This window comes from Amblyomma americanum, chromosome 8, assembly GCF_052857255.1.
Source record: "Amblyomma americanum isolate KBUSLIRL-KWMA chromosome 8, ASM5285725v1, whole genome shotgun sequence".
In the NCBI taxonomy this organism is placed as follows: Eukaryota; Metazoa; Arthropoda; class Arachnida; order Ixodida; family Ixodidae; genus Amblyomma; species Amblyomma americanum.
Genome location: NC_135504.1, coordinates 56,957,994 through 57,029,285, shown reverse-complemented (window position 1 = coordinate 57,029,285; position 71,292 = coordinate 56,957,994). Strand labels below are relative to the sequence as shown.

Sequence of the window (71,292 nt, the reverse complement as noted above, 5' to 3'; positions counted from 1 at the left end):
ATATAGGTTCCGGCGATTTCAGACAACTTACAAAAACGATGACCAACAAGAAATTATTATAGGTACAATTCGAAGCACTAAGGACATCCACTCCACACTTGAGAAATATATGCGATTATATCACAGAAACAGCCCCTGTAATATTACATATAATGAATTTATTACATATAACATTTCATATACCATATAACATCACATATATCGGACAAATGCGATAACATTCATGTTGTTACCTTTGTTACCGGAGCCCTTCGGAAGTGTATTTTTGTAGGGAGCTGTACAAGTAACACAACCCTAAAATCGGTCATGCGTCTCGGTAAATCTCGGGTCGTTTCGCTCGCGCACCTGAATAAACGAACTTCAAGACCATACAACTGGTGTAAAGTACGTGGCACGCGCGCCATATCTGTATTTTCGTGAATTTACCGATTTTCGTTGTTCAAGTATTGGGCGCATCTCTGCTAGATTTGTCTTTACCTGTTGAAACACTTTCGCTTAGTTACGGCCTAATGTTTTCCCCGCGTTGCACAATTCATTATCATCCAGCCTGGCTGCAGGACATCGGCCTCTCCCATATCTCTTCAGTTAACCTTTTCCTTTGCCAGCTGCGGCCACCTTCTCCCAGCATACTTCTTAATTTCATTTACCCATCTAACTTTCTGCCGCCTCTTGCTACGCTTACCTTCTCTTGGAATTCAGTCCGTTATCCTTAAGGACTATCGGTTATCTTTCCATAGCATTACACACCCGGACCAAGCGAATGTCTTCCTTTGATTTCGACTAGGATGTCATTAAGCCTTGTTTGTTCCCGGACCCACTTTGCCGTCTTTCTGTCTCTTAATTAATGTTAAACCTGTCATTTTACTTACCACAGCTCGCTGCGTTGTCCTCAATTTAATCTGAACAATTTTCGTTAGCCATTCATTCAAGCCCAAGTCTGCAACTCAATCATAGTGTATTTTCGTGCCTGCAAACTGCCAATGCTTGCTGTGTCTGTGTGGTCCATTAACCGTGTTGAAATGCGCAGGCGGTGACGACGCCCTGCAATCCCCTCTACTTCGCTATCCCTGTGGCGGTGGCTGCGTCCACATCGCTCGTGCTGCCAACATCGGGCGTCGGCATCGCCGTGCTCTGCAACATGATCGACGTCGGACCTCTGCAGCTGGTAAAGCGCTTCGCCGATCTCGTTAGCGGTTCTACATCTGCACATCTTACCTTCCTCTCCATCACATATACAAAGGAGGCGTAACGTAGAGTAAGACTGTTCTGTGTGAAAAGGAAGCTTTGTGCGAAATCCTGGGCATCAGTTCAATAGCATAGACGATAGGTTATGGACTTGGTACACGCGCCCATGGAATTTTCGGCACTGGTCTTAAAACAAAACAAAAAATATCGCGAGAATGTTCCATCACGGCATCCGCTTTTTATAAAGAAACTGCCAAGTCAGTGCATTGCTAGTGCAGTATGAATGCCTTCACCGTCATCTCAAATGCATGCGTCATTGATAGTGCTGCCCTGATTTGTCAAGAAAAAGTGACAACTTCAGATCCGTAAATTCTAAGCAGAGAGGCTGGCGTAATAAGTACGATGCGGCTTGAAAGTCTGGCTCCCTCTAGTGAAGTGTATTGATATGTGCAATTCATTATACCGGGTTCAATCCTGACTACTGTTTATGCAATTCTCATCCTCCGACCTCAATTATCGGTCATTTTCCTTCTCCCTAACTGGTCATAGGAACAAGTGGACCAGTACAGACGTCAATCTACCACTGGAACCGCAATTTGTAACGATATCTTGGCAGCTTGAGTTCATTTGGTCCTCGTTCACGTTTTGCTGTTCCCAGTGACGCAGGCTACGGGAGACGACGTCACGCTCCCGTCACCAAACTGGTTAATTACGCTATTTGCTTGTTTAAACATGTTAAGCGCACATTTTGCACTAGCGGGCCGACAAGGACGAATAACGGCGAACGGTGACGCGTTTAATACGCCTGACGGTCTTGATAGACATAAGATCGGCCTGCCGCCCTATAATGGTGGCTGGCGGCGGCGTCGCACACATCGCGGCTGTGCCTGCAAATGGCTGTTTGCCTCTCCAACTGATGTTTACATAGTGACACTGATATTTCGTTACTTGAAATGAAATTGCTAGAAAATATTGTCCCTACTCTGCCATACTGCTTATGCTCTGAACATGAAACAGCCAATATCCCTGACATAAGTAGTAGCCTAAGATAGGTGCTTCAGTGGGAGCCGAGCTCGTTAAAACAGCTCTAAGCTCCCTTGCATAGCAAAAAAGCAGCCTTCTATCAAAAAGCTCAGGTGGTAGCCTACGAGAATACGTGTGCCTGTATGGCACCTCCTTTTAGAGAAGCGCAACGTAAAGGTGCCAGCTATGTGCCCAATAAACGAATAACCTCCTGCATTTTATGCAATAGTGGTAATCCAGGCGCAGCAAAAAATATCCTGGAAATTTTTTGTTGCTATATATATATCATGCGCGACCAGAGGGTAGTCAATTACGCGAGGTACACAATAGTGTAATGCTTAGTTTTGACCTTCAGAAAGCCTGGTTTACAGATGGTCTTTTCCTTTTCTGTGCCTGTCTCCTCCTTGCAGCTACTCAACGGCTTTGCAGTGAAGATCACGGCTCTGATCATGATCCTGCTGACGGTCAACCTCAACAGCGACCTCCACCGGCTGCCGGACTGGATGTTCTCCGAGAGCCAGAATTACACGGCTGCCTTTTCCTACTAGGCGCCATTGCTACAAGCGCCGCTTGCCTGTCATGCCGCCAGGCTTAGGCCATCCATGTTAATGAATAACGGGATTCGTACAGACACACACACGATTAAATATCGCATTCATTTTCACTCATTCTTCTTTATTTGTAAGCCGCCCCGGTGGCATAAAGGCTGTGGCGTTCGGCTACTGATCCGAATGACGCGTAATGTGCACGTTAAGGTTCGAACCCGCGATGGTCAAAACTTTCCGGAACCTTCCTCTACGGCGTCCCTCATTCCCTGAGTCGCTTTGGGATGTTAAACCGCATAAACAAAGAAAAGTTCCTCATTAATAGATGACACCCAGTATCGACACCCTAGCACTCACGAGGCGAGAATGTTGCTTTAAACCTTATTCCGCACGTTCGAGTTCAGTGATGGATAATTTGGAACTAAGAATCCTCAGTAACTTTCCTAAACTCAATCGCCACATTGGCGCCCCTTTCCTACGACTATACCTCACCTTGGAATCTACTCTCGTGACGCAAGCGCAGAGTAGCAGCTAATAGGTCAGGATGCGAAATATGCGACTGTAGCTGTCCTTTTAGTTCGGCACAGATTACACTACAGCGTAATAAACGAACACGTATGAGGGGCGCTAGTCAAAGCGCAGTACACTGGCACTTCGAGGCTGCTCTGCAACTGTTATTTTCAGCAATGCAAAAATGGGGCTAGTTGGTTAATTGTGCAGGGAATTTCGCTCAACTGGTTATAAAACATACGAACACACGAAGGAATTAGACAAAAGAGGCTATTACCGCGGTTGTGGGGATTGCCGCCGATGGCCGCTGGGCGAAGCGGCCTCCGGGGCTCGCTGGCATCAAACCCTTCAGTGTCGCTTGTGTAATGACACCTTATGTCTTTGCTCAAGTACTCTAGCACTTCTAGGTCGCTTCACCCTGCAGGTTGCAATAAAAATACTGAAATTTAATCACTATTTCTTTCCTTTATTGTGCTCGACCTCACTCCTCTAAGTTTCGTTTACATTTGTTTTGCTCGCATTCGCTCTTCAGCTCCGTTATTCAACAGACGCTTGCATCATGTATCGCTGCGTGAACTTATTAATTCAAAAGTTATGTCACCAGCCACGCATCATGAATGGGTCTATCCCGCTTGACTACACAACCGCGGTAGTTTTCAATATATCGTTGCTGTTTGTTCCTTGCAATCTAGAATCCAAACACGCGTATTGTATCAACTCCTAGGATCTCGTTCCACGGAGTTTTGAGGAAAAACCTGCTCGGCGCCAATTTGCTTGGCTTACCATTGTTACGGGCAACCACAAGTTCCGACTTCTGCGGTGAAAACTTCAGGATCGCCCAGCAAGCATGCGCATCCACCACATCCGCCGCTTTCTGTAGCGCAGCTTCAACCTGCCCGTCCGACCCTCGACTCATCCTGATCGTGACGTCATCTGCGTACAGTATGTGTCTGACTCAGTGTATGCGGTCCAGCTTTCCAGGGAGCGTAGCCATGCATCGCGGTATTGAAAAGGAAGGGACACAAGACCGAGCCCTGCGGCGTACCGCTCTTTGACAAGTCTTTCGGATATTCTTATGTGCACCGCCCCCCCCCCCCCCCCCCCCCCCCCTCCGATACTTCGCCGGCCAAGTAGCACGCGAACACAGTGTGAACGCCGTTGATAGCTTGCGGTTTTGAACTTGCTGAGTACACCGGCCTGATGCAGACTGAGTGTACAGAATGAGAGGAGATAGCTCCAGCGCCCGTGGTTGTCACCGACTTGTCTCTCCATCGTCCGTTTTGCTCTGCTTTGTTTACGAGACCCTATGCACTATCGGCTATGCCCGCCGCGAAGCAGCGCGGCGGGCATAGCGTCTGCAAATGCCCATCGAGGCGGACAAAGTGTTCGCCCTTGAATAGGCTAATCGCGGCCACTGCGCGAAACTTCCAGTGGCGGCGCCTCACTTTTACGCAATTTTCTGCCTTATGAAAGCATTATTTTCACCAAAAATGACATATTTGCTAACAGGTAAGCCTACCCTGTCAGTCTAGCCTCACACAGATATCTTGTTTAGTGCCCCTTGAAGGCAATAAATACCACCTGTCGTAGTACCACGTTCACAGTTCGCATCTGTACAGCCTGGAATTACGTCTCTGGCAGCTATAGCAATACAATTGAAAATGTTCACCGCAAGCTCATATTCTTGGTTCGTGTTATATTGGCCGCCCTCGTTTCTATGACTACGATGCTCTCTTAGCAGACAGTTATATAAAAGCCTCAGCCTTTTTATGCTATTGTCCAGTGAGTATACTAATTAAGTTATAATTTTTTTTGTAATTTCAGGCTGCATGGTACGCGTTTTCGAATGTTTGGTGAATCGGTCATCTTTATACATCATAATAGTGTATACACCATAAACGTGTATTGAAACCTTCATCCGTAATATTAAAATAAGGTCTAGACGCATTTGAACTTTGGCAAGCGCGCAGCGGAGTACCCGACTGATCTTATATATAAGCCATGGGTGAAGGCCCGTGCCAGCGTTCCACGAGATTGGCTCAAACCGCGAGAGGCAGCTAGGACTAACACTAGGGCATCAACAAAAGGACACCAACTCGACAGCCCCCCTCGTGTACGCTGTCTGCTATTCAATAACAAATGATAATCCACGTATATTGGCGTTCGGTTGCTGATCGAGCGCGAGGTTACGTCGAATGCTGGCCGCGGCGGCCGAGTTTCAATCGAGACGAAATGCAAAAGCGTCCGTGTGCTCTGTGATGTCAGAATGCACGTTAAAGAACCCAGGCAGTTTAAATTTATTTAAACTCCTCAACTACTACGTCTCTCATTGCCCATGAGCGGCATTACACCCTAAACGAGGCCATAATTAAATCAACTAATTCCTCTGTTCACGAATAGCATGACCACTGCAGCACAGGGGCATCCGGCGCAAGAGTGCACATAAATGCCAGCCAACCCGCAAACATCGACTTAAAATCCTAGAAGCTGCATCACGAAGAACAGATTCGAATGCCACGCCGCATTGATAATAAAAAGCTCATTACTTCGCTTCACGTTTATTCATTAACCTCGATAATTATATCGACGTTATATAATCATCATCAGTCTCAGTGCGCCCACTGCAGGCCAAAGGCCTCTCCCATGTCTCTCCAATTAACCCCGTCCTGTGCCATGTGCTGCCACCCAACCCGTGCAAACTTGCTAATCTCATCCGCCCACCTAACCTTCTGCCGCCCCCTGCTACGCTTGCCTTCTCTTGAAATCGACTCCGTTACCTTTAAGGACCAGCGGTTATCTTGCCTTCTCATCACATGCCCTGCCTAAGCTTATTTCTTCCTCTTGATCTCGACTAGGATGTCATTAACCCGTGCTTGAACCCCGAGCCTTTCTGCCCTCTTCCTGTCTCTTAACGTTGTAGCTATCATTTTCCTTTCTATAGCTCACGGCGCTGCCCTTAACGCTATCCAGAGCGTTAAAACTTGGACACTTGTCCCTCTATTGATTTAAACGCTGCACTATTTATTTTCATTCTGGAGACCATCCAGTTGAGCAAAATGGGCATAGAGCTCGGCCTTGACGGCTTTATGTGTACAAAGAACAAAAAGATATTTCCTCCATGGCATCCACTGGTGCTGTAGAAAAGGCAATAGCTGCAGAGGTGCTTTATTTGTGGAGAATTCCTCAAAAGACTACAACCTAAGGACTCGCCACGATCACCCGATAATTGCTGCGATAAATATCCCGAAAGCGAAAAATGAAAGAGGCCGCTGTTATATCGAAAGAAAGGCTTGCCGCCATTGTCGCAGATGCAGTCAGAGACCTTAGTGCAGAAGAAAAATGTCGCATAAGCGGCGAGGAGGGCCTGAAATGCTGAAAAGTGGAGCAAAATCTATCCGCCGAATCCTATCAGCGTATTTCTTTCCTTCCCGCTGCATTTCTTCACTGTGCTGATTATCAAGGCTTACACAGCTGCAACATTGTAGGCCATTGTCGGCATGAATGCCGACAGGTGGAAAAATAATTGCGGCGAAAAGTGGCCCAGGGCAAGTGCGTCTGTGGATCGTTCGACGCTTCAACGAGCTCGCCAGTGGAAGTGCTGTTTCCTGGCATGACCTGGGCTGCATAACCGTGGAGTGATCTGGTACTGCAAAATGCTGCATGCTTACATCCATTCTGAAATTCAAGGAAGAGTCAAAGTAAGCGGGCAATTTTTTGCCAAGTGGCTTCCGGAAGAATTGATTCTTTGGGTAATTTTTCACTTGTTTTTTTTTCCTAGACGTCACTCCCTTTTTTCAGTCATATTTTCCGGGGACATTCTTTCCTACTCGTTCGGGTGAAAACTTTTTTATTGCTTTTTTTCGGACCCAGGTTCCCCAGTCATCAGTGGCTGTATTTATATAGGGTAAAATGTACCCTATCACTTCGTGATAGCCAGCTTGGGGGTAGCTAGCAGAAAGTAGCTAGCCGGCCGACATTCATGGAATATCCCTTCTACGAAGAAATGCTCCCAAGGATTAAGCTGTTGTGAGTCATCGGGTAGATGTGTCGGGTTCAGCCACTGGTGAAAGGTTGTTCTCAGCAGTCTAGCATACTCCTATTCTTCCTCTCTGGCAACTGGCCTGCTGATAAGTACACATGCCGAAGCCGTGACTCAGTGGAGACTCCTGCGCATGCCACAGCCCTGACTCATTGGGGACTCCTTTGCACTTCCTGGCAACGCCATTTGCGAAAGCGGAAATTTTTTTCCTACGAAAAAAAAAAGCCAAAGAAACTCTTTTCGAAATGTTTGAAGAAGCAGTTTAAAAGACGACAGATGCGAAAAAGGATTTTTAATTTTATGAGTGCATCTCCAAAAGTTTTCACTTTCGAGTGCGTCATGACGTTTCATATTCTTTGAAAACTCAACTAAACGCAGATCAAGTCTTCGAGCTACATGTTTGAATGGATGCGCAAGAAATGAAAGCAGTTACTACTCTCAGTGTGGTCTCCATGGTTTAGTTTTATGGTTTATGGGGGTTTAACGTCCAAAAGCGACTCAGGCTATGAGGGACGCCGTAGTGAAGGGCTCCGGAAATTTCGACCACCTGGGGTTCTTTTACGTGCACTGTTATCGCACAGCACACGGACTTTAGAATTTCGCCTTCATCGAAATTCGACCGCCGCGGCCATGGCGAAAGGCTGTTGGTGAAAGCATAAACAAGGCTGCTCTGGGGCAAAAAGGCAAAGGATTGACTCATCTCGGCATACGGCGCCGACTTCCGGGAAATTCCAGAAAAAAAGAAGAAAATTTGCGAAGACAATTTACGGGCGAAGCCCCGGACTCCAGAACGAAGGACCTTGATCTTTGCAACGGTGGTTGTTGTGTAGTCCTGTGTGTTTTCGAGCACGTTTTGCGCACAGAGAACTAAAATATTTGCGAAAAAATCTCGAGTGGGGCGCAGACTACAATTTCATGTTTACGTCGTTACTGTGTTCTCCGATTCTGCTGTCTCCTGGTGTGGCATTCGCAACATGGGTTTGACGCTTGGATGCCACGAAGCAGCATATAAGCGCAGCAAATAAACATTTCGTTGTTATTCTCGAAATGAATGACGGCACATATCATCACGTATCGTGCATTACCATCCGTTGCTTGTTCTCCACTCACATCGAAAATGGCTTTCTAACACGGGGCTTTTAACAACTGCGTCGTCGGCCTGGTGCTCTATCTTTAGGCTCACTGTTCTGCTTTGCTGGGTCGTGGGTACGTCTGGCGACGATATTACTTCGATAGGAGTATTAGTTGAAGAAGAGGAACGTGTGCAGTGCACAGCGTGAGAGAGAGAAAAAACGGCGATAGCCTAGTGCTGTCGTGCAGTGGTTAGCGAAGCTGTTTTGTTTGCGGCGCCGCGGGTTCAAATCTGAGGCGCGGCAGTGCTTATTTTTATTTATTTAATTATGGTTAAGCTCAGTTATACCGACGGCGGCGACGCGGCTCAACAAGCGAACGGACGGTTAAACGTTGCGCTCGAAAAAAATGCGACCAAGTCGCACACCATGCTCTGAAGTAAATGTGAATCTTCAAAAGTGCCTCCTCAGGTGTTCTACGCATCCATGCACGGGTTGCACGCAGCATCGCTAATGCTTTGATAGGACGTTGAACACAGCTGTAACACTGCAGACCAGAGCAGAGGAGATAAAAAACAAACTATTTAACAAACGCGCAGGTTGTCACTGTGCTCCTGGTCTCAAAAATGGCTCACTCTAAGACGACCAGACAGACTTACGCCACTAAAGAAAGATTGAAGCTTATTCCAGGACAAGCAGACATGTAATATACTGTACAAAAGTGCACGAGCCTCGCAAGGAAGTAATAATGAACGGTTCAGTTATAATCTGCTATTAGTATATTTACTCATCACTGGTTGTTATAACAATGAATGTAGAGCGTCCGAAATTTAAAAAAAGAGCACTAGACTAAATGTATATGCCATTGCGAAGACAGATTTAGGGACATAAATAAGTGAATACCACGTGCCATGTGTTTTTATTACCCTATCCAAGCCATGTATAAACAAATTAGATGCATCAAGCGAAGAAATAGCTGAAAAATTGGTGCATTCTTTCTCCATGAAATATACTCTTGGTAATATACAGTAAACTAACAATCGAGTGTGATTATGGGTTTAAAGCTGTAGGACGACTTTGCTTAGCTCTGGCAAGCTCCTTGGAAGCGGTTGCGAGACTTCTTTCTGCCTCTTATATTAACAATTGCATATTTTTATTGTAGTTTGCTAATAACCAGTCTTGGATTTCTATTTGTGTCCTAGAATAATGAGAAAAATGACAAAAAATGAAAATATCAATTCTCGCTAGAGTGGACGTTTACGCGCACATTAGACCATGACGGCCGCGGTGCCTCAGTGGTTATAGTGCTCGGCTGCTAACCCGAAAGACGTGTGTTCGATCCCGGCCGTGGCGGTCGAATTTCCATGGAGGCGAAATGCTAGAGGCCCATGTACTATTGAATATCAGCGCACGTTAAAGAACTCCAGGCGGTCGAAATTTCTGGAGCCCTTCTGGACTACGGCGTCCCTCATAGCCTGAGTGGCTTTGAGACGTTAAACTCCAATAAAACGTAAACAGAAGGAAAAGAGAATAAAAATAAAAAGAACAATTCTTTCGGCCACCTTGGGAACTTTCACGTACACTGACATCACACAGCACACGGGCGCCGGCTTATATGTATACGTCACATATTTCCACGTAATATGTGACAAGCTCACTTGTTTCAGCAGAAGGCAAGTAAACATGCATTTTGCATCACACGATTAAGAAGAAATTATTTTCCACACCGCGCTTTGAGACATTCTGATGGAACTAGAAGTAATTTTTGTGTTTCTTGGAATTTTCGCCTTCTTTGAAATATATTCTTCATTCCAAATTGGCGATCTACAGATAGTTTTCACCTGTCGCCTTTGGGTGCAGCGCAAGCTTGACTAGACAGGAAATGGCCCTTTGTCCCTGTGCTCTGGGGTGGGACCTTTTCAGCTTCACTGAAGACCCTGTGAACAACTTTCCCCATTCCCCCTTCTGCACCCCTAGCCGGAAGAATGGACAGCCCGCACACCAAAGCACAGAAGGAGTGCTTTGTCCACTGCTTCCTATCACCCCACCAGCAGGCAAAGAATAGGCTGTCTTGGAGATGGGAATTTGCACTCAATCCTTAGTCCCTAATCTGCCTTTTCACATTGGGTGCTGCCCAGGCTTGACTAGACAGGAAATGACCCTTTGTCCCTCTGCCCTGGGGTGCGGCCGCTTAAGCACTAACGACCCTGTGAGCAACTTTCCCCATTCCCTTTTCCGCACCACCTGAATAATGAACAAACCACACCCCAAAGCACCCAGTGAGTCGTTTGTCCACAGCTTCTTATCTCCAGCAGCAGCAGAAGAATAGGCTAGTACTTGGAGATGGGAATTTCCACTCAATCTTTAGTCTATAATCTGCCTGTTAACTTGTTGTCTTTCGGTGCAGCCCAGGCTTGAGTAGACAGGAAATGGCCCTTTGTCCCTGTGCCCTGGGGTGCGGCCGCTTAAGCACTAACGACACTGTGTCCAACTTTCCGCATTCCGCACCACTAGCCTGAATAATGAACTACACCTCAAAGGATGAAGTGAGTGGTTTGTCCACAGCTTCTTATCTCCTGGCCAGCAGCCACAGAAGAATAGGCTAGTACATGGAGATGGGAATTTCCGCTCAATCCTTAGTCCATAGTCTGCCTTCAGGGCATGCCACATGAAACTTGTGAACTTGTCACGTGAACTAGCCTTATGAATAGGAAGAATGAAGAGGGGGGACAGGGGGAAGGTGACTCGAGTGAGTTCCGAGAAAAATCCCGTAACCCCCTGCCTTTGCACTCTGTGCAAAACAAGGCTGCCTTGTTTCGACAACTATGAGCACCCGATGGAAGTTCTACGAATTTCCACTTTAGATTTTAAGCTTCACTTCCTTTCTCGATCTTTTGGAATGTCGTCCAAAGACTTTCGACCAAAATCATATCTTTTGAAACTGGCAAGCTCCGTTGTTTTTTTACTGCTGCTGATCCTTTTTTTTTATTATTGAAGTAGTGGGTGGCAAGTAAATTGTGAGTGGCCCTTACAGCTAGCGCAAAAAATTTTATTTGAAAACCTCCTTCTAAAGGAATTATGGGGAACTGGACCTGATCCAGACACGAACTAATGACAAGTCGTTAAGACCAACTATTGGATTTTTTTTCCTCCAGGGCAAGTTCGCATAAACGAATGACACGAAAGCACGAATGCATGCACAAAAAAGAAATGTTTGAATGTTTACGCGAAGCACGTGCTCGCCCCGTTTCCCCCTCCGGCGCTTTGGTCTTCAACCTTTACCTGTTCGGTAATCGTCATTGCCAAGCACCGCCGGCATGCGCCCTATTGTTTCGACAAACCTGGGCATGAACTGAAACATAACTGTGTCGTGTTAAAGTGTACAGTCTGTAAAGACCTTTCCCAATCGGCAAGCATTCGCGAATGCGACGCAACGAATGCATGGCGATGCAGTGCAACACTGCGCACTCAAGTGTGAAACAGATGAACGATTGGCACAAAACATTCGACGAGCCACATACACGGGAGAAACACAAGGACTGGCGCAGCACTAACAACTATTTTATTCTTCTCACACCAACGCATAGATGTACATTTTTCCATACTTGCGCGAGCTAACAAAAAATTCCAGTCATGCAAGTTTACTGGCAATGATACGTGCACAAAAACTTCAATTCGGTGGGGTAAAGTGAAAAGGAAGTATCGCTGACACATCCTTCAGCCTTTTTCTTAATATGGAATGCTTCGAGAGCCTGCCGCGCGTGTTCGTTTCTGCTCCTGCCCAGAATCGCGGTGCACAATTGCTGCAGTTAATAATGTGTGACACAAGATGTGCACCTTTGTCACTTTTGTTCCTCACATTTAGCGCATGTTCCCTGAGTCGCTCATTTATGCATCGCCCTGTTTGCCCGATGTACATAGTTCCACACGAGAGTGGGAAAGCATACAGGACTCCGATGGAGCAAGGGGCAAAGGTTGTCCCATGCCTGATTTGGCAGCCATGCCTTCCATCACCGCACGTGCGGGAGGACAGCTAGAAATCTTGTTCGGCGCAGAGAACGCCAGAGGGATTCCATGCCTGCTTGCCACTCTCTTGAGTTGGTGGGAGACCTTATGTATGTAAGGCATCACCACAGGCCTGTTTTATATTCGGCCACCTTCTTTTTTGGCGCTCTAGTTTTGTGTTTCCGGATCAGGGCCTCCGCCACAGCTGTCAAAATCGAAACAGGGTAACTTGCTGCCAAAAGCCGGCGCACCTGATTATAAAAACTTGCTTGCAAGTTATGCGCACACGATTTTCTGAGGGCCGATTGCATACATGAAGTTTCTATGCCCTTTTTCACGATCTTTGAGTGAGCAGACTGGAAAGGCAAGAGTTCCTTCTTTGCTCGTGGCAGGTATTCCCAGCAAGTATGGCGTTCACAGACCTCAAGCTGGATGTCTAAAAACGGCAAAACATTCCTGTGGGGTAGCTCGTGGGCAAAAACAAGACCTCATCCGTGTTGCTTCAAATCACGTGAAACTTCATTAATCGTATCCTGGTAGGAAGAGTCAGCCTTTAACACCACTAAATAGTCGTCAACGTACCTAAATACCTTTAAAATCTTCCCTGCTTTGAAAGCATGGTCTAAAGAACGGTCAATGCAAGCTAAAAATATATCGCAGAGCACAGGAGCAACACACGAACCAATAAAAATTCTATTCCGCTGGTCATTAAAAACAATAAAAGTGACCTTAAGGTAGTATTCCAACACAATTAAAAAATTCCCCATGAAAGTCTATTGAACATAATCTAATGAATCGTTTTCCGCGTTGCTGTAGTTTTATCCTTGGGTTTGTTTGTATCAAATTATGCTGCAATCTATTTTCTGTGAGTATTTTTTTCTTTTCCTGCCACTATGTTCTATGACTATGTTGTAACTCCCCACCACTTTAATATCAAACAGGCGCTATGGGTAATGTGATAAATAAATAAAATAAAAAACCCGGCCTGCACATTTGTCACGATGTGTGAAAATGTAACATGAGGAATCATCGTAAACTGAAACGATTTTTCACCATTTCCAGAGAGTTGGCATCAACTTTTGTACAGATAACTACATTAAAGCTGTAGCTTGCATCCCTATTTTGCGTTCTGCTCTATAAAGCAGAGGTGCGTAGTTTTGGCATGCAAACGCAGGCATAAAATAAGCCCTGTCAAATGCTTGTGCGTTTCATGAGGAACGCAAGAAGAAAAGCTGCCAAGATATGCAATATCCTTCACATTTCACTCGTTACCGTGCTGTGAATACACACTACACGGAATTTACGGACAAGCCGTTGTAGCAGCTTCGGATCCCTACACGCGGGAACCAAGGGAACCAATTATGATGTGTCACATATTCCCAATTACAAATACCAATGTGTTGCGAAAGGGTTTCAGTTGGAAATTTCTTCAGTGCTTCCTGATTTTGAAGCTGATGCTGAAGAGCCAGCTATAGAAGCCGCGCAAAAAAACAAACAAAACAGTGGAGGTTCCCTTCAGAGAATACGAAGCCAGGGCTCCCTTGCTTTTCGCCACTTGTTTGTTATCGTCACGAACAACACGCGCGCAGTAAACGCAGTACTTTTACTGATGTTTTGAGGAAAATAAAAATGAATGATTCTCAAGTAGTAATTATGCAGCAGGGTGTTGAACTGGGTTAATTGATGTGACGTTAATGACAATGCTGCGAGAGCACAGCGTCATGTGCTCCTCCGGTTTTTCGTCCCATTCATATAGGTCATTGGATGATTCTTTGTTTGTTTATTAATACTGTCAGGCTAGGACGAGCCATTACACCAGTGGATCCAAAACTGGTGTAGTAAGTATCGTGTTCACTTAAACCCTCGAAAGTGTTCTTATGTTTTCTTTAATGGAGTCCCGGCATGGCACAAATGTAAGCCAGCTATACGCCTAGGCAATTACAGTCTCAAGTGTGAACCCAACATTAAATTATTATATACAAAAAATTGCTGCGCTTCCCGCAGGCAAACACGTCTTTTGCAGCGTTCTCAGTGCTGTATATTTGAATGAGAGAACTAAAACCAGCGCCAAACCATGCAAACCACAAGACAAGAACCAAGACGAGAGACAAACGCTCCTGGCTTCATTAAAATTAGGTTGTGAGTTAGCCCTTGTGTCTCGTCTTCGTTCTTGTCTTGTGGTCTGCATCGTTTGGCGCTGGTTTTTTTTCTCTAATTGAAGTGTGCCCCAACTAGCCCAAAGAGAGGTGTTAATGTAGTGTTGGTCCTTAATATTGTTGGCGTAAATGTGGCATATACCATAGGTTGCTTCACGCGACGTCCTCAAACTGCAGCCTCAAATCAACAGGACTGTCAAAAATTATGCAAACCTAGTGAACATCCGCCCCACTATAATTTGTCAATAAAAAATAATTAAATACCCAATACACAGTTAGTGTCGTTCCGCTATAAGTGCACGCGTGTTTCAAGTGTTAGTTTAATAACTGCACGGAAAGCCCATTGATGTTGGAGCATTTCCGACATCACGAAAGGTGAACACATTTAGCAGCGTGGTCTCGATATGAAACACCCTTGGGACTTGCAAACAAGCGCTATGATCGTGTTAAAGCGGAATAACAGGACTGTCGTTTCAATAAACGATATTCGTGTTCGGTTAGCTTTAAACACGAATGCGCTGGTTATATGTGTGCAAATACTGAGGCTTATAGCTCAGCCATTTCCGTCTACAATACGTTGATTTAGACTTTTCGATCTTTATTTTTTTGTTTTACCAAAGAATAATTACCAAAACAAGCACAAATTCCTAGGCGTGCTTAAATGCATCTTGGGACTCTTGATGTGTTCTGTTGGTTATAATTTATAACATGCAAAATTGCATACGGTCTCTGACAGTGGCCGGAATTTTCGTAAAGGCCTAGCAAACTACTAGTTAGCGTAAGAGAAATAATTCATTTTGCACGCTTTCCCTGGTTCGCCTGCGCATACCAGAAAGGAAGCAATTGCAGCTTTCGTTTATTTTCTTTTTTGCTGTCTGTTTTTTTTTTGGTGTGACTCATATTCTATGGTGGAATTAGGGAACGCGACACAGAGGGTAGCGGGCGAAGGAAAAGAAAGAGAGTGGGCGTGGAGAGAGGTGTGTAAGCTGGCAACGAGAGAGGGTGGCTTTGAGGGCGTGCAAAGAACCATGAATCGGGTTTAGGGAGAGGGCGCTACGGGTGCCCGACGTCACTTCGGCCCCTCCCAGCACTTTTCCCGACGAGCCAATGGACGTGCGGCGTTTGCTTTAAATAGCGAGCCCGGACCAGCAGAAATCACTCCTCGTCGAGAAGTCTACCCCAGACGTTCATCATGAAGCTCCTGTCGGCCGCCGTTGTCTGCCTTGGCATCTTGCTGCTCGCCTCCCCGCAGCAGTCCGAGTCCAAGGTGATTCTCGCCAAGTTGGGCCTCTTGGGTGCTCCGTTCGTGTGGGCCGGAAACGTCGCCAAGGACGCCGCGCAGACCCTGGTCGCCTACAAGCTGTCCCTTGCCACCAAGGCGCTCGCTATGATCACCGGCAACCGCTCCTTCAAGGCGACCATCGCCTACAATTCGCAGCTCGAGCGCTACGAAGAACCCCATGGCGCCGCCGGCGAGCACCATCATGACGACTGGTCTGAGCGGGTCGCGGCTATCACCGCAGCCCCGAGCCCCGTGCACGTCGAGAATGATGTTAGTGGTTTGCTAGTGATTCTGACTTGCAGTTTCTTTGCAGCAGTAGTGCGTAGTAGGAGTGCAGGATTTAAAAAGCACTGTACCTTATTAGATATTTTAAACCATTAAAACGCCTAGTTTACTGTTAAGGCTGTCCACATATCAGTGTAGTAAGTTCGGTTTCTTGTAATGTTTGTTCTCGCAGGTGAAAGTTGACTGGCTGCCCGGCGTTGCCAAGCCCGTGATCCGGCTTCCCAGTCTCCCGCCGCTTCCCAACATCATTGTCCCTAAGGTGGTCGTGCCCAAGATTGTTGTGCCGCCCGTCGTGGTCCCCGACTTGGTCAAGACCAAGGTTGCTCTGCTTAACCGGCTCGGCCGCAAGTCCGCCTCCATTCTGGGAGGAGGCCCCAAGCACGCCAGCGCCTACATTCAGGGTGGATTCCGCGTGGGTCACGGCAACCAGGCCGCCGGCTCCCATTCCGGCGACGTGAAGCTGGGCTCCGGACAGCAGCAGGTCTTCGCTCCCGTTACTCCCACCGTCGGCGCGTCCCACCGTCGGCACCGTCCCACCGCAGTCACTACCGGCACTCCCGCAATCACTGCTCACGTTGAAGAGAACAACGCCACCGTCCAGAACACTTCCGCCAATGTCCCCCTGCATCGTCCCACCCGCTCCGTCGACTCTGGGCTTATGGGCCGCTACTTCAAATTCATCCAGGCCAACGACGAGGGCCGCTGTGTAGCCCTCATGGTCTGCTCGATGGCCGCGGATCCACTGGGGTTCGGTGCGTACGGCCGCAAGGTGGTGCAGTTCTTCGAGGGTGTCCAGCTGTCGGATTCGACTCCCATGGCGCCTTACAAGAAGGCATCGATGGTTGGCCGCAGCGGCAAGTCGTGCAAGTCGCGCTACTCTGCGTGCCGGGTAAACCCCAAGTACCTGGCCCATCTCGGGGAGTCCCATTGAATCTAAAACAAGCTTCGTCTCCCTCAACCCCGTGAATGGCCATCTCGATCTCATCATGTAAATTATCCATCTGCACCTAGTCGTGTAAATAATCCATCTAGTCATGTACAGTGCTGCACGATCTCTATCTTGTCATGTATATAACCCTTTTGTAAATAAAACAATATTGACCATAATTTTTATTGGAATTAGTGTTTTGTGCTTCCCGGAATTACGGTTAGCCGGACTCAGGCTATGAGCGCTGCCGTAGTGAAGGGCTCGTGTACATCGCACAGTACAGGGGCCTGTAGTATTAGTCTCCACTGAAATTCGACCGCCACGGCCAGGATCGAACCCGTGCTTTTCGGGTCAGCAGCCGAGCGCTCGTAGCCAGTGTTTCATAAGGCGCTGGATGTTTCTGACGCCTAAGTTACATTGTCAAGGTTGCATTGTCTTTCTAACCTGAGGCTATTGCATTACAATACTTCAATATCTTGAATGAGGAGAAAAAGGGTTGCACTGCAACTGTGGATGGTCAGCAAGAAAAGCTGGCTTAAGATTCTTTTTTTTCTGAGGTGCCGCAGAATAAAAAACGCTTATTTGCAAATTGACTTTTATTGCAATCCATAGTGAAGTTGTCTTGTAGTACTGAAGCGTTCCTGTCAACAAAATATTCAGAATGTTAGAACAGTTTTAAACTGACCACGGCAAGGTGTAGCGAAAAAGACATTATGTGATCTTGATATCTTGTGGACCAAAGCCGCCCCGAAACAAAGCTGCATACCATATGGCCATCTGACCTGTTGTGCATGTGAACTTCTAATGGATACAATAAAATCAGTGGTCGGCACAAGCATGTGCAGGTGATCTTGGATATCTTGTACGCACAAAAAATCCGAAGGAAGTTCGCATATATATGCTGTCACATTTAAAACGTATGAAACGGCACCGACACGTTTAAATCGCGTTGTATAATACGTCCCGATGCATTACAATTACGTCACGTACAAAATAAATTATTCACGTGCATACCTGCCTTAAACAGGCGGTTCAAATTAACTGATTTGATTTGTGAGGGCTTAACTTCCCAAGCGACTCAGGCTATGAGCGACGCCGTAGTGAAGGACTCCGGAAATTTCGACCACCTGGGGTTCTTCAATGTGCACTGACATCGCACAGTACACGGGCCGGTTCAAATTAACTAAATGCCAAAGGTCGCTATTTAACACACTCATCTTGGCCTCCTCATTTTCTAATGATTCAGTGCTCAGCTTACACACCAGCTGTATATCAAAGCCAAAACTGGCGCCGCAGGCAGTTAAAACGAACGCGTTATATGGGAAACAAGCCATTTGTGAGAATTACTGGATGCGAAATGATAATGCTTATTATCTACAAATCCACGTTATAAAAAGTCCCGAAACAATAATAGCGTTGACAAGATATTGTTGACGCAACATTATATGCACAGACGAAAGCACGCCAGCCAAACTAAAGGCTGCCTGCAACAACAACAATGCAACAGAGGCCCGTGAAGTACTTTTCGCTTACTTTTTCGACAACTACACGCTCGCAAATCGAAATCGCATACCTCTATGCGGTTCGCCGGTGCAGCTATCACTGCTGGACCCTTTGGGCGGAGCGCGAAGCCGAGATGATCACGTGTCCGCAACCGGCCTATCGCAGGGCGCGGCAACTGGATCATGACAAATTCGGTACCTTCAGAAAAACAGACGAGCCTTAGGCCTGATTCTGTGAGAACTCAATAGGAAGCGGCTTCCCTTTGAAGTGAGATGAGGGTGCCATAATTAGAACGCGAATCGACAAAAAAATTTATGCATTAAGATTCCATACGTGCTGAGTATGCAAAACACGTAGAAACAACGGGACATGTTCTAATAGAATGTGGTAGTATCCATCGAGATGTGGATACAAGGACTGCCATCATCCCCTATGCCCCAGGGTTAGAGATAACAATAGTAATGTGAATGAATATGCGGTAGACGTTAAGAAAAAGATTGGAAGGTTGTTGGTTGAAAAGCCGGGCGGTGATGTAAGGATCCAAGCTAAGGATTGAAAATTACAGGATTGCACTTGTCTGCTTAAGAGCGCAAATACAAAAGCCTTTCCCTGTCCTCATACTCTCTTCATTTTTCATTTTGCGCGACACCGTATACAGCTCGTTCGGTTGAAAAGCTGTTGGCGGCGTAGTAGTAGTAGTTGTTGTTGTCGGCACCGCGCGTTTGAAATATTACTTCCCTAACGGTACGATTTGAGTGCCCACCGAGATATGTGTGTTAAATTGTCCAACGGGCAAGGCGTCGCGCCGAACGGGCGATGGTGTTCCGTGGACCCCTTGGCAACTCTGCAACACACTGTCGCGTTCCACACTTAAGGGCGAAGCTTACTCGTCCTCCAGTTTTTTCAGTTTTTGTAATTTTTGTTTTGTTTTTGTCTGATTTGTATTCTTCATTATGTTATTTTATTCATTTATTTTTACTTTTTGCTAAGATACGTTGCTTAAACAACTTTTACATTTTTTTTATTTACCACACGTATGATTGACAGTTTGTGCGGACAACTTTCGTCCACGCCACTCATGAGCCAAGAAAAGCTTTCTCCTTAATAATTGGTTGGCGTCCGATGCATTTCCGTTGCGTCCTCCCCTACACCCCATCTCACAAATTTCTTGCCGCACTATTGAAGATAGAGACCTCCTGAGCCAACCAGGAGAGCGCGTTAAACGTGATCCTCCGCCCTTCGTCGTTTTGCTGTCGTCTGCTAAAGGCGTAGATAGATATTGCCACAGTACGAATCCATCCAGTGGCGCCGTACCGCGGCCGAACTGTTTTAGCTGGGACTTGGCATGCCTTGCGCATTCGATGGGCTAGAGGAATGTCATCTTCTTCGCTCGAGCTCCCTGCTGCCTTGCAGCATCTTGACTTTAGTTTGAGCAGCTCGCTCTTGCTATCATTTGGCACCACCACATTTGGGTTCAGCCACAGATCTGTTTGTACCGCTGTTCTAAACTTCCTGATAGAATCTCACCGACTGCCTTGCTAAGTGTTACAAACTTTTCTTTTCTATCAATTATTACATTTTGACTAAATCATTAGTATTTAATCCCTCTCTTTATTGTTATTCGTATAATTTTGAAATCAAAACTCTCATCCCTTTTCTGTTCATGACGAAGACTTCACCGGTGTTGCGCTCCCACGTGCTTTTCCTTTTTGTTAACTGCGTTCAGGTGAATAGCCACCCGATTCTTGGCCGATCCCCCAGTGTGGGTATGTGCCATCCTTTGATAGGCTAACAACAACAACAACAACGCCCAGCACGTCTGTGTGCTCCATCCGTTTATCGGTGACATATTTGGTGGGGCAGCTGGGTACCGTCCCATGTACTATGATTACGAGGACACTCTTGACACTTGTTATCCAGGCGTGGACTCTACACCCGTCCACAAGGCGAGCCGCCGTCTGCGAGGCCTACAATCGGAGTTCGGCCAGCTGATAGTGCCGGTAAGGACCATGACATCCAGCGCGGTTAGCCAGACAACTCAGCATACTGGGAATGCCTCGCCATTTGTCCTTCACGCACCTCAGTCGCCGCCACCGTTCCACGGAGACAGGTTCGAGGACGTTGAAGACTGGTTGACCAGCTTTGATCGAGTGGCGGGTTTTAACGAGTGGGACAGCAAGCGCAAGCTGCGCAACGTCTACTTTGCGCTGTAGGACTCGGTCAAAACGTGGTTTGAGAACCACGGAGCTTCGTTTACCAACTGGGAGGCTTTTCGTCGAGATCTGGTAGCGATATTTGCCAGCAGCGAAAGGAAAGAGAAGGCTGAAATCGTCGTGCACTCGAGGTCACAGCAACCGAACGAGAGCGTCGCGATGTTCATCGATGACATGACGCGATTGTTCAATCGGGCTTACCCTGCTATGCCCGAATCCAAGAAGGTACGCCACTTAATGCGTGGCGTAAAGGAGCAGCTATTTACCGGACTGATCCGTGACCCGCCACGAACTGTGTCCGACTTCACCAAGGAGGCAACGGGTATCAAGCGCTCTCTGCATGAACCGGTCGAGCACTACGGACATCAGGCTACTGTAGCAGCCACTTCCCAGTACACGCCTAGGTCGCTGCCCGCCGAGGAGCTTCAGGAGCTTGTAAGTAGCCTTGTGCACGAGCAAGTGGCGAAATTTCGCTTTGAAGCTCCACAGGCCAGCGTCGCTGCCGTTACGGAGGTGGTCCGTGAAGAAATCTGACGAGTTTTACAGCCACCCCCGGATCCCCACCCTGCACCCTCTGTTATGATGTGCAGCGACGTACCACGAAGTCCTGGGCTAGCGAGGCGAGCCTTTTCCCCCGTCGCCTCTGTGCCATCTCTGCAGTACCCAATCGCAGCAGTACCCTCCGTACCGCGGGAGTCCAGGCCTCCCATGAGCAAAGCGCACGTGTGGCGTACGCCAAACAATCGGCCGCTCGGTTATCATTGCGGGGAGCCCGGCCACATTATCCGCCACTGCCCCTACCGCAGGATGGGTTTAAGGGGGTTTTCACCTTACGCACCTCGACCGCGCTACGGTAAACGACCATGAGATATCGAGCAGTATCGGGCTGATAACGTGCAGTCCTCGGCCTCACAGCGACGCCAGTCCCGATCGCCATCCCCAAGGCGGTTCTCTTCACACGGCCACCCGTTATCCTGTGGCCAGTTCAGCGGTATGTCCCCACATCGGGAAAACTGAAGACGGCGTCCTTCGGGGGTAGGGGGAGTCAAGAGCCTCCACCCGAACATTCGCCGCGACGCTTCAATCGACGACGACCCGACCCTACGACCTCGACGACGCGCTGCGATGGACTTGTTTCCGCCGGAATTCCGGTATCCACCGACAACCACGACGTTATCGCACTCGTGGATACCGGCGCCAATTTTTCTGTAATGAGCAGACGGTTAGCCACGGCCCTGATAAAGGTTTTGATCCCTTGGTCTGGGCCGCAGATCCGGACAGCTGGTGGCCATGTGGTAACTCCGATCGGCGTCTGCACTTCGCGAATCCAGATCCGCGGTGCTACTTTCCCTGGTTGCTTTGCTGTGTTACCCGTGTGCTCCAAGGACCTCATACTCTGGATTTCCTTCAGGAGTACGGCGCCGTTATGAAGCTTCAGGAGCTAATCATGTCGTACTCCACCCAAGGCCCTGCCGACGATGATACCGAGCCACACAGGGCTAAGTTATGCGTCTGTGACGACCACGTATTGATCCCGTCAAGAGCCAGCATGTTTGTTACCGTAGAGTGCGATAACAGCCCCAGCACTCATGGCATCGCTGAACCAAACATCTCGCTGCTCCTGAGTCTGTAAGTCTGTGTAGCTCGCGGAATTATTGAATTGAACAGTGGGCAAACCGAACTTTTGGTGACTAATTTTGGTTCTGAACCTCAGTGTTTGCCTGGCACAACAGCTATTGCGTATTTCTAAGAAATTAGCGAATTCGCGGGACAGCCCGCCTTGTCCAAAATACCGGCATCATTCGAGGCACCGACCACTCCCATAAAAACCGACGTGAACCCGAACCTCCCGTCTAATCAGAAACGCTGCCTGTAGAGCATTATCCAATCTTTCCGCGACTGTTTTGCCTCGGCCTCTAAGGTGAGGCAGAATCCGCTCACAAAGCACCGCACTATAGTTGACGCAAACCAGCGACCGTTATGCCAGCCGCCTTATCGGATCTCTTAGAAGGAACGTGATGCCATTCGCCGACAAGTTCAAAAAGTGCTCCAAGACGACATGATACAGCCGTCGACGAGCACATCGGCATCGCCAGTTGTTCTAGTGGCGAAGAAAGGCGGAACCCTACGGTTCTGTGTTTATTATAGACGTCTAAACAAATTAAGTCACCAAAAAAGGCTTTTATCCTGTGCCACGCATCGGTGACTCCCTGGACCGGCTACGCCACGTCACGTACTTCTCGTCGCTAGATTTACGCAGTGGTTTGGCAAATCGAGGTGGACGAACGCGACCAGGAAAAGAACTTCTTTATTACACCGGATGGTCTGTACGAAATCCGGGTGCTCTCTTTCGACCTGCGCTCGGCTCCTGCCACCTTCGAGCAGATGATGGACACCGTGATTCGCGATCTAAAATAGCAGTCCTGCCTCGCGTACCTGGATGTCGTTGTCATCTTCTCCACCACGTTCAAAGAGCACGTAAGGCTACTACGTGCTGTGTTCGCAGCAATTCTTTCGGCCGGTCTTTCCCTCCAGCCCGAGAAGTGTCACTTCGCTTTCTAGGAGTTGAAGTTTCTCGGCCACATCGTGAGCGCTAAGGGAGTCAGCCCTGACCTCGATAAGACAACCGCCCTCGCTGCTGTTCCCGTGCCAACCGTTCAGCGAAGTGTGCGGCGCTTTCTGGGTGCCTGCGCCTATTATCGGCGCTTTGTGCAGAACTTCTCTCAGATCGCTGAGCCGCTCACCCGCCTCACGGAAGATGCCGAACCGTTCTTCTGGGGCCAGGAGCAACAACATGCCTTCGAAGACCTCCGCAATCGTCTCCAAAGTACGCCCATCCTTGACCACTTCGACAAGTCAGCCGACACTAAACTGCACACAGACTCCAGCAACATCGGCCTCGGTGCGGTCCTTGTGCAGTGGCAGGATCGCCTCAAACGCGTAATCACATACGCAAGCCGCACCTTGTCATGGTCGGAGGTGGACTATACCACCACAGAAAAAGAATGCCTGGCAATTGTGTGGGTAGTGACCAAATTTCGCCCGTATTTATACGGCCGCCCTTTTAGAGTCGTCAGTGATCACCATTCGCTGTGTTGTCTTCCGAACCTTAAAAATCCCTCGGGACGGCTTGTACGCTAGAGCCTTCGCCTTCAAAAGTTCGATGTCACCATCGTTTATAAGTCCAGTAGGAATCACAGTGATGACGACTGTCTGTCTCGTGCTCCTATTGAGGACAACCAAGCTGATCCCGACGCCGATTCAGTTTTTCTCGGCGCCATCTCCACGTCCGTCACGACAGTGAACTGTGGCCTCTCATTGAGTATCTTGAAGGAAGCCCTGAGTCGCCCCCGCGAATCTTCTCACGTGGACTATCGTCATTCTGTTAGCGCGATGGCGTTCTGTATAAGAAAAACTACAACCCGACGGCAGCTATCTGCTCGTCGTACCTGCGGCCTTGCGCGATGAAGTCCTGCAGGCGTACCACGATGACCTATCTTCTGGTCTACTTGGGTTTTTCCCGCATTTTGCCGCAGATACGCCAAAAGTACTACTTGCCCAGAGCTGCTGCAGATGTCCAGGGTTACGTGAGAACTTACCGCGAGTGCCAACATCGCAAGACGCCGCCTACTAAGCCATCCGAACTATTGAAACCTATTGATTCGCCACAAGTCCCCTTCCACCAAGTCGGCACCGACTTACTCGGCCCATTTCCAGAGTCCTCACGGGGTAACCGCTACATTGTGGTGGCCACCGACTACCTCAGTCAGTACTGTGAAACTAAAGCTCTCCCTCGTGGTACCGCTGACAAAAATTGCGAACTTTCTCGTTCAGAACATTGTGTTTCGCCACGGTGCACCCATCACTGTTGTGAGTGACAGGGGAACGGCGTTCACCTCGACCCTTGCGCAGGAGGTTGTGCGCCTTAGTGGCACAAGTCACCGCAAAACAACCGCTTACCGCCCTAAAACTAACGGACTCACCGAACGGCTCAACAAGACGATCGCTGGCATGATTTCCATGTATGTTGATGCAGTCTACTGAAATACTAATTTCAGCTGCCTTGGGTTCTTGTAACAAATAGACGCTGCACAGGACAGGATCATTGTAGCATTTCTCCAACACCGAATTTCTGCCGCCACACAATTATTTTAATCAGGCGGTTAGCAGCAGAGTGCTTAACCGGTAAGCCTAACCCGAGTCGAAATTCAAGCTAATGAGTTCGATTGCCCCCGCAGCTGGCTATCCTGTCTTACATTTAGCAAACACTGATCAGTAAATAGTTTTCCTTAACCCGCAGTCACGTCTATGTGGCAGCGGTGCCTCGCTGTCGAAAACGAGCTCGCAAGTTTAATGTCAGATTGACACCTATAAGCCAGTTTTTAGCATTGCTGTGGAGGCAAAATGCAAGTGTTCGCTGTACCGAAATTGCATTGCATATTGAAGAACCTCAGCGGTTGAAACTGTTCACAGCCCTTGACAACAGCGCCCCTCACTGCCCCCCGCGTGGCGTTATCATCATAAATGACCATCAACCTAAGTAGGTCTCACACATTCACCAGAAAAAAAATGGGGGCTTTTTTTTATACAGCAAAGAGAGGTCCGCCACCCCCTCATTTTTTAAAATAAAAACAACCTTAGGAGCAGCTATTGGTAGCAATATAAAATGCGTCAAAATCAGAAAAACAAGGCAACGTCGTATGCACACAACAAAACATGTATTGCAAGTAGACGGTCGTGTACAGAATCTTGACACTTCAGCCTCAAAGCCAGCTTTTAGCCTTGCTGTCAGACATGATGTGATGAGCCTTTACGAAGCTTCCATCCCGCAGCCCGCAGTTGGACAATCTCGAGGATCTTCATTCGCTCGACGTCGCTAATCCCCTCGTCGCGGCATGCGTCGAGGAGAAGGCCGAAGATACTACCCAGCTCCTCCTTGAAGGCATTTTCCATTCTGGCGCCACGTTCCTTGAGCAGGTTGCAGATGCGGTCGATCTGGACCGCAACACGTTCATTGATGAAGGCGCCTAACTCCGCAGGCATAGTTTGATGCCTGTACGACAGGCTGGTTCCATGAATTAGATTCCCCAGGGGTGACGCCACAGCGTCGACATCGAAGCGTGGATGCAAAGGTCGAGGACGCTCGAGCTTACGCATGACTTGCCTGCTCCTTGAGGCTGAACTGGTGCAGTGCGCCATCTACGAATATCGAAGCGTACGGGCTGCGAACACCCTGGCACAATTTGGATCCAAGAGCCACACCTGCTGCTTCAGGAAGCGCGAACAAGCAAAAGACGCGACCTCCAAGCACGCCTACTGCGCCTTCTGCCACCAGGGCGCGAATGCCATGACTCCATTGGTCAAGGCTGCTGAATGTGTTGTGATTGGCTCTCTTCGTCCAAGCGTCGTTCAAGCCTCCTTTCCCCTCGCCGAAAGGGCCGATTCATTCTCTGCCCCAAATCATGCGACTGATACCGTTGTAGCCGCGATCTTAAAGTGACCTAGATTGTAACTAGCAGTAAAAGTAGGTCACCGCTTTACTGTGGCAAAGGTTAGAAAAAGCAGGTAGGCCTCTTCCTACAACCTGTCAACCATGAAGAATTGAGATATCGTATAAGATTTTTACGAGATAGAGCATACATCTAGTTGCGTGGAGGAGTGGTTAGCATAGTAGTAGTGGGCACCTCTTGTCGAAAATAATCTTTGGCTGTGTAAAAAAATCGTATCATGGTAATTTTTGGTTCTAGTGACTGACCAGTGATAGGTGTGGGGTAGGCGATGACAATCAATGAAGTCATTGTAATGAATTGATTATTTATGAAATGAAAGAAATGAAATGAGGGTCTAAGAGTGTCAAAATGCTCAGAAATAAAAGCCTATGCTTTCCGATGCCAATTAAGAAAACATAGGGCATGTAATTAATCAATAAAAGGCGTTTAAAGGTGTCAAACTGCTCAGAATAGAAAGCCAATGTTTCCTGATGCAAAGTATTCATGTATATCTTCTTCCTAATAAAATAATAGTTGAAAAAGAAGTTCTGAATTGTCGCATATGAATCAGATGGCGCATCAAACGGCGTGTGCTATCGCGTCAACTCGTCTCTTAAAAAATTGTCTACAGACAGTCTTTAGACTTCATATATACTCTGTTGACATCCTATAGATATTTCTTTTTGTCTATTTATAGCATATATCGACTGCCTTTAAACAGAAGTCTACTAAAATGTATGGTCTATAATCCATATATTGTCTGCAGACTGTCTATATGATTTGTATTGTCTATATAGACTGTTCTCTAGGGTTTTCCTATTAAGAGCCTATAGACTGTATAGATATCAACCTATGAGCAGTCTACAGACTGTATAAAAAGATTTTGTAAGGGATAAGCCGCAGCATAGAAGTCCTCCAGCGTTTTATCTCCTCTAGGATGTTTTTCCCGACCAGGCAGAATTCTACCCAAATGATATATTGTAAGATAGACTATACTTGGGGCAGTTTTCTTTGGCAATGTACTTGAAGGCACGAAGGCGATCGAGACGCAATTACTCGCGCGCTTATATCACGCCGTTACCAGCGAGAGAGATCGATATTTAAGCTCGAACCGCCGACTTTGGTCTCTCACTGCATAGCCACAGAAAGCTGTCCCCGAGTAGAGCCCGAGGATAATCGAATCACTTGTACCCACTACACAAACGTGCTGCTTTCAGTCGAATGCTGCCTCTCTCGCGGTCTAGTCTGTCATTGCAGCGTTCGTATTTAATGCAATGCTCATTCTGCGCTGAGAATTATACAAACCGAACGAACAAGACGCGTGGAACGAGACAAAAAACGAGGGCTTTAAACCGCCAGAGAACCACCGAAACAAATTCCTCGCCCACATTCTTACATTTCCCATTTTACACACAAAACAAACGTGCATGCAAACTTATTGTTACAGCTTGTCCGCAAAAGCAGCGCCGGGCAGAACTTAGCTTGCGCATGTGGTTAGGTGTCTTAGGACGTGCTCTTTCTGCATCACAGTGCGCGTGCGAAAGGCCTTTGCACGAAAAGCTAATTATTATGTTGCGACCATTTTGCTCACCAAGCTTGCCAAAGAATATGGGTAGACCACTAAAGCAACACTCGCCAAGCCAATTCAGTTCACCAGTAAATCGAGTGCCTCGATGAGCGCATTCCAAAACTACGCCGTGCAGAATGAAGACAACCGCGTCGTCTCTTATGGCGTCCGTCATTTTGAGCCCACTCCTTAGTTATACAGGCGGCAGTCTGCAGGTGGATGTAAGAGTTCATTGCCAAAAAACAAAGTGACGGTGGGTTGGCGCCGTGCGTTAAGAATGTGAAGAAAGCACCTAAACGGGCATCGTGGTGAAAGGCCATTTATTGACGCTGTGACAACTTTCAATACCAATATGCCGTTGACGACTGTATGCATCGCAAGCTGAACACCACGTTGTCGACAGCTGCATCAAGACGTTTTCGCTGCCGGCTGAATGAAGAATTTGATTAGAAAGCAGCGCATAGTTTCGGTACTCAGCAAGAAAGGGCATGACACACCTTGAATCTAAACAGTGGTCACCATCACCGACTGGACAGTTACAAACTTATGCAGCCGCGTCGAGTAAATAGAAAGCAGTGATGGGGATGCCACGTAATGGCTCTGCATCTGTAAGAATGTCTTGTATATGTTGTGGTTTTCCAATGTTAAACGTTCCTTTAAGCGATCATGTGAACAACAGCCAACGTTGCACTTTTTCTTTTGATTTCCCATTAACCGATATGTATACTGCTTTTTAATGAGAAAAACGATTGAGATAGCTCAAGATTTTTTATTGCTTGCCCTGTGAGAAGGCCTCAGTTCCAGGAAACTGGTGGTCAAACTCAACAAAGAGAGATGGCAGTAAGCAACCACCCGTATCAGTTTCAGGGAATTCTTTTCTGGTTATTTTAGAAGGTGGCACCTCAGTGTCTATCTCTGGAATGCAGGTGTCGCTTAGTGACTTTCTCGCTTTATCCCTTCCAGTGGATACAACACCCCAAGAGTGCAGAAGGGAGGAAATGAGCAATTTTTTTTACCGAATGCCGAGACTCGATATGCGGAATATCTTGCTTCTATGTGAGACTTTTCTGTCGGCGAAGAAACACCGCCATGCGCAGTCGCTTCACGTGGCTCTGAAGACAGCCAATCATAGCAGCAATAATTTAGTACTATCTAGCATAGCTCTTCTTTGCTGTGCAATGAAGCTGTTCTTTTAATAGCTTTATTAACCATCATGCCTGGACAAGATCACCCTCCCTATCCTGACATCCTTCCCGATTCAACCCTCCTCCCGCTTACCAAGCCTTCGTGCTCGGAGTGAACATTGTTAACCGATAACACTCGATAACCGTGTGCTGTTCAAAGGCTTTTGCGCATAAAAATGGTTGCTGTGATGGCCGTATGCAAATACTGAAGTGCAGTATCCGAAATAATGCGCATAGAAAAATGACTACAATAATTCATAGAACAGAGGATATATCTAAGTGCTAGACTTTTGGATTGCAAGAGTTAATCTTTATGTAATTAAAGAACCAATAAATAAAAAGGTGCCGCAAAACGAGCACCTTCTGTAAATTGCCTTCCCGTGCAAAATATACCTTGTGTTAAGTTTCCTAAATATGAAATTTAAGGCTGAAATTACGGCGTTTTTCCGAAACTGAGCTCAATATATCGCCAATTTTAACACTCCCGAAATATAGGGAGAATAAAACCCAAAAACGAAGAGTCAAATCTATAAAGCTGCACAGGCAATGAGAGCTGCCATTGCTGAGGTAGTCTCCTAGACTAATTTCAGCTGCCTTGTTTTCTTGTAACAAACACAGACGCTGCACAGGACATGATCATTGTAGCATTTTTCCTACACTAAAATTCTCCCTCCGCACGATTATTTTAATCAGGCGGTTAGCAGTCGAGTGCTGTAATCCTCAAGCCTAACCAACCCGAGTCGAAATTCAAGCTAATGTGCTCGATTGCCCCCGCAGCTGGTAATCCTCTCTTACAGTAAGCTAACAGTGCTCAGTAAATAGTTTTCCTTTACCCGCAGTGGCGTATATGTGGCAGCGGTGCCTCGCTGTCGAGAACGAGCTCACAAGTTTAACGCCAGACACCTATCAGTCGGTTTTTAGCTTTGCTGTGGCGGCAAAATGCAAAAGTGTTTGCTGCACCTGAATATCAATGCACATTAAAGAACCTCAGTGGTTGAAACTATTCAAAGCCCTTGACAACAGCACCCCTCACTGCACCCAGCGTTGCGTTATAATCATAAATGACATTCAACCTAAGTAGCTCTCACACATTCACCAGAAAGAAATGGAGGTTCTTTTTATTTACTGCAAAGAAAGGTCCCCCACAGCTTTACTTTTTTAAACCAAACAACCCTAGGAGCAGATATTGGTAGCACTATAAAATACGTCAATATCAGACATGATGTGATGAGCCTTTACCATTGGATTGTGCTGTGGGAAGTCGGTGGGCACCTGTGCGGCGAGGGGTGGCACTTGCCCTTTGACTGCATGACACGGTGAATCAGGAGGTACTTGACTGTCTTGGTCCGGACTTTTTGAGAACTCTTCTGAACTCCAGGTTTTCTTGTATCCGGTAGTCTGCAAGAAGCTTGTCAGCAATCACATGGCGTCAGGCCTTGAAGAGAGTTATCCCCACTCAAGGTGGGCACCGGTACAGGCCTCCGTTAATAACGATTGCTGCCCACCCTTCTCGGTGGATGTCTTGGCTGCTGCGGCGGCGCACGCGATGTTGGCCTGATGGCTCTCCGCGGTCGAGGCCTGGACAGCTGGCCGGCGGTGAAATACCTTAAGTCGACGCTATTCGCTCGTCCAAAATTCTGGCTGGAGTCTTTTGCCTGGCCGTTGTTAAGCTTCCATCCCGCAGCCCGCAGTTGGACAATCTCGAGGGTCTCCATTCGCTCGACGTCCCTAATCCCATCGTCGCGGAGAAGGCCGAAGATCCTATCCAGCTCCTCCTTGAAAGCATTTTTCATTCTGGCGCCACTTTCCTTGAGCAGGTTGCAGACGTCGATCTGGACAGCGCCACGTTCATTGACGAAGGCGCCGAACTCCGCAGGCACAGCTTGATGCCTGTACGAAAGGCTGGTTCCGTGAATTAGATTCCCCAAGGATGACGGCACAGCGACGGAATCGGAGCGTGGATGCAGAGGTCGAGGACGCTCGAGCTTACGCATGGCTTGCCTGCTCCTTTAGGCTTAACTGATACAGTGCGCCGTCTTCGAATATCGAAGCGTACGGGCTGAGAACACCGTGGCACAATCTGGATCCAGGAGCCGCACATACGGCTGCAGGAAGCACGAACAAGCAAAAGACGCGACCTCCAAGCACGCCTGCGGCGCCTTCTGTCACCAGGGCGCAAATGCCATGACCCCATTGATCAAGGCTGCTGAATGTATTGTGATTGGCTCTCTTTGTCCAAGCGTCGTTCAAACCTCGTTTCCCCTCGCCGAAAGGGCCGATTCATTCTCTACCCCAAATCATGCGACTGATACCGCGGTAGCCGCGATCTTAGTGACCTAGATTGTAACAAGCATGGGGGCTCCCCCCAGTAAAGGTAGGTCACCGCTATACGTTGGCAATGGTTAGAAAAAGCAGGTAGGTCTCTTCGTACAACCAGTCAACCATGAAGAACTGAGATATCGTGCCAGATTTTTACGAGATAGAGCATACAGCTAGTTGGGTGGAGGAGTGGTTAGCATAGTTGTAGTGGGCATCCCCCGTCGAAAATAATCGTGGGCTGTGTAAAAAAAACAGTATCATGGTAATTTGTGGTTTCTGTGACTGGCAAGTGATTGGTGTGGGGTAGGCGATGACGAATAATGAAATTATTGTAACGAATTGATTATTTATGAAATGAAAAAAACTGGAATAAGAGGGCCCAAAGGTGTGAAAATGCTCAGAAATAAAAGGCTATGCTTAACGATCCTAATTAAGAAAACTTAGGGCATGTAATTATTAAAATGGGTTTAAAAATGTCAAACTGCTCAGAATAGAAAGCCAATGTTTCCTGATGCGAAATATCTGTGTATATCTTCGTCCTAATAAAATTAAGACTTGAAAAAGAAGTTCAAGATTGTGTCATGAGAATCAGATGACGCACCAAACGACGTATCCGATCGCGTCAGCTCGTTTCTTATAAAAACGGTCAACAGACAGTCTATAGACTTCTTATAGACTATTTACATCACCTAGATATTTCTTTGTCTATCTATAGCATATCTAGCTTGTCTTTAAACAGAGGTCTACTAAAATGTATGGTCATTAATCCATATATTGTCTGTAGACTGTCTATATAATTTGTATTGCCTATAGACGCTTTACAGCGCGGAAGCATGGGCGCCGCCATATTTGGTCACGTGACCACTCTTCAATTGTTGGCCTTCTGACTCCGCTGCCTGCCTGTGCAGAAGCCTCATCTGCAAGCGCGTTTTACTGCGATAGTACTTATTTTTGCTCGCAAAATGGATGCAGGATGGGTGGATGACACCAAGCTTTGGCCGAAGCTTCAGCGGCCGTGTAAGTGCGCTGTTTTTTTGTATTTTAGGACTCTTTGCTCTTGTTTTTGTGTGAGCCTTCACGCCACATCGCTTTGCTTGATGACGATGGTATGCTCGCTGTCTGTCTTTTCCCGCTTTTCTAAAGCCAAAAACACTGCTTGGATTTCTGTCCTGGTGTGCTTATGACTGTTTTCGTGCGTGAGTTTAAAGCGAGAACTTCCCAGATTTGATTGCAGCACAAGTTAGTTGCGCAAAGTTGTACTTTTTGTGCAGCTGGCTCGTAACGGCCTCATTCTGCAAAAAATCCCCAACACCTGCGTACCAGTTGCTGACAAATAATGAAAACTTATTATTTGTGTCTGATCGGCCGCGTCAGTCATGCTGCGACCCGCCGCATATGTTTACGATGGCTGTACGGCTGGTATTAGCTCCTGATGTTCGACTTTGCATGAAATCGAACTTTTACTCGCTTGCGGAAAGGGTTTTCGAATTTATGCTTTTTATAGCCTGCCGCAAGGAGCGCGAGATTCAACGTGCACTCGTTTGCAAACAAATTAGCACTTGAGAAAAGCTCTTTTGCGTTTAACCTACGGCTGCTGCATGGCATCGCGCGATCTACTGCGGTAGCCTTGCGTACGATAAGCGAAGTTTCCAGCGTGGACAGTAAGCCAAAACTGGCAGCCGCTAGTAAAATGCGACGTAAAACTATCAGCACAAGTGACAATATTCCTCACTGCATGCTTCTGCGCCAGTCATGTTAGATCAAAAAAGGTTGGAACGGTGGAGACATTTAATAAGCAGTTCTTTTATTTTGGTTTTGCAAAGTCGAACATCAGGAGCTAATACCAGCGGTTCAACCATCGTAAACATATGCGGCGGGTCGCAGCATGACTGACGCGGCCGATCAGGTACAAATAATTAGTTTTCATTATTTGTCAGCAACTGAAAGCATAAGTGTATTATGCAGAACCTTACTAGATTTCTTGGCATCCAACTTTCAGCATGGGGACAAAGCTTTATTACCACAAAACTAGCTACACAAATAGCACACATGATGACATACTGTACTGATACCATTCTTTATTTCAGTTGTCTACAACTACATGGTTGAAATGCCTGACACAGATGGCAAACCATCCCTCAACTACAGAGAATTTGCTGAAGGATTTGCTGAATGTTTATAGGCAGGTGATCATCAGCTGCAGCACTCTCTTCATCTTGCTCGTCTGATAAATGGTGTGACAAAGGTTCAGCTGTTGAACAGGTCTCAGGCTCCAAAGGTTTGACATCGTGCCGCACCAGCTTCCTTCTTCCCTTCTGGTGAGCAGTCTAAAATATTGCAGAGTATGAAAATACAAAATAATAAATAAACTGCAGTTCAGAACAAACCTCCGAAAGCCATACCGGTGTTCCAAGGTGCAGTGTTGGGTACGGGTTGTCTTTAGAGGGACGCCCATCAATGAAATGAACTGAGCATACCTGCAAGAAATGTGTATGAAGGCCACTTAAGTTCTGACAACCAGTTCAAGCGGACTACGTCAAACACCACAAATACAAGGAAATATGTGATATGGTCATTCTAACTAAACATGTAATATGGTCATTTCATGCAACTGTCCAGGCATTGCACTTCTCCTTTGTGCTCTTCAAAAATATTGCACCATAATATTTTCACAATGCATATTTGAGAAGTTTTGTTTTCCATAAACCGGGGCACACAACCAAGAAAAATTTTTGCAACCGGCGTTTGCACTCACTCAAAGATAGCCCAACAGCATTCCTTGGATGTGCGATGCCAATATTCATAAACGAAAAAAAGTCCAGCACAATGCCTGGAAAGCTTCTGGCCGTATTATGAAATCGCCTATCTCACGTGCACAAACACACGTACGTAGTACCTCCTCGTTGTGGCGAAAATGAAATGCAGCCAGCACCGCACGTTCGCGTAAGTATTTCGAAACGAGATGGTAGAGATAAGGTACTTACAATGCAAAGGATCTACGCTTCAAGCGCGAATGCACAGCCGACAAGAAAGGCACCGACTAAACGCGGACATGTATGTACGTACATCATGTACATACATCAGCGTGTTTAGCTCGGTCCTAGGTTAGATCATTTTTACAATTAAAACAGCAGGCTCTAAGCCGTACTACCCTACCCTCAGATGAACACTGAATGCAAGGTGACTTAAACGATACTGGCAAACCAAAACCTCCCGTCAGACCATGCACAGAAATTCATTTGAACAGCGATTCGAGCGCGCAGGTGACTGCCGGCGTTACAGGTATACCTTCAGCAAACAACCCGAGCAACCGGTGTTTTCACTTTTATCATGTGTACTCACCCTAGCCGATGAGCCGGGGTTGAAGTCTTTCCTCTGTAGATTCGCAATCCAGTGCTGCCGTACCAACTTGTTCTTCTCTCCTTGCGGAAATCTATGCATTGCAAAAGGACTAGTGCACGGACAATCTTCGTGAAGTTGAGGCCCGTGCGTTTCGCAAACAGATACATTCCAAACCTTCAAATCTGCGTCGCAGTTCTTACAATCGAACACGGAACACGTTTTGCCTCTGCTTTTCCACATTTTGGCCGCAGAGCATAGCGGATACAGCAGCGAAGTCAGCAGCCCGTAGGCACCACCTGCAGTCGCCTGCTATCCAGAAGGCCACTGATGTCGCGGCGGCGGTGGCGCCGCGAGTGTCGACTAGGCGAACTGCTCTCTGTAAACGGTCTATAGAGTGTTTTCTAGGGTTGGTCTTTAACGAGTCTATAAATGTTTTATATATAAGTCTATGAACAATTTACAGACTGTTCAAACAAGTTTTTGTAAGGGATAAGCGCAGCATAGGAGTCCTCCAGCTTTTGTTCTCCTCTGTGATTTTTCTCCGACCAGTCAGAATTCTACCCAAATGTTACATTGCAAGACGGGCTATACTTGGGGCAGTTTTCTCTGGCTATGTTCTGGAAGGCACGAAGGCGATCGAGGCGCAATTACTCTCGCGCTTTTATCATGCCCTTACAAGCGAGAGAGGTAGATATCTTGAGCTGGGAGTGCCGACTTTCAGCTTTCACTGCATAGCAACAGAAAGCTGTCCGCGAGTAGTGCCTGAGGATAATCGAATCACTTGTACAGACTACACAAACGTCCTGCTCTCCGTCGAATGTTGTCTCTCTCGCGTTCTAGTCTGTCATTGCAGGGGTCGTATTTAATGCAACGCTCATTCTGCGCTGAGAATTATACAAACCGGACGAACTCCGGAAACAGTACTACGATAGAAAGAATGAAGTGGTTGAAAAGGAAGAAGAGAACATCCGCTCTCGTTTTCCCGTAAAGCACTGCGAGTATTTGAAAATCCTTTTTCTGTCATTTTCTTTCTATCCAGTTCTCTCATCTTGCAGCGCCGGTGACAACACAACACCGCCTTTCTTTTCCCACCCTGGCAGGTTCGTGTTGCCGCGCTAGCCTCCCCGCTCTGCCGCAACCTGCTCAAAAAGTCACATTAAATGGAATGACAGCTTCCTTAATCAACCATCCTAACCTTTTGATCTAGGTCACAGCAACGTGTGGGTATCATTGAAAATCCTAAAGCTCACGGCAGATCATCATTGAGAGCTCCGTAAAGAGCAGCTCGCCCTCAACAGTTGCCCGAGTTTCCAAAAGCAAAGAACCGTGGACATAAATTTAGTCGAAGGAACATAGTTTATTTCATGGCTTGAAAATGAAATCAAAGCTTTTCTTGCTCATGATGCGTAAGGTCACCACAGCAGCCATCTTGAGATATCTTCAATGTGAAACCAGGAGGTAGCACAGTGGCGGACCCCGCAATGCGAACTACGAAACCACGTCCTCTCCTAAGCCTGTAAATATCGGTGGAAATGTGGGCAGGATTAGCCAAAGATTTTGTGAAACCAAAAGGTAGGGTAAGGACAATGAAGCCAGCTATGAAAAAATGGCAGTTTATACGTGAAGATACAGGAAGAGGGCAGAGTGGGTCAGCGAACAAAGGCGGGCTGATGAGATCATAGTCGAAATCAAGAGGAAGAGACGGTCTTGGACAAGGCATGCAGTGCGAAGGCAAAATAACCGATCGTCCTTAACGGTAACGGACTCGATTCCAAGAGAAGGCAAGCGTAGCAGGGACCGGCAGAAAGTTAGGTGGGCGGATGAGGTCAAGAAGTTTGCGGGCAAACGGTGGGGGCAGCTGGCAAAGGACATAGATAATTTGGTAGATACGGGAGAGGCCTTTGCCCTGTATTGGGCGTAGTCAGGCTGACGCTGAGAGAGAGTAACAGGCGCTGGTGCAAGTAGTACAAATATCACATCAACACGAGTGATGCAAAATGTCGACTCCGAACAACGACATAGAATTGGGACGCAACAGCTGCAACAAAAAACTGCGGGATGTCCACTATAGGAATCGACCAGTCGGCGGAAGCCGGGTGTGTCCCGCCATCAAAGAGTAATAGGTAGCGGTTTTGCATGTTATGAAGTTACGCAAGAAAACTGCGCTTCCAATGGCCGAAGCATAACAGAGACCCGCGAGTAACGTCTTAAGACCATCCCTCTTCGGAATCAACCCCATGCTAAATACGCAGGTTGCGAAAGCAGCGCACAAATAAAGGCGGACAGGCCTCGGCGGGCAGTCATTTCCAAGCTCGTACTGAGATCTATCAGCTCAGGTCACCTGAGAATTACAAAAGGTGCAAACACAGATTCTAAACGCCAAAGAATTTTGAAGAGTAGAGAATTGGCGTTCTTACCTGAACAATTTCTTCAGTACTGTTCCTTGCGGACGCATCCACTTGCACGGACCTTATACCGCTGATCCTACTGCGGTTGAAACCTGTCAGGAAGAAACCCGTATGCCACCGTAAGCACATTCCTGCGTTTATATAATAAACCCAGTGCCCTCGCCTGCAGTACAGCAAAATTAGAGACGCATGGAAGTCGTCATTGCGAACACGGTATGGCGATATCATTCCAGCAGGTGCAAGGGTATCAATCACGCAGTCATGACAGACCGTCGAAGGAACTGTCTGCTCTGGCATATGTCGCTTCGTTTTTGAGGCGATCAGGGTACATAATCGGCACTGGGAATAGTAGGTGATGATTTCACAGAAGAATCGCTTACCCATCATCGATGCTAGTGTTCTGGTGACCAGGGAAAGCCTTGATGCTAGCCATGACACCCAGACTGGCCTCGGACTGCAGAGGGGAGGTCAGCTGGACCACCCTGCCGGAGGTGAGAGCTTCATAGTCACGACCTGCAGTGGTTTCTCGATCGAATAGCTGTTTCACCCGGTCTCGGCTCGCACCCGCTTATTGGCTTGACAGCAACAGTGGAGGGGCCAATATGACGTCGCGCCTCAGTTCGTGCACCCTTCCGCCTAAGTAGGATTGACCGCTCTTTTGCAGCCCAGAAGCCACTCTTCCGCTCTCTGCCTGCGATTCCCTACACTCTCGATTCCCCCTCCTGCATCTTCGTCTGAACTATGGCTTGTCCTTACCTCGTGTGAACTGATGCACCCCCCGCCCGTCATCTTCGCTGCTATTTAAACACAACTATAGTCGTCTGCTGAGCAGAGCACAAACCCAAGTGGACTGATCTCGGCGGGCTTATTGGCGTCCTCGGCCAGAGACCCACCAGCGCAGGCTGTGTACGTTGGGCTACGTAGCGCTATCGCTGTTTGCAGATGAGTAGCAGAATTGTATGCGTGATGTATACAACGCCATTTCAAAATACTTTAGTCGGGAAAGAGCAAGTGACCAAAAACAAAGCCAAGTATCAAACTGAAACATAAAATAATGTAACAGATAAGCAGCACACTGGGGTTCGCGTTCGTATCGGAACGTTAGCGTTTTTTATTGAACATTAGCGTTAGCCATAATTTAGTCTGCTCAGCCGGCTTTATGAATGCGGCCAGCCGAAATAAAGGGGCGAGAAAGCCAGCATGTCTTCAGTGGTCAAACTCCCGCCTATCTGGGCTAGACAATATTCTTGTCTGAAAACTGTAGTAAGACACGAGGCTTACGAATGAAGGAGCAGACGCATCTCAGAGGAGGTCCTGCCTCTAGCAGAGTCATTACGTCGCGGTTAATCATGGGTAATTTCTCACGGTGTCGTGACCCATCGATCACTGCCACTTTCTGGTGAGGCACCAGTGAGGTTCATTTCCCCATTTCGTTCTTGATACAGGAAGACGTCATCGTGATCTCCATAAGCGGCACTTAATCTTAGTTCTCGAGGTGCGAATCGTAGGCAATAAAGCAAAGACTGGGGTTTTTTGGGCTTATTTGAATTGACATGAGAGAGGCATTTGCCCTGGACGATAGAGTTTGTTGGTATAGCATTTTTGAAATGGAACTAAGCGCTCGTTCTGATTAGTGGCTCTGTTTATAGTCCCTAGCTGTGTCGTTCCATTGCAAAAAAAAAAAAAACAGGAACGTAGACTATGGTCGCAGAGGAAAGTCGCTTACCGCCTATCGTGGCGAATTCCTCGGTGGGCCCCGATATCTAGTAGACGACCAACACACGCATCGATGACCTCAAGCCAGGCATCGGGCTGCTGCGGGAAGACTAGCTGTACGACGCAGTTGACGGCGACGCCTGCTGGTTCATGGCGAAGACCTGGAACAGACTTCTTGTTCAGGAGACTACAGTCGCATAGAGCTCAACAACGTAGCGGCTTTTCCGCGTCAGAGAACCCCCTCCCAGATGTGGACTTGCAGGCAACGATCACGTTGACGTTGCAGCGAGGTTGGCGTATGGCGACACCTCCTTGCTCCAACCCATACCCTTTTCTCGCAGTGATGGTGCGAGGCTTAAGCTAGATACAAAATCATGGCAGACGCAACGTTCTTTGTGGTGTGATCCGCATCTTCAATATATACCCCCTTCTTCGTATCGAACCTGCTTGCGACTTCCGGATGCCTTGGAATTTAGGTAGACGTGATCGTAATTGCCTGCACCGAATTCGCCTCGACGTTTCCTTCACCAAATCCCATCTATAAAATTGGTGCATCAAGCAGCCCTCTGTACCCATATGTGCAGCGCCCGAGGGTCGTCCACACTTGATCTGCCACTGCCAAATCTTCAGCAACTTCACAAGGCGCTGTGAAGCGCTTTAGGAATCGGACAGGACTCCGGCACCGGTTACGAAAGACGATATCAGTAACACAGACCGGGTGCCCATAACTGAGCTGGCGGCACGAGACAGCGACCGATCAGCCAGTCACTTATTGTTAGAGAACCAGTGCGATGGGCACACAGCTAAGCACTGAACCCCCGTTTATGTTCAGAGTAGAGCGCAGGAATTAATGGTCTGTCCGCAGCAGCCTATTCATCAGGTGTCAAGCAGCCCAGGATCCATGTGGTCATTTTGACCAGAGAAGACATCACTTTCACTGCCATTACGTGTGGACAAAAACCGGAAGTTTCAAACCACGTGCACTCCAGTTGCCCGTGAATAACTGTCCGGTTACATTTTCTGGCAAAACAGAGCGGAAATTTGTTCACGAGCGCTCATGCGCCATTGTTTTCACGGATCGGTAAAATAGGAGCACAGTCTGCACAACATCCAGGAAACGACACCACTGGACTGAATAACGCGAGAGATATCAGTGACCCGGAGTCTGCGCCGGACTCCGGGACGACGAGCGGAAAGCGAGCATGCGAGAACCTTACAGTGAGGTTGGCGACGTTAGCAAACGAACCAAAGGCGCCACGTAGGTCATGGAAGATAGCCGGAAACTATACTCTTATGGCTTCATAGCCACAAATGGGCACATGGCCACAAATGGGCACATGGCCACAAATGGGCACATGGCCACAAATGGGCACATGGCCACAAATGGGCACATGGCCACATGGCCACAAATGGGCACATGGCCACAAATGGGCACATGGCCACATGGCCACAAATGGGCACATGGCCACAAATGGGCACATGGCCACAAATGGGCACATGGCCACAAATGGGCTTCTACCGCGCGAGGCGAATTTAGGGTATTTTGACGACGGAACATATCTCTGGTCCGCCAAGGCAACGGTGTGGCCCAAGACAGTTTTACCAAGCATCTCAAACCCTAGAAGAGACGAGCTCCAAACCGGGGAAATCTTGTTGCCATTAAAAAGCCGGTGGGTACCCGGCGACGGGGAATCCAACCCAGCACTTCCCGAATGCGAGGCGGATGCTCTACCACAAGGCCACCGCTTCGTTAAAGAAAAAGAGCGCGCGGAAGGTTGTGAGTTTCACCAGGTAGAAATGGCAGCCCAGCAGTAGACAACAGGGATGCATGTACGGGTGCTAACGTCCATATAACTTTAGCAGTACAATCTTGGAGCAAGACTAACTAGGGAACGTAGTATTAACTAGTGTCTATTTTGTCCTATATGCTAAAAAATAAAACTTTAAATATTTAAAAAAATTGGCTGTGGTATAGGTCTCGTTAACTCTAGTTGAATTGCGAAAGCTTCGTTTCCTAGGCACGTGGTCTACGCAGCGTCTCATTCCGGCGCTCTGGAGAACTGAAACCGGTCTCTCTTCCGCAGTTGAAGAGTCACTGCGGGTCGTTGGACGACTTCTTATAGCCGAATCTTCGTTACGACACTTCTCGAGTCGTGCCACAGCATACGACATACGGCGCGACGAGCCGAAATGGCTCGCTGGCTGGCGTAGTAAAGCTTTCCCTTTAAAACACGATTGCAGCAGCAGGCCTTGTGTTCACACCGGTGCCATTTGTCGGAAATATGTTTTCCCGTTAACCGGGTAGCTGTAAAAATGGTCTTGTTGCTAGAACGACACATCAGTGCATGAATCTATGTGGACTGGCCTCGGGCGGCTATCATTTGCATAGTCGACCGGAGACCAATCACCTCAGGATGAATGCGAGCTACTGAAGCCGCGCAGCCCTTACGCAAGCGGAATCACATAGGCCGCTATACCATGCGCTTTCCAGATACCGCTAACAGCTTTAGCAGGCACGGCCAGACTGACGGCACAGGTGAAAGCCCGAAGGATATCCCGCAGTTCTTTGTTGCAGCTGCTACGGCACAATTCTCTATCGTTGTTTGGAGTCGTGGCATTTTGTAGCACTCGTGCTGGCGGGATACTTGTACCCTTGGCACCAGCGCCTATTACTCTCTCATCATGATTTTAAGCCTGACTACGCCCACTTCTGAGCAAAGACCTCTCCTATGTCTTTCCAACTGTCCTTAATCTCACTGGCCCACCTAACGTTTTGTCGCCCCCTCTACGCTTCCCTTGGAATCCAGTATGTTGCCCTTAACTACCATCATCATTCATTCGCATTACATGTCCTATCTAAGCCCATTTCTTCCTCTTGATTTCGACTGGATGTCATTAACCAATGTTTTATGCCTGACACACTCTGGCCTCCTCCTGTGTGTGTTAACGCTACACCTATAATTTTTTCCTTCCATAGCTAATTGCGCTGCACATTTGACCCGTTTTCGTTAGCCCCACGTTTCTGCCACCATAGGTAGTAGCGGTAAGATACAGGTGTTGTATTCTTCTGAGGTTGAGGTGTTGAATGCTACAGGTGGGGTTAGCCTTGCTTTGTCTGCCGGCAATTGCTCCACCGTAGCGTCTCTTCGATAATATCAGTGCCGCATCTACCCCGGTAAGCGCACAGTCTCTTATAATAGCACACATTCTCTCCCGCATTCACCATCTATGCACACAATCAATCCCCACAGTGTATTCTTCTCTCTTGAGGGATAATGGTAAGCTGCCATTCATGATCTGAGAGAACCTCCCGAATGCGCTGCACCCCATTCTTATTTTTGCATTTAATTCACTCTGGTGATCCCGATCTGCGGTCAGTATACCTGCCCTAAGTAGGCGCAGTTCCTTACCACTTCCTGTGCCTCGCTACCAGTTGTGAACTGCTGTTCCCTTGCGAGTCTGTTGGACATTACTTTGGTTTTCTGCACATTAATTTTAAGAGTCCTTGTTCTGCTCTGCCTGTCTAATTGATTGATCATGTTTTGCAGCTCACCTCCTGAGTGACTTAGCAAGGCGATGTCATCAGCGAAACGCTGATTACTAAGATATTCATTATTAACTCTTGTCTCCAACTGTTCCCAATCCGGGGCTGTGAACACTCCTGGAAACAGGGAATGATTAGGATTGGCGAGATCATGTCTCCATGCCCGACACACTTACTTTTTGGAATTTTATTGCTCACTTTATGGAGCGCTATGGCAGCTGTGCATCCTCTACATAAATAATCCACTATTTTTAGCTGAGGCTCTGGCGATTGCCCGGACCCGTAGAGTATCTGTTACGGGTCCAATTTGGGCTTATTTTTGGAAATGTGGCGGAGAGTTTGAAGGATGCTTCACTCCCGCCACCGGTTGGCCCGGTATTGCACTACCTCCGGGATCGGCCTTGTCTTTAGCAAGTCTTTACAATCCTGTGTTTCTATCCCCTTTTTCAACTCTCCTATCTGCACGTGGTAGCGATTGTGGCTTGGCTTGTGCTAGTGAGCAGGCCTGTGCACTTTCCTTTCTTCCTAGCAGTAACAGACAGACAGGCTCTTCTTGACCCAGATGGCGCAATGCGTGCTGAAGTTTCGATTAAATCAAATGGCTTCCCTTAATCTATACACGCTACATACAGGGGTTACTTATACTCTGCGCATTTGTCTATTACCTGACTGATAGCGTAAATAGGATATATCGTGGAATATCCTTTATGAAAACCTGCCTAATCATTTGGTTAATTGAAGACTAAGGTTGTCCTGATTCTATTATTGAATACTTTAGTAGATACCTTAAAAGCTGATCGACATCTAATTGTTCGAGTCCTTGACGTCTCCTTTGTTATGGATTAAGATTATGGCGTCCTTGCAAGCTTCTGGAACGGTGGAGGTCATAAGGCATTGCGTATACACGGTGGCTAGTTGTTCTGGCACAAGCTCCCCTTCGTCCTTCAACAGATCTGCAGTTACCTGATCCTCACCGGCTGCTGTCCCCCTTTCCATTGCTCCTAAAGCTTTCTTTACCGCCTGTGCCGTTACTGTCGGAATTTAGCATTGCTGCGTGATACTGCTTATCTGACTTACATCCCGATTACTTTGTCTACTGTATAGGTTAATGTAGAACACTTCGGCTACTTTAGCTATCTTATACATATTATTGATGACATACTATCACGATCGACAGAAACGCGAACAACGCGGCGGCTACACGCTCCAATATACGAATTTTGTTTCATCGCGCTTTTACCTCGGTGGTACAAAAAAGACGTTAGAGTCAGCCTGGAATGTTTTACAGACGGCTGTGCAGTCTTTTTGTTATCACTGAACTAACAGTGCACTCAAAAGAAATTCGAACAGCGGAGCATGTAGGCGCTGGGTAGTTCGCGTTTATTCCGGGGGGGGGGGGGGGTTATCAAGAGTCAATCAAGTCAATGCTTGATTGACTCTTGATAAGGATAGAGAATAGTGACGGAACAGCGGTAACAGAACTGCGGAATGTTCCCTAGAGGTAGACCAGCCAGCGGAGTCTGTGTGTGCTGCCACTAGAGAGTAAGGCCCCAACTCGATGAACACATCCTAAGCGTACGCTGAAGCCTGTATGCGCATGTGCGTGCGGGGCGCAGATATCTGCATGTCAGATGCCGGCGCCTGCACACGGGCGCTCGCGCGCGCGTCGGAAGCGGGTTTCGGTTTTTCAACAATTGTAGGACCGCGTAGCCGTGGTGGACTGCTCTTCATCCACCCTCCTCACACTACTTCTCCCCCCTGACACCACCCCAGATGCTGCAGAGGAAGCCGCCATCGCAATTGCCATCACCCGCTCGTAAGCTCAGTACATTTTAACAGACTCTAAAACTGCAATTCTAAATTTTGCGCGAGGCCGAGTCGACGTCCCTGCTTTTGGCATACTGGGCTCGCCCGATGCAATCCACCCCGCCATGTAGATTTTATATGGGTGCCTGTGCACTCCGGGAATCCCGGAAACGAGGCCGCCAACCTTTTAGCCCGAGGTTGTTTAAACCGGGTTCAGGTGGCCTCGGATCGGGGATTCGCGAGGGAGCGAATGCACTCGTTCAGCGAGATGACGCAGGCCTACAGAGCACCGCGACAGCTCTACCCCCCGCCCCACCCCTCCCTAGATAAAAAACACGCAACACTTCGGCGCAAACTACAGACACACACACTCCCATCACCCCTGACCCTAGCCCAATATCACCCCTCCTTCCCCCCTCCTGCCTGCACCTTGTGCCCAGAACCATTCGCCTCTTCCCTCCACATCCTCTCCCTCTGCCCGGCGGACCCTCCCCCGCGCGGCCTAGATGACCTCAAGACCTGGGAGGACTGGGAGACCCTGCTGCGCTCGGAGGACCCGGCCGTGCAGACAATCGCCACCGGCCGGGCTGCCAGTGTTATGGACCTTAGGGACATAAACACTTGAGTGCAGTGGGGTCGTGCGGAGACCCAGGGGCGTGCCCCGACTTCCTCTCCAACAATAAAGTTTCTCTCTCTCTCTCTAGCGCTCGGTAACTTTTCTTCATGCCTTGAAGCTCTTTCAGGTTCCCGCAAATTTTTTCGAAAATTTTCAGCTTCCTAACCTCTTGGGCTCACTGCTTTTCATTCTTTCAGTCGGCTCAAGAAGGGGAGGGGGGTGGAAGTGATAGTTGCAAGAAACCTTCCTGTAAGTTACCTTCCCTGCAGTGTTGCAAGTTGTCCATTATAAAAGGTGACGAGATCTATCCATGCTAGATATCGGCACCAGCGCAGGGCGCGTCAAAAGCTGGGTCCGGTTCCAAAGACCAATTCCACAAACCACAATTTGATGATTAGGACCAGATATCTTACCTGAACAATGTCTTCAATACTGCTCGCTCCGGGATATTCCAATGCAGCATCGTTGGCCGGTATGCGCTTCAGATCTGTGGGCGAGAAAACCAGCATGCTACAGCACATTCCCGCGTTTATGAACAACGCATTCACCTTGCCTATATTTACTGCCAACACTAAGGACACATGCAAGTCATCGTTACGATCACGTACTGGCAATGTTATGCCAACAGCTGCAAGGCCCTCAGCCAATCTAGCCGCCGCGGTGGCTCAGTGGTTATGGCGCTAGGCTGCTGACTCGAAAAACACGGGTTCAATACCGGGCGCGGTGGTGAAATTTCGATGGTGGCGAAATTCAAGATGGCCCGTGTACTGTGCGATTTCAGGGCACGTTAAAGAACCGCAGGTGGTTGAAATGTTCGGAGCACTCCATTACGGCGTCCCTCATAGCCCGAGTCGACTTGGGACGCTTAGCCCAAATCGTAGCCGCAGCCTAGTGGTTTGGTCGCCCTCGTCGGCCCCCAACTTGGCGACCGGTTTGTTCAGGAGACGCCGTCCTGGGGGAGGCTCCGTAAATCCCGCAACGCCGTTCAGGGACATGCCGTGTTTAAAACATCCGCCCGAAAAATGTGGCGCGATATGCGTTATATGTTTTACTAGTGTGTCTCAGTCGCGTTCGGTATGTGTTAACCCCTCTCAAGGGGGACGGCCATGCAAAATATAGCGGGAAGAACCACATGGATTGAAGCCGCACAGCTCTTGCGCAAGCGGAATCTCATATATAGGCCGCTAGAATTGTATAGCGGCCTATATATGATAACGCTAACAGATACCGCTAACAGCCTTAGCAGGCACGGCCGGACTGACAGCACAGGCGAAAGCCAGCGCGTTGGATCCTGATAACGTGTCTGCCGAATGAAGCAGTATAGGCACAACACCGACAGGATGCAGGAGCAGCCGCACAAGTGAACAGGAGTTTTCTGCAGCCAGCAATCACACACACAATGCTGTAAATTGATGACAACCTGTTGTTGCTGCACCAAAGATACAGTTCAGGATAAAGCCACCTTAGCAAATGACCAGCTGGAGCTCCATTGCACCAGGCGATCGTGGATCTTGTACCGCGCAGTGAACAGATGTTCCTAAACGTAGTTTAAAACATGGCTTATGTCCAGGAGAGATGAATAATAGGACAAAACAAAGCGAAAAGGTCTCAGTAAGCAGAAACTTGCACGTTCGACCAGGCACCTGTCAGCGCATGCTGCGTATATTACGCTATGTATAGGGCTTACAATCACTGCTGGCAGATCCCTAAGAATGGCATGCGGGATGTGTACAATCGCATTTCAAAATTCGGCGATCAGGAAACAGCAAGCGCAAGACAAAAAATAAATAAGAACCAAATCGTAAAGTAATGCAAAAAAGCCGCAAATTAGGACGCGCTCATAGCAGAACATTAGCGGTTTTAGTGAACATTGGCCTTAGAAATACTTTAGTGCTTACCCAGCTTTGTAAATGCGGCCAGTGGAAATATGTGGGTCAGAAAACCAGCATGTCTTCACCAGCTACACCGCCGCCTATGTAGGAATGACGATATTCCCGCCCAACCGTAGGACCGTGATTCTACGGTCCTCGGAGGGCAAGTAGCCCCTCATCGAGTGGAGACGACTGGTAGCAAAGGAATGCTTCTAGCTGTAATCCCAGAGTCACGAATTATACGCACTCGAACAGCAACGAAAGCGCCTATACCCGCTAGCAGCGTCAAAAACTCGAAAGTCTCGGCACACCCAGGTTCGGCTCACCTGACCGCATCCGCAGCAGCTGGCCTCAAGACGCCCGTTGCTTCCAGCACAGAATGCACACCATTCGCCCCTCGCAGTACGTTTCAGCACTGCGCAGCGACGCCCCCTTCTGTCCAGTACCCGGTCATGTCGCCGGTCGTCTTTGTATCACCGACCCGCCGCCGCGCCATCTAGCAATATCTTTTGCAAGGTCATCCGTCATCCAGATAAGCGTTCGCTCCGGGGACCAGAAGCCAGCATTTCTTGTGCCGCTGACGATTTCGCAGTCACGGTGGTCGTGATTGCGGCTCTTCAGGCTCAAAGCCGACACACTTCGTGGGTTGTTCGAATACAACCCACGAACGAAGCAGCCGCTGTCGCTTTTCCGCAGCCGAAAAAAAGAGCACCCCCCCCCCCCTCCGACTCCTTTTTTCCCAACCTTTTTCAAGTTTCAAGTAGTCGAAAAAGCTTTCTTACAAATTTTTCAAAACAAAAAAGAAAAGTACGAGTGGAAGTTGTTTTTTCCGCTCTGGCAAAGCTAGCAAGATTCCGTATGCGCGTCAAGAATCTTCCGCGGGCGCTGTGTTCAGTGTCAAACCTTGTAGGACCGCTCGAACCTTGCCTTGACGACGTTTGAGTCGGGGTGCGGGCTAGCCCTGCTGGCGAACAGATAGTCTGCACACCGCAGTCGTAGTGCCGTGCTAATGTATCTGTTCTGAAACCTTTTGAGAAGTTTGTTGACGTTAAACTCTTCTTATAGACGACCTTCGCTATAACTTTCGTGGGCTGCGATTTTGAGTCTGTTTTGGACGTGCCCAGTGTGGCCTGCAAGCATATGCGTTGCTTTAGCGTCAAATTCTGTTTTTAATATCTCAGGCGCCTGATCAATGTTACACGCTTCTTTCAGAGCAAGTATACTGGGATCGAGGTCTGGAGCTGTTTAACTTTTTGTAATTTGTCTAGTAGCCTTGTGAATGTCTGCCTTGAGCTACTTAAGAGTCCCAGAGACGTCACCTCTCTAAAGACACAGACAGACATTTTATTATGAGCGTTTTTCAACAGCCAAATCACCTTGAAGAGCACACAGTAGTCAACTGGAAACACCATACAATAAGTTTTAAAAAATCGCTGGAAATCAAATTCACAACGAAAATGCGAAAACAAACATGCAAAGAAAGCAAAAAACACAGCATTAAAGGTGGCAAATGAAGGCAGTGTGTGCGTGTTATCAAACGTCATTTTATAGGTAACTTGCAAACAAGTTTTTGGAAGATTAGCATGCATGTCAGGATAAAATGTGTCCAAGTATTTGGCTGATTTTCTCTGATCTCTGAAGCACAGCAAATCGCAGTGACGTCAGTAACAGGCCACCGTCAACGCAATCGCGCACATGCAACTTTCTGGAAACATGCTTGTCACGCGCGTGGCGCGTGTAATGAGGATATGCATACCGGGTGCTGCTAAGAAAAAAATCCGTCATAGAAACGAGGGCGGCCATTATAACAAGAATTATGAATGTGAGCTTGCGGTGAATATTTTCAATTGTACTGCTGTAGCTGCCAGAGACGTAATTCCAGGCTATACTGATGCGAACTGTGAACGTGGTACCCCGAAAGGTGGTATTGCCTTGAAGGGGCACTAAACAAGATTTATGTGTGTGGCTAGACAGACAGGCTAGGATTACCTGTTAGCAAATATGTCATTTTTGGAGAAAATAATGCTTTCATAAGGCAGAAAATTTCATAAAAGCGAGGTGAACGTGGCGCCGCCACTGGAAGCTTCGCGCAGCGGCGGCGAGTAACTTATTCAAGTGCGAACACTATTTGTCCACTTCAGTGGGCATTTACCTTCGCAATGCGAGTAAAGCAGCGCGGCGGGCGTAGACGACTGTGCGTACAGTCTCGTAAACAAAGCAGCAAAACGGACGCTGGAGAGACAAGTTAGTGACAACCACGAGCGCTGAAGCTCTCTCCTCTCAATCTGTGCACTGAGTCTGCATCAAGCCGCCGTACGCAGGAAGTTCAAAACCGCAAGCTCTCAACGCCGTTTACGCTGTGTGTGCTTGCTACTTGGCCGGCGAAGTGCCGGAGGTAGGAGTCGGGCGGTGCACATAATATCTGAAAGACTTGTCAAACCGCACGGTGGAGCTCTAGGCGGGGCATACATAGTTAGGAAGCAGGGGTAAGCCGCAGGGCTCGGTCTTGTGCTCCTGCGAGGTGCACAAAAGATCCTCGGAGGATTTTCGAAAGCGGTGCGTCGGACAGCGTTGCGTGTGCGCGTGCGAAGGATATGTGGAGGCGACGGCAAGCGTGGAGGTGGCAGCCGTCGGACGTCGGGTCCGTGCTGCCGTGACCTTCCTTGGATCACCGACGTAAGCCCCCTGCGTTCTCTGCAAGTATGGAGTTGGCAGCCAATGGTCTCAGGGTCCGCGCTGCCGAAAGGCACTCCTGGATAGCCTGCTTTAAGCCTTTGGCGTTTCGGGCCGCCGTCGACGGGATCTGCCTACGGTTTTCCTGCTGCTGCCAATTTCTTCGGACTGTTGACTGAAGACCACCGGCGTCTTCCTGCAGTTTTCACCGCTCATAATACCACCTGGCTCCCATCCGCCACTTCCTTCGACATATCGGCAGCGACACGGCGCAGTTAATCATCCAGCGTTCAATCCTGTCTGCAAGGCATCCCCGCTTCACCTGGGACGCTCAGTACCTGGTGAACTCTTTATTCTGTAGTGTTGTACGCGTGTTGTGTGTTTTTCCTGTTTTCGTTTCCGTTTCTTATTGGCCCTTTTCCTTTAAATTATAAATATGGCTTCTTTGTTTTTTTTAGATCTCTTTGTTCTCTTGTTCTTTTGTTCGAACCTGCACGCGATAGCGTTCCCCTTCGGAAAGTCGTGGATGCGCCACAGCCCCTTCCTTTTCAATACAGCGATGCATGCCTACGCTGCCTAGGAAGCTGGACCGCATACATACTGTACATACTGTACTCAGATGACGTCACGATGTAGACGAGTCGACGGTCGAACGGGCAAATCGAAGCTGCGCTACAGGAAGCGGCGGATGCGCATACTTGCGGGGCGGGCGTGGAGTGTTCACTGCAGAAGTCGGAACTTAAAGCTTTTTTTAAGAACAGTAAGCCAAGAAAATTGGCAGTGAGCGCAATTTTCCTCAAAGTTCAGGGAACGAGATCACACGAGTTTATACCATACGCGTGTTGGGAATGTAGATTGCGGGGAACAAACAGCAACTATATGCTGAAAATTACCGCGGTTGTGTAGTCACATGTGATAGGCCCATTTATCACGCGTGGCTGGTGACGTCACTTTTGAACCAAAAATTTCACGCAGCGGCACATGATGCAAGTTTCTGTAGATTAACGAAGCTGAGTAGCGAATGCGAGCAAAACAAATGTAAAAGAAACTCAGAGGAGCGAGGTCGAGCACAATACAGGAATGAAATACCCAGTAATTGAATTTAAGTAATTTTATTGCAACGCCAGGGTGAGGTGACCTAGAAGTGCTGGAGTACTTGAGCACAGACATAAGGTGTCATTATTCGAGCGACACTGAAGGCTTTGATGCCAGCGAGCCACGGAGGCCGCTTGGCCCGGTGGCCATCGGCGCCAATCCCCACAACCGCGGGAATGGCTTCTTGTGTCTAATAATTCCTTCGTGTGTTCGTACGTCTTGCAACCAGTTCAGCCAAATTCCCTGAACGATTAATCAACAACTGGAATCATTTTTGCATTGATCAAAAAAGTAGTTAGAGCCGCCTTGAAGTGCCAGTGTACTGCGCTTTAACTTGCGCCTCTCATACGTGTTCCGTTAATAGGCTGGAGTGTAACCTCTTCAAAACTAAGTGACACCTACTCTTGCATTATGCGCAGACTGACCGATTAGCTGCTACTCTGCGCTTACGTCAGGAGAGTAGATTCCACGTTGAAGTATAGGCGTAAGAAAGGTGCGTCAATGTGGCGATTGAGTTTAGGAAAGTTGCTGGGTTACGGCGCCCGCATTCGGCGCAGAAAAGGGCTTACTGGCTATCAATAGGAGAGACTTTTGTACAACATTGCACGTAACACGAGTAGTAGTGGCTTTACTGGCTTATGCAAATTACTCTCCACAGCACCGGTACACCAGCACGGATCTAGTTACTCAGGATTCTTAGTTCAAAAACATCCATCACTGAACTCGAACGTGAGGAATAAGGTTTAAAGCAACTTTCTCGTCTCGTCAGTGCTGGGGTGTGGATACTGGGAGTCATTTATTAATAAGGAACTTTTGTTTGTTTGAGATTTAACGTCCGAAAGCGACCCAGGCAATGAGGGACGCCGTAGAGTAGGGTTCCAGAAAGTTTTGACCATCGCGGGTTCGAACCTTAACGTGCACATTACGCGTCATTCGGTTCAGTAGCCGAACACCATAGCCTTCAAGCCACCGGGGCGGCTTACTAATAAAAAAGAATGAGTGAAAACGAATACGATATTTAATCGTGTGTGTGTCTGTACGAATCCCGTTATTCATTAACATGGATGGCCTATGCCTGGCGGAATGACAGGCAAGCGGCGCTTGTAGCAATGGCGCCTAGTAGGAAAATTCCGCCGTGTAATTCTGGTTCTCAGAGAACATCCAGTCCGGCAGCCGGTGGAGGTCGCTGTTGAGGTTCACCGTCAGCAGGATCATGATTAGAGCCGTGATCTTCACTGCAAAGCCATTGAGTAGCTGCAAAGAGGAGACGGGCAAAGAAAAGGAAAATACCATCTCTAAACCAGCCCTTGTAAAGGCCGAAACTAAGCATTACACTATGGTGCACCTCACGTAATTGACTACCCTTTAGTCGCGCATGGTATATATAGCAACAAAAAAATTCCAGGCTATTTTTTTGCTGCACCTGGATTACGACTATTGCATCAAATGCAGAAGGTTATTCCTTTATTGGGCACCTAGCTGGCACCTTTGCGTTGCGCTTCTCTAATAGGAGGTGTCATACAGGCACACGTATTCTCGTAGGCTATCACCTGAGCTTTTTGATAGAAGGCTTCTCTTTTGCTATGCAGGGGAGCTTAGAGCTGTTTGCATGAGCTCGGCTCCCACTGCAGCACGTATCTTAGGCTACTAGCTATGTAAGGGACATTGGCGGTTTCATGTTCACAGCATAAGCAGAGTGGAAAAGTAGGGACAATATTTTCTAGGAATTTCATTTCAAGTGGCCAAATATCAGCATGACTAAGTAAACAGCACGTGCGAGGCAACCGGCCATTTGCAGGCACAGCCGCCATGTGTGCGGCGCCGCCGCCAGCCACCTTTATAGGGCAGCAGGCCAATCTTATGTCTATCAAGGCCGTCAGGCGTATTAAACGCATGACCATTCCCCGTTATTCGTCATTGTCGGCCTGGTAGAGCGAAATGGGCGCGGAACCTGTTTAAACAAGCAAATAGCGAAATTAACCAGTTTTGTCACGGACAGCGTGATGTCGTCTCCCGTAGCCTGCGTCATTGGGAACAGCAAAACGTGAACGAGGACCAAATAAAAGCAAAGTGAAAGAGATCGTTAGAAATTGAGGTTCCAGTGGTTGACGGACGTCTGTACTGGTCCACTTGTTCCTCTGACCAGTTAGGGAGAGGGAAAATGGCCGGATAAGAGAGGTCGGAGGAGGAGGAGGAGGAAGAAGTGCAGGAGGAGGATTTCATAAACAGTGGTCCGGATTAAACCCGGTATTATGAATTCGCACATTAATATACTTCACGAGAAGGAGCCAGACACTCAAGCCGCATCTTACTTATTACGCCAGCCTCTCTGCTTAGAATTTACGGGTCTGAATTTGTCACTTTTTCTTGGAAAATCAGGGCAGCACTAGCAATGACGCACGCATTTGAGATGACGGTGATGGCATTCATATGGCACTAGATACGACATTCATACGGCACTAGAAAAAAACGGATGCCTTGATGAAACATTCAAGCGATGTTTTTTTCTTTAAAGTTCAGGGTCGAAAATTCTTTGCGCAAGGGTACCAAGTCCATAACCTACCGTCTATGCTATTGAACTGGTACACAGGATTTCGCACAAAGCTTCCTTTTCACAGAGAGCAGTCTTACTCTATGTCACGCCTCCTTTGTATATCTCATGCAGAGGAAGGTAAGATGCGCAGATGTAGAACCGTTAAAAAAGTTCGGCGAAGCGCCTCACCAGCTGCACGGGTCCGACGTCGATCATGTTGCAGAGCACGGCGATGCCGACGCCCGATGTTGGCAGCACGAGAGATGTGGATGCAGCCACCGCCACAGGGATAGCGAAGTAGAGGGGGTTGCAGGGTGTCGTCACTGCCTGCTCATTTGAACACGGTTAGTGGATCCCTCAGACACAGCAGGCATTGGCAGTTTGCAGGCATGGAAATACACCACGATTGAGTTGCTGACTTGGGCTTGAATGAATGGCTAACTAAAAGGGTTCAGATTCAATTGAGGACACCGCAGCGAGCAGTGGAAAGTAAAATGATGGGTTTAACATTAAGAGACCGAAAGAGGGAAAAGTTGGTCTGGGAACAAAGAAGGCTTAATGACATCCTAGTCTAAATCAAAAGGAAGAAATTCGCTTGGTCAGGGTGTGTAATGCAATGGAAAGATAACCGATGGTCCTTAAGGATAACGTACTGAATTCCAAGAGAAGGTAAGCGTAGCAAGAGGCGGCAGAAAGTTAGATGGGTAAACAAAATTAAGAAGTATGCAGGGAGAAGGTGGCCGCAGCTGGCAATGGAAAGGGTTAACTGAAGAGATATGGGTGAGGCCGATGTCCTGTAGCCAGGCTGGATGATAATGAATTGTGCAACGCGGGAAAACATTAGGCCATAGCTAGGCGAAAGTGTTTCAACGCCTAATGACAAATCTAGCCCAGGTGCGCCCAAAATTGGAAGGACCACAAGAGCGCCAAAAAATTTGAACTACGAAGATCGGTAAATTCACTAGAATACAGATTTTTGCGCGCGTGCCACATGCTTCGCACTAGTTGTATGGGCTTTAAGTTAGTTTATTCAGGTGCACGAGCGAAACAGCCCGAGGTTTCTCCAGACGCATGACCGATTTTAATCTTGGGGTATTTGTACAACCCCCTACAGAAGTACACGTCCCAAGGGCTCTGGTAACAAAGGTAACAACCTAAATGTTATCGCATTTATGTGATATATGTAATGTTATATGTTATATGTAATATTATATTTAATATCTTCGTAATATGTAATGTTTACGGGCGCTATTTCTGCGATATATTCGACATATATTATTCAATTGTTGAGTGACTGTCTTTAGTGGTTCAATTTGCACCTATAATAACTTCTTGCTGGTCATCGCTTTTGTAAGTCTCCTGAAATCGCCAGAACCTATATGCTGCATACGATACGCTTCCATAAAAATTCTATAATGAATATAAATCCTTGAACTATTTTTTAGCTCTAGTATGAGTTTCTAGTGTCAAGCTTTATTTCTCTCACTTCGCAAACATTTCTGCAATATCTGGCGATCAGCTTCGACATGGACATGCCTACCCATGCTCTGCAGATGTGTCCTTTTTCCGAAGGGTAATAACTGTCGCTAGTCGCACGATGCATCCCGTGGCAGGACTGGACCAATCACAGATGCTATAAAGAATTAAAGTAGAAGCGCAAGCCTATATTTTTTTGGAGTATAGTGTATGCCAAAAACTCACAACGTCGACGGCGACTGGCAGCAGCAAAAAGAGGGCTGCTCAGCAGTTGCTGACCAACTCGGTGATTATCGAGGCGAACACGGCCAGGATGGACTGCTTGACCAGCAGTCCCGCCGTGCTGCGTTTCAAGTGCGCCGTCAGCCACAGTCCGAAGCCGGTCTCCTGCGAAAGGGCGAGGGGGGGGAGAAACCCGTCAGCATCTGACGGATAGTGAGCTGGAGGCCGCTGGAAGAGGGTGTTCGCATGAATCTAATTGTTTGAAACTTGTGTACTTGCTAGATACCGCAATGAAGACTTTCAAATGGAGCGACAACTGCAAAGATAATTTGGAAAGAGTGAACAAGCGGCAATTCAATGGTGATTTAAGAAAGATGTGCCGCAAGGTAAACCCTACCTCCCTGCACCGGGACTTAGTTGAGTGGTGGACGCGTACAGAGTAAACACGAATCTAAAGAAATGTTGCTTTGAGACCAAAACACAGGGTCAATGGGGCAAAGTTAAACATGTTCCGTCTAGCGTCTATGGCGTCATATAGAGTAATTAGTTTTGTTAAACGGCCAGTAGGTGCCGCTAAGCGTCAGCTTAATGCGTGTTGAAAAAACAGCAGGAATCTCGCGGTGCGAACTTCCGGAAAACATTCTGATTGACTTTTGTACAGTGGCTGCTCCACCAAAATGTGCGAAATTCTTTGGAGCCGTGCCGAAACGTGGCTTTGAATTACTGCGACAATGTACGAATTTGTGTTCTTAACGCTTTGTAAACGCAGTCGCCGCGCACTGATATAACCCGATGCCACTAAACTAGCAATTCTACCTCGGCATGGCTGCACGTATGCGCCGCCGCGACGCCGCCGCACCCCGTCTGATCTGCGTGTTAACTTCGGGAAGGCAGTCGCCGCCACAGCGTGGCCCACGCTCCGCCTTAAGGGTATGAAGAGATAACTAATGGGTTAATGCCCATATGAGCAGAACTGGTCGTTCTCTACTTAATATTCACAGATGCTTGGAAGTCCTCATACCACATCTGGCGCAGTGGTGCAGCGGTTAAGCACTCGACACTGCCCTGGGATTGCATCTGCTGCCTGCATTGGGATTTGTGTGATCCAGGTTGTGCCGAGCAACTTAGCACGACCATTCACTAATTCATCCGCCGGCTCCCCAGTTTGCATGAGGAGTCCATCTTTTAACGCGATAGCGTTAAATGCCCTGTTCATCAGAAAATACGGTGTTGGCGTTGTCGGCATCGGCATCGGCATTGTGAGAAAAAATTCACGATCGCAACTCTGTCAAGTGACCACAGAGCAACCTAGGAAGCAGGTCGGCCACCTAGGCCACCTGACCTTGTGGTGTTATCACAACCTGCCCACCGGATAGTGAGCAAACTGCCCACAGTAGCATGTGGCAGTTAATGATTGGTCACGAGAGGTTGGTTAGGAAGAAAAACCTGGGTCTGACAAGCAGCTGGGCCAATGGCAGCACCTGCCGTCGAAGGGCAGAGCCACATTGCTTAGCCGCAGCGCCACTGCGCCATCAGGGAATGAAAAATTCTGCTAATGTGGTCATTACCCATTAACGCCATCGCGTCATACCCTTATGGCTGAAGCTTAAGTCTCTCCTACATTTTTTTTTGCTGAATTGTCATGTTAAGCAGCAGCTTAGTGAATGAACCTCATCTGGTCAACTGAGATTTGGAAAGTGTTGCCATCCTGGTTAGCTCAGTTGGTAGAGCGACTGCTGCGGTTAACCGGAGCTCTCGGTTTCGAACCCCGGACGGGGACGAATTTTTCTTTAACTGCGAAATTTCTGCGAAGTTTCTGTTTAGCGTCCGTTCGTAGCTGTATAGCTGCGCTTGAATTGATGCCAATTAATAATTATTCTCTTATTAAGGATTTAAATATCTGCTCTAACTTTGACGACGAGCGAGATGGCGCCGCTGCCGGCGACGGTGATGATGACGCCCCAGGGCAGGCTCCGCGCGAGGCCGCCGACGCCTCCGATGGCCCCGTGATGGCTCCAGGCTACGGAGTAGGCCAGCACAAGGCACAGCATGCCAAGGGGGTGCCTAATGAAGGATGATGCGAGACCTCGGTGAGCTCTCGGCTCGGATCCTAAACCTTAGTCGATTAGCGATAGAATGGCACTGCAACATTTTTTTTATTGACAAAGTACAGGTTGTGTACGCAAGGAAGTATTCGTGCCCTCTTTCCCTGTTCAGTTGATTTGTTCCCAAAGCTACAGGGCTTAGACCCTTCCTTTTTCTCATTTATAATAGCAATGATTCTGTCAATATTACCTCTACTTGCGATTTTTTGATTATGAGTGTGTTTTTAACGCCCAAACTTCAACAGCATTGACCTCAATACACTGCTATATTTCCCGAATTTAAACGTGGTGGTAACAACGGTTAATGTCTCTTTATATTGATAACACCTGTTTGATCTCCTTCCATCTCAGGTAATAGCACATATCTACTCTATAAGTTCATCCTTGATTCCAAACATACACTTCTTACGCCCGGGTCGGATACTCAGTCGCTGCCTCATCTAATAAGTTTCGGCTTACTTTATGGCCTCTTCTGCATGCGTTTTACGCGAACCTCTCCCCCCCCCCCCTTCCTATAGCACAGAAAGGCAGATGCTCTTATCTTTAAGCAGCGCGAAACACAGGACAAGAGGAAGAAGCACGAGACGACACGAGCGTATTCATCCGCATATCAGCATGAGAAGCTACTGAAAGAAAACACATGCATTTTGCAATCTCAGAACCCCCGCAGCCTGCACAACGTAGCCGATTCGAAGGCAGAACAAGAGCGAAACTTTTACTCGCCGCCTATAGCAAGCACAACAGAGCATAAATGCCGTTCGGAGGCCGCGATCCCGGACATGATGCATACAACGGGCGCACGCAGCCTGAACGCACAAAATGGTCTTCTCATTCTTGTTTACCTTGGCCTGACTGCTTTTCTCGTATAGGCAATCGCCCATTAACAGACGAAGTAATGTTCCTAGACAAAACCCATAAAAATATTAACAGTGGCCGTTTTACTAATCATCACGTGGCGGCGTAACGAGTACGTCGCTTTTAAGCAGTTTTATGGCTTATAAAAGCTACGTTTCCATTTTGCTAACTTAACAGTCTAGCCAGACATAGTATTACACCTTATTATCTCTTTGCCGAAAAAAGCTCCACATGGGTTATGAAGGACGCCTTAGTGGAGGACAACAGAATAATGTTGATCACATGGGGTTTGTTATCGTGCACTGGTATTGCTCTGTAAACAGCCGACCCTGCATTCTACCTGCATAGAAATGCAGCAGCCGCTTCAAATATTTCCTCATGAGCCGAACAGAACAGCCACTGAGCCAGCGCTGTGGGTTGCAGCTCTCCCGCTTTTGAGCTAAAGGGTGACTAAGTGGAACATACTGCTTATCAGCCGACAGATAATTGCGCCGCTTACAGTTCGTCAACGCTGGTCTTGACGCCCACACGCTTGTCGGCGACGGCGAGGATTACGACCCAGGAGCCGAACAGCAGGAGCCGCAGGCATTCCACGGGCCTAAAGCATGACGCAGGATAAATAACTGCTGTGAGGCCTTTTTATTGATTGCACAGTGCCGACAACTTTTTTCATATCCGGGCAAGCCGGCTAGATGAAAAATGAACAACAAAAGATGAAGGAAGTGTTATTCACTCCTCGTCATATAAGATTCGATGGGCCGACTAATTCAGATCATATACAGGGTGCTTCACGTAAGACATTACACGATTTTAAAAAAAGGCTTTTTTCTGTAAGAAAAGCGATTTTATTGGCACAGTATTGGCAGCGGTGCGGTACATAAGAATACAGCTAAGACGGGCTAACTAGCGGGCCGGTTAACTAATATTGAATCGTTAACTTTATAACTACTACTGCTAGGCTCCTTATATATTGAGAGGCATGCCATCATTATCACCATCATCATCATCAGCAGAAGCAGCAGCAGCATCCCGACTACACCCCTGCACGGCAAAGGCCTCTTCCATGTCTCTGCAATTAATGTCCTTTGCCAGCTCCGGCCACCATACCCCCGCAAACTTCTTTATCTCATCCACCACCTAACTTTCTGCCGCTCCGTGTGTTTACAATTTCGAATAAGCGCTTACGCTCGGCACTGCGGCCCAACAAATTTTGTCTATTTCCATGAGTTACGTGCACTGGAGTGGTTGCTTTGCCTGCAAGTTTCTTGAAAGCACATGCATTTTGGCACGATGTAGCCAGATTTTGTTCGGTGCTGAAGTCAACCACCTTTTCGAAATTCTAAAAACTGACACGGATATTACATACAGTGGGCGACAGGCTTCTGAATAATTAAGGAGCCTAACAGTAATAGTTAAATGTTAACTACTCAATATTAGTTAATCAGCCTGCTAGTTAGCAAGTCCTAGCTGTATTCTGATTTACTACACCGGCGACAATTAATGCTATGCCGAAAAAAGCGGCCTTCTAACTAAATCCTATGATTAAAAATTGTGTAAAGTCTTAGATGAAACATCCTGTATTCTACAAACAAGGCAAGAAAATCTGGGTGCATCTGTGAGAGCAGAGCACAGGGTTGCTGAACTAGAATGATGTGGACGTTCGAGTTGTCCACAAAAACGATAAATACGATGTTTCAGAAAGCGACAGTTGGTACTTTCGAAATAACGAAACGAACATTCGCCGAGGAATTTTTCGCACTTAAAACTGATGGGCAATCGAGCGGGGCAGAATTTGAACTATTAAACCTTATTGCTATTATTTAGATTCACGTAAAAAAATTCGGTGGGCACTTTTGCTTCGCCTGCAAAGTAAGGCGCGATAGCTTTAATTAAGATAACAAGTAAAGCGAAGATCTACAATATACAATTCTATTACTCAGAAGAATGGGAAGCAAAAACTAAGAATGCGCAACGAACAGAGGGCGCGACTGACTGCAATTCAGCCAAGAGAGAAAACTGATTCCTTCTGTTAAGGTAACTGCGAAATTAGTTCTCGCGGCCGCCGCCTGTTGGCGTCACTGGAGGAATCAATTGCGATAAACTGCCACGCCAGCAGACCAAGCTGGGATTTTAAAGTGACAGCATTTTGGCTCACGCCCAACGCACGGTCAACACCGACGAAGCCTGCTTTTGTGCATAACGGGGCCTTAAAAATATCGCTTTAAAAGATGCCTTCAAATAGCAAATATATGTTGAGTACGAGAAATTATTTCTAAAACGAACAGTAGTCATACATTGCAGTCTCTAATCTTTTTCACCAAAATTGAGTCAGTATCCTTCTTGCATCCGACATAAGGAAACCTATACGACCAAGCAAAACAGACAAAAAACACGACGTGCGCAGAAGTGTTACAATTGATTACATATCATAACGATTGTCTCATGTATTGCGGTAAACCAAAACGAGCAACAAATTGAAACATGTGAAGGACCTATGACTGCCAGGTAGAGATAAAATCGCCGGTATTAAAAGCTTAATAACGAGGACTTCAGCAGACTGGAAGAAATGCCCCGATTGTAGAAAGATCAAGCCTCTTTCATTCCTCCCCAGCCACCCGCCGAAAGAATGAAAACTGAGAAAATTGGTTGAGCATCGCGATGAGAATCCGTTGAACGGACGACGAGAAGCCGATTAGAACCGCGCAGTTTCTGCGTACTGGAAAACCAACGCAGACGAAAGGGAGCAATGACCAGTGACCCGCCATTACAGTGTTTGCCAGCGGCGCACTGCTGGGTTAGGAAGGGTGGCACATGCGCGGTCATATCTGCTCGGACAACATGGCGGCTAAGTTCCGAAAGCGAAACTAAGAGGCCCAGCTATTTTCGTGCCTGGCGACAGGGGTCTTCCTGTGGTCGTCACGGCTGCCATTATGCACTTATCTAAGAAGGGTGAGTTACTATGCGCCATGCGATGGGCGCATTTTTTACTCTACCGCTTGCCTGGCCAGTGAAGCAATAATTCCCCCCTCCAACCTCCCCCCCCCCCATTCCTCTTTGGGAAGCCCTATGAAAAATACAGCAAGTAGGCTTTCCGGAGTGTCACAGTTGTCAAAAACTATGTGGCGCAGCACAGGTTTGAATTGCTTCGAAAGCGAAAAAACAGGTGTCATAAGCGCAGGAATTATGTGTGTAGCACATTATGGAAGACAAAAAAAAAACACGCGGTACCTTGCTGCGATTGCTCGTAGCCTGTGGTTGGCCATCTCGTTCTCATCCCGTGAGATATATAGAAAAGCTGGCTAATAGAATTTCGCGATAGGTCTAACTATTAGCGTCCGATTATTACCGGTTCATGTGATAAAAGGCAGAGAAGAGGGCGTATACGGAAGAAGCACCTATGCGGTTATCCTGGCACTTTAAACACGATGTTCCGAAAATTTGGCCAGATTTATTATTCTGGAACGGTCAGACCGAAACCACTCCTAAAAATTGATTATTCTCAAATAGTAATTTCTTTTTCAACATTTCCGAGAAACATAATGGTAGAAATACTAGTTGTAAAAACTTTTTATTCATACATAGGAATTTGGGGCACATCCCTGGGCCCTCGCACGGCTCCACTACACTCAAGCTTTGATGTGTCTACAGTTCAACACCTCGGCAGCCCGTTCCATCGGGGGCTTCCGATGAACCGACCCTCGGAGCGTAGCAGGTCTGCCAGCCCTCTCAGGTGGTAAGGTGCTCCAGGCCACACGGCGAATGATCCGCCAGGCATTGGAATAGGATGTGGGCGGGAGTGGCAGTGGGGTAATTGCAGAGGGTGCAGGAGGGGGTGGTGCGGGCTTGGTGGTAGCAGCACCTAATATAAGGTCCATAAAGTTTGCTGGTAATTGTCTGAGGAGGAGTGGGGTGTTGGACACCGCTGTCTCTCGGCTCGGTAAGTCTGGCGATCACTGAACATGTGGATACGCTCCCGGGAAAACTCAACAGGAGGGACGTCTTACCCTGTGTATCAGACCTCGGGCTAAGCCATCCATCCGTGCCCTTGCTCCGTACACAGGTCAGCCAAACTCCACCCCCAATTTCGACATTACGGAAGAGAAAGTTAGAGCGGCCCTTTTGACTCCCCATACTTCCCCCACTCCTGGCGTCGACAGAATCTCAAACTCCATGCTCCGCAACCTGGATGGTCGTCGGTCACCCATATTACGGACTACTTTAACAAATAATGGACGAAGGACACCCTGCTCCTGTCTTGGCGTCACGCTGAGGTTATATGCATCCCCGAAGCAAACAAACCACTCGCGCTATTCTACCTTAGCCCAATCTCTCTCACTTCGTGTCTCGGGAATCTTTTCGAACACGTCGTGCTGTCGAGACTAAGTCAACACTTGACGGACCCGAACCTCTACCCCCACAGCATAATGGGCTTCCGTCTCCATTTGTCGGCGCAGAATACGATATTACTGCTTTTTACCCAATCATTGGAATCGGGAGAAGTCCCCGATGACTGGAATATAGCTGAAATAATTCCAATATTTAAGAAAAGTGACCGCACAAAACCTTCCAAATATCGTCCCATTTCGTTAACCAGCATTCCTTCAAAATTACTTGAACATGTTATATCGTCAAACTTAATGAGCCATCTAGATTCAATTAACTTCTTTTATTCCCACTAACACGGTTTTCGAAAACACTATTCCTGTGAAACACAGTAGGCGGAATTCACTCATGACTCATGAATTCACTCATGACTCATGACATTCACTCATGACATCCTACACTTTATGGACAATAACCTTCAAATAGACGCTATCTTTTTAGGCTTTGAACAAGCCTTCGACCGTGTTCCTTATTCGCACCTGCTCGCAAAACTCTCCTCCCTAGGCATTCCCCATAACCTAATAACCTGGATTGGTCATTTCTTAAATGGGAGCATGCAATTCACTTCATGCAATGGCTACCGCTCATCTCTTACCGATGTATCATCAGGTGTCCCACAGGGGGCTAGCTTATCCCCACTGCTATTCCTCATTTACATCAACGATCTTCCATTAAACACAAGCATCAAATTAAGACTGTTCGTGGAAGACTGTGTAATATACAGCCCCCTTCGTGACCCCACCGATAGTCACCTGCTACAAAAAGATATCGACGCAATAGCCACATGGTGCGACACATGGCTGATGCCTTTAAACCTCGATAAATGCCAACTGTTGTCGTTCTCTCGCAAACGTGCCGTTATTCATCGTTTATAAATATAAACTCAGTTCCGATTGTCCCCAACAACGTCATATAAGTATCTTGGATTGCATCTGACATCTTCACTATCTTGGGTAAACCATGTCCAAGGAATATGTTCAGATGCCTCCCGTGTCTTAGGTTATCTACGACGTAACCTCAAGTCAGCATCTCCCGAAGTAAAAAAACTTGCTTACCTAACATTTGTTCGTCCCAAACTTGAATATGCATCATCCATCTGGCATCCCTCTCAGGCCTACCTCACCGCCGAACTTGAGGCCATCCAAAACCGCGCGACCCGTTTTATCACCTCTGAATACACTAAAGAAATTAGCATCACGGCATTCAAACGTTCTATCTCCCTCCCCACGCTTGAGTCACGCCACATTATTTCACGCCTTTGCCTACTACACAGATTTTTTAACAATCCGACGTCAAAGCACCCCCTGCTGAAACCACCAATCCGAACTTCCAGTTGCCTCAGCCACAACCACCCCATAGCCAGCATCAGGAGCCTTACTTTAGCAATGAGCAGTTCTTTGTTTCCTGATGCAATAACCCATTGGAATGCCCTGTCAAACGACATAGTTTCATCCAAAGATCGCAAAACATTTCGCGCGAAACTCACTAGTCATTTTCAGAACACGTGAACTTGTAGTTGCCCTGTACTTTTTCTGCATTTTTTCCCTGCATTTTTGTGTTTTTTCTTTTCTTTTTTCCTTTTTAATTTTTTTGCTTAACATTTTGTAAACGCTTCATCCTCCTTTTTAGTGTCTTTTTTTAGTGTCTTTTTTTTAGTGTTTACAGTTCCAGTGTTAAGTTCATTGTGCCTATGTTTTCATCATGAGTGCATTTACACAAACCCATTTGTAAGCCCTTCCTTATTTAATGCCTTCGGGCCTTCAGGGATGAAATAAATGAAATGAAACCACGATCGAACATCTTTGAGCCGGTCATCCCGAGCCATACAAAGAGCACCCTGGCTTTAGATTTGTCCAAATTCTTCGATCGCGTTGACCTTCAGGCGATCATAACTGCTTTCGTCATTCACATTACCTATATATTATAGGTAATGTGAATACTCTACATTACCTTACTATATTTAACTTCCCTTACCAACCCCCGCGGCTGAGGTCCACTTTGGCCACACGCAACACCTCCTTACTCCCTCAATAGGAGTCGAATCCACTCGAAGCTCAGTTCACTCCTCTTTGCTTTTCAGCACGACCATGATCCCCCTCGCCAAAAAACAACTGACCACAATACCGCACCTCCAGCGTACCCTCTATGCCGATGACATCACGCTGCTGCGGACCACCCACGGGAGTGATGGTGACACAGAGGACACACTACAAACCGCCGCCACATTCAAACAATGACACGCCCGAGGCATCGGACACTCGTGCTCGAAAGATAAATTCAAAAATGGAAAGTTCAGATCTACTTCACACAGAGTCCACACTGCATATACGCGGAGAGCCTAAGCTCTAGCGCTTAGCACCGCTCAATGCACGGCAGATGTAAAAGTTATAAATACTTCTCTAGTCTTTCGCTTTGAACTTGATGTTTTAAACGAGTCACCCCTCTTTTATTAGTAAGGCAGCCCTTGGGACAACCGTTCATCACATCATCTTATTCATCGTGGTGGCAGTAATTTCACTTTCTGTCCATTCTAACCATACTCGGCAGCCCCGCGTAACTTTAAGATGGCCCCGCGAATTGCTACGAAGACGAAGAAGCCGGCAGTTGTGCGGCACAGAGGGCTTCCGCTATTCCCGCAGGCATTAAAAATACGCACCCGATGTGCCCCATGCCTCGGCGTTTCCGCTGTAGAAACATCTGGATGCTGGCGTCGGCGCTCTTGCTCTGCTCCCCGTCACTGCGAGAAGGAGTGGAACAGGCGAAAGGCTCAGAGATCACTACGCAATGAATGGCGTAAGATTGCGTTTACGTTTGGCAGTTTTTGTACGTCTTAAGCATACCGTAGACGTAGTAGCGTAGACGTATACCGGTTTAACGGACCCTCCTGCGCACGCGCAGTGGCCCCACCTGACGCCAACAATTCCACTGCGCGTGCACAGGAGTAGTAGTAGTAATTCGTTTATTAAAATAGTAATAAAAAGGAAGGAAGTAGTAGTAATTCGTTTATTAAAATAGTAATAAAAAGGAAGGAGAAGATTTTTGATACACAGGATATCTGCCATCGGTACTGAAGCGCCCGAGCTGGTGCAGCGGAAATAAAGGATACCAGGCAGAGTGGAGAAATGAAATGGAAGAGGTGCACAGGAGGGGTCGGGTAAACAGGTATAAGTCTCCGCTAGCACGTCTCCGGTGCGCTAAAAACGTCTTTTGTCTACAGCCGCGTTTCTGAAACTGCCGCCTCTAGCAGTCATTTTCCTTCCTGTTTTCCCGTTCACGCGCGCGATCCCGCTTTCCAGGTTGGAATGTCTCCCTTGCCTCAGTCTAAGCGGTGGCGCCTGCGGCATTCTGCGCCTTTCCCGGGCCCCCGCCGACTTGGGTTTTTTCCCCTCCTTACGGCGCCCCTTTCACTCTTGCGGGGTGTGCTTGATCGGTTCAATGTTTGTTAGTGTGTGAATAAAAATGACGGCCAAGCTGTCGGCATTCGGACCCCAAATGAGCATTGACCCACAACACCCGACTATTCCTGGTGCCATGCAGTCCCTTGCTCAAGCGCCTCCGAGGTCCCACAAAGGGAATATGCCGCCGGAGATAGCGGCCCTCCGGAGATGGGCAGAGCACTGTAACACTTCTGTCTTGCAGATTCGATTCCGTTCTCAGACTGCGCCTCGCTCACGAGTCACAACAAGTAGCGCACCAGGCTTTCGGTCTGTCTCATAGCTGACCCCACTGGATTTGCTCGAAATAATAGAGCACCCTTTAATTCTCTTTGCTTCACTATCCGTGGGATACCCAGAGACGATAAGTTACCGTAAAGCACCGAGGTTGCTCAGTGGCTTAGGATTCAGGCTGCTGCTCCGGATGTCATGGGATGTAATGCCGGCCACGGCTTCCGCGTTTTGATAGAGGCAAAATTATGAAAACGCTATTGTGCTGTGCGATGTCACCGTACTCTAAGGAGCCCCAGATGGCATCAACTTATCCGGTGTACTCCCCTATGGAGCCCCTATAGCGCACGAGTCGCTTCAGGACGTTAAACCAAGTCCTGGATTTTTGGAGGGATTCTTGGAACTTTATTGGTTAGGCAGCTGTGGAATATTGTAAGGTACTGTTATAAAAATATTGACGTTAATTGCCATTCTTCCGATGAACAGCAGAATTATTCCTTTGAAGTTTGTACATCGCTCGCATCGATTAGTAAAGACTGGCATATGATATCAATGGGGAACGTTTTTGATGCTAAAAGACACGTTAATAGCCAAATATGCAAGCATGCTGAGGGGGGAGATGTACTGATATATTGATTGTTATGGTGGAATGCTATATAAATAAAATGCTTTGATAAACAACCTCTTGTTAAAAAATTCGCTTGTCCAGAATTTCTAGGTATGCTTCACAATTTACTATCTGCACGTTTTGAGAAGTTGCCTTAGGTTAAACAAACAAGATCTTGGCTCCCACTTCTGCCTTTGCCTCTTGGCACATAGAGCAAGACGCGCTACTTTTATCGGTGATCAAGTTGCGTGCCTTGTAATGCAGTTAGCAGTCAAGGCGGTTAAGACAATGCGTCATGTGATACACACTTTCACTGAAACGTAAAAACATATTTACAGCGAGTAAACAGTCCATGTTTCTTTAAGAACATGTAAATACACCCGTGCAGATACAATGCGGTGATACAATGGGCACGAGCTTTCCCATGGTCTGGTGCTGGGCTTATCTGGGGTGAAATGCTTGGGAAATTGGTCTTTGACCTCACCTTGAGTAAAAGAAATACCTTGCGCCATGACGCTCTTTGGCCACAAGTGCCCTTGCGCCATAAAAATGCATCATCATCATCATCGCCCCTGCAGATACATATTTAACGTTCGACGTCTGCACAAAAGTACATGAGGAGTCGCGACATCTTTGGGTTAAGTCAACCAATCGCATGAGTATTTGCACGTCTGATAAAACCCTGAGCGGTTCTATCTAACAAATGATTCCATCTTTGAAATTTCTGTGCCCTGCTTCCTTAAGACGAGCAGGAGAAATTATTCACCGAAAGGTAACGGTCAAGATCAAATATCGCGATGTTAAAATATTTCGGTTCTTTCCCTATATGAAAGGTTACCTACGCATCCACAGCATCGAGAGTGAGGCGGCACAGGTTTCAAACCCGTAAGGCGACATAGCAGGCCACTCACAAATAGCACAACACGCAGGTTCGAATCTGCAGCCAAGCCAACAGCCATGAGACGTACTCCATGGGCAGCAGCATCGCCGTCCACACCAGGGTGTTGGTGACCTCCGCCTTGAAGCGGCTGCAAAGCCACCAACAGAATAAGAGTCGAGTCGAGCCACATAATCCGGCTCTGCACGTGTTCGGGCACACACACTATGCGGCCAACACAATTTCGTTCTATTGGCCAAATGAATGAAAAGGGGATTCGGGACAAAGTTCATGCAGCGTCGCAAAGGCTAGCGGCATATAGCGCTTCAATGATAGCCACTGGGTCAGGCTATTTTTACGTTACGGATGATGCGAACGCAATGTTTTTTATGGATGGGACGGGACGGAGGGACGGACGTGTGTGTGTGTATGTGTGTGTGTGTGTGTGTGCGCGCGCGCGTGCGCGTGCGCGTGCGTGCGTGCGTGCGTGCGGACGGACGGACGTGCGGACGTGCGGACGGACGGACGGACGGACGGAGGGACGGAGGGACGGACGGAGGGACGGACGGACGGACGGTCGGTCGGTCGGTCGGTCGGTCGGTCGGTCGGTCGGTCGGTCGGTCGGTCGGTCGGTCGGTCGGTCGGTCGGTCGGTCGGTCGGTCGGTCGGTCGGTCGGTCGGATGGATGGGTGGGTGGGTGGGTGGATGGATGGATGGATGGATGGACGGACGGACGGACGGACGGACGGACGGACGGACGGACGGACGGACGGACGGATGTACGGATGAATGAATGGATGGATGGATGGATGGATGGATGGATGGATGGATGGATGGATGGATGGATGGATGGATGGATGGATGGATAGATGGATGGATAGATGGATGGACGGACGGATGGATGGATGGATAACGCTGAACTCTTTAAATCGGGCGGTGGTTCAAGCAACCAAGCCATGAATTTTATTCTTGTCTTGAATTTAGCCACCAATCAGAGAACCTTCGCTTCGTTCCTTTTCCCCGCTTAGCTTCTACTTTCCCTTTACTTTGCTTAAACCCCGAGGTTTCGAATAAATCAGCCCCGCTGCTTTTCACTGTAGGGTGAAGCGCTTTACATAAAAGTATCAAGTGTTCAGCCGTTTCCTCCTCCGCGCACGCAACGAACAACTTGTCTATCTAGTGGCACCTGACTCCATATGTCTTAGTCCGCAAAATTGCCATCCTGGCCTCAAACAACAAAGAGCTTCCCTAGAATTATCATAGATAATTCCTTGCTTAAAGGTTATGTATGTTTCAAGTGCCGATTTCGTCAGCATCTCTGTTTTTCACAAAGCTCTCTGTTTGCTTAACCTTTTTCTTAGCCAATAATTGCTGATTTTCCCCCTTACTGCTGTCCAGATATTTGCTTGTCAATTTTCTAGTTCGCTTCCTCCATTTCGTGTCAAAATTCCTTATGTACATGTATCTGAAAACTTTCTAGCCCCCTGCTTTTCCCCCATTTTTCTCAATTGCTCCTCAAATGCTATCTTAATGCTAGCTTCTCTGCTCTCGAAAGACGCCCATCCCATATCACCCTGTACCCCCTGATTTGGTGTAGTGCCATGTTCTCCCAAAACTAACCTCCCTACGCCGCGTTGTTTGATTTCCGACCTTGCTTGAAGATCTGGTCTCATGCACAGGACCGCATTGCCGAAAGTCAGGCTGGGAACCATCACCCCTTTCCAGATCCCTCTTACCACTTCATGCCTATTGTAATTCCACGGTGCCCTATTTTTCATGACTTCTGCATTCATACTAGCTTTATACATTACATATTTCTCATCCTCTGACAGATACACAGCACCGTCATTTATCCACACCCCAAGATACTTGTACTCATCGACTACTTCTAGCGTTAACTCTGGTATTCTATGCTCGCCGCCCTCATCATTAAATATCATGACAGCAGATTTTTCCTTCCTAACTTGAAACCTAATCTATCTCCCTCTGTACCCCCAATGTCTAACAACTTCTGCAAATCTTCCTTGTCAGCCATTAGCACTATATTCTCCGTATAAATTAGTCCCGGTAATGACTGTTTAATTCATCCTCCTTGCTTGAAAAACGACAGGTTGAAGCCTAGTCCGCTCCTCTCTAGTTTGGTCTCGTGCCCTTGCGGGTACAACATGAACAACAAAGGAGACAGAGGACATCCTTGCCTAAGCACCCGCTGTATCTATAGGCCCTGATACATTTTTTCCCATTTTGTAAGCACTCTATTACCATTATATATATCTTTTAAAAGATTATTTTTTTCTCCATCTTCAACATCCAATGTGCCCAGTATGTCCCACAAATCATCTTGAATAACGTTTTCGTAGGCTCCCTTAATATCCTGAAATGCTAGCCATATTGTACTATGTTCCTTTTCAGCAATATCTATGCACTGCTTCAATGAAAAGAGATTGTCCTCCAACCTCCTTTGTTTCCGGAACACATTTTGAAGCCCCCCTAGCATCACCTTGTTCTCCATCGAAGCGTGCAGTCTGTCCCTTATAATCTTCATCACCGCCTTGTAAACCATAGATGTCGCTGTTATGGGACAGTAGTTACTTGGGTAAGCTTTGTCCCCCTTTGCCTTACATATCATATCCATTCTACTTATACGCCATTCATGGAGGGATTTGTCATCTACTATCACTTTGTGCACTACCTATATTAAGGTTTGCTTGGATTTTATTCCTAGCCTCTTAACATAATCGGAATGCCATGTGGTACTGTCGACGTGCCACTAGGAACTCTCTTTACTAACGTGAAGCAATTGCAGTAACCCGTCTATCCTCCTCCGAAAAATTATGTGCAAAATTTCTTTCTTTAAACTTTTCTGTCATCCTTGTTCCTATGAGTTTCATTGCTTCATCCCCTTCTAGTCGAATACCCTTGTCTGTAACAATAAGCCTTTGCTCTACCCTAAGCTTATTGCTCAATGTATTTAGATGTTCCCAGAATCTCTGAGCCGCATTTCTATCTTTTTATTTATTTTTGACGTCCATTGAGCACTCTTTCTTCCAATTTTCTCATTAATAAAATATGATGCTTACCTTCTACACTTTATTAATGTATCTATCTCATTTTCTGTCATCTTCAGCTTCTGGTTCTCCCCTCCTTTTTTTAATATCTCTGTTCTCAGGACGCTTCCTGGCGTTTCTCGATCGCCTTCTTGACCTCCTCATCCCACCAACTCTCGGGTTTGCGTCTTTTCCTTTCTGGCTTGACTCGTAAATTAGCTTGCTCTAGCTCTGGTAATCGAGTTAATTTGGTATAAGTCCATTCTGTTTCATTATCCTCAAAAATTAGATGCTCAGTTTCTTTGGCCGCTGCTTCCATTTGCTTTTTTGATTAAAAATTTCCCTCAGATTGTTCATCTCGCTTCAGTCCTACATTTGTTTCCCTTTACCTCAGCTTGATAAGATTGTGGTCACTACCTAGACTTCTGGAACCATGTTCATCTATGCTCATTACCTCTAATCTATTATGCATCCTCTGTGACATAAGTGCATAATCAATCGTCGAGTTCAGACTCCCTGCCTACGATGTTATGAGCCCTTCACGCTTCTCGGTACTGTTGAATACAACTAAATCATTCCTGTCACACATATCCAGCAGAATGCTTCCTGTCGAATCTATGTACCCATCCAGGTCTTCTATGTGTGCTTTCATGTCGCCTAACATAAATATCTCGCCCTGTTCTCCTGCTCATCAATGTCGCTTGCAATACACTCTGGCATTTACCTGTTTTCCTCTGGCATTAGCTCCGGTCGACAGGTATACAAAACCAAAGAGTGTTTGCTCCCCTGCAACTTTTTCTTTAAGCCATCAATGTTCCTTGCATCCTAGTTTTACTCTTTGAAAATTCATACTTTTTGGTAATGAATTCCCCAATTCCACCCCTCTTTCTGCTGCCCTTTGTTCTATTGCAATATTCTCATGTGTAGCCTGGGTTACAGTGTGGTTGCTCCATGTCTGTAAGATGTATTTCCACTAAACCATATACTATTAATTCCTCCTGCCTTAGCTGTTCCTCTATTTCCTCCCATTTCATCAAATTGCTGCCACCTTGCATGTTAATGTAACCTATATCTGAATTATTTTACTTGGCCCTGGCGCTTGTGTCATTTCTTCTCCTATGGTTTCATCGTCTTTGACCTTTGTTCTT

The 71,292-nt window shown here is 47.5% G+C and overlaps 3 protein-coding genes and 1 long non-coding RNA gene across 7 annotated transcripts; 2 read left to right on the top strand and 2 right to left on the bottom strand.

The window, feature by feature from the left end:
- The first annotated feature begins 306 nt into the window (after nucleotides 1–306).
- LOC144102406 (uncharacterized) lies at nucleotides 307–2,779 on the top strand. The gene is made up of 3 exons (XM_077635686.1): nucleotides 307–384; nucleotides 1,028–1,165; nucleotides 2,619–2,779. Exons 1-3 carry the CDS (start codon nucleotides 307–309, stop codon nucleotides 2,754–2,756), a joined length of 354 nt encoding a protein of 117 aa, XP_077491812.1. The 3' UTR covers nucleotides 2,757–2,779.
- A 12,946-nt stretch (nucleotides 2,780–15,725) lies between these two features.
- LOC144102405 (uncharacterized) lies at nucleotides 15,726–17,031 on the top strand. The gene is made up of 2 exons (XM_077635684.1): nucleotides 15,726–16,085; nucleotides 16,273–17,031. Exons 1-2 carry the CDS (start codon nucleotides 15,726–15,728, stop codon nucleotides 17,029–17,031), a joined length of 1,119 nt encoding a protein of 372 aa, XP_077491810.1.
- An 8,755-nt stretch (nucleotides 17,032–25,786) lies between these two features.
- LOC144100357 (uncharacterized) lies at nucleotides 25,787–47,032 on the bottom strand. Of its 4 annotated transcripts, none has more exons than XR_013307627.1 (6): nucleotides 46,933–47,032; nucleotides 45,149–45,222; nucleotides 38,780–38,930; nucleotides 37,434–37,566; nucleotides 37,063–37,145; nucleotides 36,019–36,159 (listed from the first exon to the last, which is right to left on the bottom strand). It is a non-coding gene; the product is annotated as an uncharacterized LOC144100357 (long non-coding RNA). The 4 variants fall into 4 exon arrangements; XR_013307626.1 differs by having other exon boundaries at nucleotides 37,434–37,535; XR_013307625.1 differs by lacking the exons at nucleotides 36,019–36,159; nucleotides 45,149–45,222 and adding an exon at nucleotides 25,787–25,943 and having other exon boundaries at nucleotides 37,434–37,535; nucleotides 46,933–47,029.
- Nucleotides 33,404–34,969, bottom strand: LOC144100355 (uncharacterized). The gene is made up of 3 exons (XM_077633331.1): nucleotides 34,646–34,969; nucleotides 33,706–33,780; nucleotides 33,404–33,630 (listed from the first exon to the last, which is right to left on the bottom strand). Exons 1-3 carry the CDS (start codon nucleotides 34,883–34,885, stop codon nucleotides 33,442–33,444), a joined length of 504 nt encoding a protein of 167 aa, XP_077489457.1. The 5' UTR covers nucleotides 34,886–34,969; the 3' UTR covers nucleotides 33,404–33,441.
- Nucleotides 47,033–71,292: the final 24,260 nt, after the last annotated feature.

Excerpts from the sequence above, each read along its gene's own strand:
- LOC144102405 (XM_077635684.1), top strand. The coding sequence starts at position 15,726 with ATGAAGCTCCTGTCGGCCGCCGTTGTCTGCCTTGGCATCTTGCTGCTC. Across the intron at positions 16,086-16,272 it reads CCGTGCACGTCGAGAATGAT|GTGAAAGTTGACTGGCTGCC; the intron begins GTTAGTGGTTTG and ends TTGTTCTCGCAG.
- LOC144100355 (XM_077633331.1), bottom strand. The coding sequence starts at position 34,885 with ATGTGGAAAAGCAGAGGCAAAACGTGTTCCGTGTTCGATTGTAAGAAC. Across the intron at positions 33,781-34,645 it reads ACCCCGGCTCATCGGCTAGG|GTATGCTCAGTTCATTTCAT; the intron begins GTGAGTACACAT and ends CATTTCTTGCAG. Across the intron at positions 33,631-33,705 it reads CACTGCACCTTGGAACACCG|ACTGCTCACCAGAAGGGAAG; the intron begins GTATGGCTTTCG and ends GCAATATTTTAG.
- LOC144102406 (XM_077635686.1), top strand. The coding sequence starts at position 307 with ATGCGTCTCGGTAAATCTCGGGTCGTTTCGCTCGCGCACCTGAATAAA. Across the intron at positions 385-1,027 it reads GACCATACAACTGGTGTAAA|GCGGTGACGACGCCCTGCAA; the intron begins GTACGTGGCACG and ends TGAAATGCGCAG. Across the intron at positions 1,166-2,618 it reads ACGTCGGACCTCTGCAGCTG|CTACTCAACGGCTTTGCAGT; the intron begins GTAAAGCGCTTC and ends TCCTCCTTGCAG.